This window comes from Lonchura striata, chromosome 16, assembly GCF_046129695.1.
Source record: "Lonchura striata isolate bLonStr1 chromosome 16, bLonStr1.mat, whole genome shotgun sequence".
Classification (NCBI taxonomy): domain Eukaryota; kingdom Metazoa; phylum Chordata; class Aves; order Passeriformes; family Estrildidae; genus Lonchura; species Lonchura striata.
In genome coordinates, this window is record NC_134618.1 from 6604099 (window position 1) to 6665046 (window position 60948).

Here is a 60948-nt window from a genome sequence, read left to right on the forward strand (position 1 = left end):
TGAACCTGACAGACAAATTCTTTACTCATTCCTCATCTGCATCACTGGTCTGCTTTAAAAGCCATTCTCAGCCTCCTCTTTTGTCATGTACCTCTAGAGAGTGATGCCACATGGACATGACTGCACAGACCATGTGGCAGGAGCCACCAAGTGACACTGTGAGAAGTCAGCAAGGAAGGGAAGGGATGGGAAAGGGAAAGGGAAAGGGAAAGGGAAAGGGAAAGGGAAAGGGAAAGGGAAAGGGAAAGGGAAAGGGAAAGGGAAAGGGGATGAAGATGCTTGAAGAAGATGAAAACCACTGGATTTTATGTGTGAATCTCAGTCCAAAGAGACAGGTAGGGGTTTGGTAAATTCAGTTTGCAAGCCAGCTCTGTGATTTATTTGATAATGGCCATCACACAGGTTATGCATAACTAAGTGCAAGTATACATAACTTTTAGTTTGACATTATTGATGGAAATCCTTTTGGTTTGACGAATGGGTGCATTATGCAGTGACCAGTGAAACCAGCCTTGATGAGTCATTGGTAGGATTTTCCCAACTTTTTGAAGGCACCCTCTCCCATGGGCTAAAAGTCAGAAATGTCCTCCCAGTGTGTCTGGTTGAGCTCAGTTTTTGACTGTGACAAGACAAGCCCAGGTATTACTTCAAGTCTGTCAGTTCTTCCCACCTCTCCAAATCCCTCTACACCTATCCTGATATACACATGGAGGATCAAGGGATGGAAAGTCTCTCAGGGTTCATTTGAACTTGCAATGCAGCTCTTTCATGTTAATTTTCCTTTCCCTTTTCCTTCACCTCAATTCACTCTGACGCCTTGCCACAATATTGTCAGTCTCAGAGAAAACAACAAGCCAAAGCAGATGTGCTGAACACATGGTCACCAACAGGAGCAGTTCCCAAGCAAAGTTAGCATGTGAAATCATTCCAAAAGAGGGATGTCTTATCCAAAAAATAATCTACATCTGCTCCTGTTGTTTGGTGGATTGGAAAAGAACCCAAACTACTTCCATGTGTAAGTTTACAGTTTGAATTTACCTAATGCTCTTACATTAGAAGGGTTATGATTTTAGGCAGTCTATTGCCATTATAATGGGTTTCTCTTCTGTTGATTAACATACATATTTCTAGAGCTTTTATTAATAAATGGCATGATATTGTAAATAAAGGCTCCTTATGTTTTGGTGCCACAGATGTGATGAAGGGTAACACCATAATTCTGTAGAAATTCTAAGAAAAATAAATCTGATAAAAAATAGCATTATTTGAAAGAAAGATGTGTTTCTTTCAATTTAAGAGAAAAAAAGGCCTACTTTACTTATAATATTTCTTTATTCATTTCCTTTATCCTGTAGAATTTAGGTAACTAACATTAGACTGGGCTATGACCTGATCTAAAGACAATGTGTAGAACAGCAATTGGACATTTTACTGCTGCTTCTGTTGTGTTTGGGGGAATATGAGTAAACATCTGGAGAACAAGCTACATCTGGCAAGCTCTAAAGACAAGCTCAGCCTGCCAAGGAGAGAGCACAGAGTGCCAAGGCCTGGCTTGGTCCTGAAGAGAGGAGGACACTTCCCATCCAAATCTCGACCTTTCAGCTGAAGGTTTGTACTGGGTAAGCCCATTCCCTTTTCTCCCTGGTAAGGGCCATCACTGCCCTGCAACATAAATAAAACAAAAAAGCAAATAACAGTTAAAGAAATGTGATAGCAAAAAATCCATGCCTGTGTTTGGGAGGAGTGGAGAGGAAACTGGGACAGTCAAAGCATGAAGCCTCTGAGCCACTGAGAACGTGTCCAACTTGAGCACAGCACCCTGAGAGACTTGCTCTGCTTTGATTACCCACACATTCACACTGAGTACATTCCACCTGTTAACATAAAGAACAAAGCACTTCCACCAAGAGCATTTGGTAAATAAATGACTTGGAAAATATTATTAAGCTCAACCAACATTTTACCATGTTTGATTTGCCACCAGATGCTGTGGGATCTGAAGATACGGAGAGAATAAAAAAATGTCAAACAATGGCAATGAGAGACAGAAATACAAGAAAAAGGGTTTTTTTGGTTAAATTACAGTCAGAAATGAATGCAAAGCTCTTATTCTACCCTGGACTATGTCATGTACAACAAATATTGCCTTTTCATGGAAGGTAGGAGTCCCTGACAGTCTTTGCCATATACCTTATAGAGGGCATTGTGTCTCATTCAAAAAGCAAATAATATATGAAATTGATACTATTTTCTGTAGTGCATTACCCCACATGCTGGGACACGTTGATGTACAGATTACTGGCAAGGAGGCTGTTTCTGCTGTTGAAGGCAGGTAATAAGCCTTCAAAGTGTTTTTTTACTGAGAAGATGGATGTCAGTAAGAGCAGCTGGTGGTAATGCTAGCTAAACTTTCTCTTTTTCCCCTTTCCCTTTCATTGAGGAGGAGGAACTGTTAGTATGAGCAAACAGCAACATTCCTCTTAAATGCCCTCTTTCAGTCTTAGAGGGTCCTTCCTTCTACTTATAAACATTTTCAGCCTCCCTTTGAGAGTGATAAGCATGTGTGATTCTTGGAAAACTCAGTTAAAAACATTAATAACCTGCCAAAAACTGTTGCTAGAAATGAGCAGTGGCCATTGGAAGGATACTGTCAGAGCTGATTGAGTCTTCCCAGGTCATCCTGCTTGGGATCTTTTCACCCTAAACACAACGGGGCAAACAATGGGTTCACAATGGGGCCAACAACCCCATTACAGTCCAGGGAAAACCCTTGGAAAGGCTATGGTCCAGCTGATGTGCTACAGCCTGGGGAGGGAGATTCATTATCCAACACCTCTACCATTCCTCAAAGGCACTCTGCCTTCCCCAGGAGGGAAGTGTTATTGGTGGACAACTCAGTCTCAGCATCACTGAATCCTTTCACAGCTCTTAGCCTAAATCTGGGCCCCAAATGCAGCTATAGCTCTGGGCACCAACAGCAAGTTGAGCAAAATCCACCAAATAACTTCAAACTGAAACATGTCCTTAGGTGTTATTTTTCTTTTAAGCTGATATTCTGCTTTACAGGTTCATACCAGAGAGCACCAAAAGCTCTGCCCAGGAGCATGTGGTTCCCAGCCAGCTCAGCTGGCTGCAGAGACCAACACCAGCTACTGTGCCAGTTTATCCTCTTCTGTTTCCTCTCTTTTTAATATATTTGAACTGAAAGTTACTCCAAATGAAACACTGACGGGGAGATGAGGCACAGTGGATGTGTGCTAAGCAAGCCTATGTTATACTGAAACTAAGACCATCTGCAGCCTTTTCTGGTTTCCAGGTCATGGATGCTGCATCAGCATCCCATCCCCAGCAGAGGTGACACTAAGAAATAATATTTCTTCAAGTACCCAAGTTTTAAAGTTATCCAGTGACTTGGGAAGGAGATTTTTTCTTTTCCCCCTTTTGCTTTAAAGCAAGTGCAGGACGAGGTTATATGACTACTTGGAATCAATGCAGGTTCTTAATGATGCATGAAATGAAATATTGCTGTCCAGTGCGCAGTGAATATTCAGAGTTCTGCTCTATGATAGATACATCCTGTGCTGCTCTGACAGGGCAGAAACGCCCCCCACAGCAGCTGCAGCTCTGCCCTGCACCCCAGCCTGGATTTTGTGTCAGATGAGTTGCCATCTTCTGCTGCTACACTCTCTTCTCCAAGCTCATACATCTGGCAGCCAGTTAAGTTAGCCAAGGGGTAAATAGAAAGCATTTTCCATCTCGTGGTTCCTGCCCAGGGAAACAACAAAAAAAGTCATGGACCTTACAGAATTTCTAAACAACTGCATATTATCTGGGATCTTCAAAATGCTTGCCTGATTATCTGTAGATGGGAGTCCATATTTTTGCCCTTTTAATAATAGTTATAAGATGGGCATCCAGCAGGGGCTGAGATGAACTGAAGCGCTGCTCAGTCAGGGCAAACACATCTGTAGCTCAAGTACTGAGTTTCTGAGAGCTTTTCACATCAGAATTGAAAAGCAACATGGAAAAGATTGAATACTTGCAACACTTGTGGAGATGAATTTGGTATAAGAGACAAAATAATTAAATATCCAAATGAGAAGAGAAAGGTGTAGATTTCCCTTCAGCAGAGCCCCATCTCCAGTGTAATTTCCTCTTTCTTAAGAGTGTGAACACAAGCAGTCAGGGAAGACAAGTTTTTCAAGACCTAGTACCAAAACCAGCCCCTTTATCTGATGCAGGTTGCTGTGTTGTTTTAGATTTGTAACCTGGGCATGGCCAGATGGCTCTGGAAGTCTGCAGTCAAATCCTAAAATGAAGGCAGGGAGTTCAGAGGGAATCCACACAATTTTCACAAGGAGGAGTTATTGCCCTTTTCCCTGGGGTGTAACAAGGCAGATTGGGGCAAGCACAGCAGAAATCTCTGCCTGCACATCTTTGCCTTGATTTTGTGGCATCAGCTGCCCAGGGCAGGCAGGGCTGAGCCAGCCCAGGGAGGAGCAGTGGGGTCAGGCAGGGCACGGAGCACTGGCAGCTCTCCTTCCCAAAGCAGCAGCACTGGTCCATCTGATAAACCCTTTGAGCAATCGATGGTACAGCACCTAAGCAATAGGAGAACCTGTCCTGGTGCCTTTCATGTTTAATGGCACACAAAGATTTCCATATTCCTCCTGTTTCTGTTGATAAATAATCTGGATGCTCCTTCTCGTTGCTTTTATCCAGACACAAAGGACAGTGCAAGATACCTGCTGTGCCTCATCTTTTCTCCTGATCGGCTCCATTTAAAATGAAAATCCAGCCAGCAAAAGGACACCAAGGGCTGCTTGTTCAGTATTCCCTCTGTGCTTAGATGATTACACCAGGGAAGAAAAAAGAGGGACAGCAAAACCAAACAGTAGGAAGCCCAGATCCAACAGTAGGAGAGAAGAAACTTTTTATCCCCCAACTATTGCAGAAAGTCAGAAGAGGATCTGCTAGTGAATTGCAATTTTTTCTCTCCTGTCCCTTGTCCAGGGAGGATTGTCATTTTGCTACCTCATTTTCAAGTATTTCAGCCAGTATATGCTAATATCCATGCCTTCCTCCCCACTCCCAGCAAGTCTTGTTCCTACACACCTGACTTCAGCTTTATCTTCATCTCTTAAAGCAGCTTGAATCACCATTCCAGACCCACCAGATTTATGGTGAAAATTAAAGCTTTGGCAAGCTTCTGTCACTATGTTGCCCATTACCGTGGTACAATATAATGTAATTAATGTTTTTATGTTTAAGGAAGAGGAGGCACATATGTTCCTCAGCTGCTGACGAGCAGATTTATAGGTAACACATCTGAGTCAGTGCCCATGTTTAGACGTAAGCCTGACAGACCACTAATCATTTTCTAAAGGCTGTGCACCACTGCCCTGCTTCCCTGGATTTGCAAGCAGGACTGTGCTGGGATGCCATAGAGAGATGATAGATTTCAGGTGACACAAGGGGAGGAAGCAAAACATCAGTAAATGTTTCAGCATATCTATCTCTTCATAAGCAGATGTTCTTGCTTAACACGTACCATTAAGCTGGAGCACACCGTGTGCCTTCTTAAAGAGAAACCCAGCCTGCTCAGGGCAGGCAGCTTGCAAAGCACTTCTGCCCAAGCCAGCCTCTCTTCTGGCCTCAGAAATTCAAGCTCTATTTCCAGCAAAATCCTTTGCATGGAAGAGGAGAAGCTGTGCCACCCACAGCCACCCAAGGGGACTGAGCTGGTCCTAGAGAGACCTTCCCACCCCTTGTTGCCATTGGCATTTTGGCTGCACTCAGGTGATGGGGACAGGAGCTGGAACGCTGATGGTGGCACCAGTGGTCCCTCCAGGAAGGCAGGGCACACAGGTGTGGGTAACCAACCCCCAGGTGCTCAGCACATGTTCCAGGTGACCACCAGAGAACTGCCCCACGCCTTTGTGAGGGTGTTCAAGTACCACCAGTTCTCACAGCATTCTCAGAGCTGCACTGACCTGGCCAAGGTGAGGCTCAGCCACTGTCACACCCGCCTCCTCGACAGGGAATAGAATGGAAAGCTCATGGCTCAACATGAAGAAGGGAGATCCCTTCAGCTGCCTTCACAGGCAAAAAAGTGTTTGCTAGAGGAAGATTAATTGACAACGTTGAGGCAGGATGGTACAAAAGAACTCCAGAGGGCTAGAGAGTAAAACTCTGATTTATTTCAAATACATTGCACTTTTATAGAGAGCATCATCCAGAGCAACTCCATTGGTCCCAGAGTGAAAACATCCCACACCATCGTTGTGCAGTGAATGATGCTTAGTGGCAGAACCTATCTGTAAACAATGTGAACAACAAGAGAGATAAAGAATTATTTACATTCTTTCCCAACTCTTTCCCAGGCTCCTGTATGGGAAAAAAACTTTAAAAACCTTCTTTTCTCTCTGGCTGAACTGAGAATATCCCCAATTAATCTCATTTATTGCCAAGTAAAAGTAGAGCAGGCTTGTGAGAAATAGAGAAAAACTAACACACACAGCCCCCCATAGCCCCCCTCCTCACCGAGCTCAGCTCCACTCCTCAGTCCAGGACCCCTCTAGCTGCTGTGCCTGCCCTGCTTGGCCCTGCTGCCCATCCCAGTGCCCCAGCCAGGGCTCCTCGGGCACTCTGACACCTGCCCAGGCCAGGCCCAGGCAGGGATGGACGCGTGTGAGACCCTCGGGTCAGTATGAGCCAAGTCTGGAGTCCAGCTCGTTTTCAACATTCCGGCTTTCCTTGAGATTTTGGGGCTTTTATGAGCTCCAACAACAGGAGTCAGTAACGTGGAACTTCCTTCTCCTTCCAGCTCTGTTCCTAGGGGACAGGGGATGGATCCAAGGCCCCAGCCCACTGTCCTGGACAGCAGAGCAAGGAATTCCTCTTCTTTCGAAAAGTGCAAGACTAAGCTCTCCTTTAGGGATTTAATTAGCATGAAAAATGTGAGTTTTCTCCTATACTTATAGCTGGGGGCTGCTTATGCATTTTGGTGAGTCATGCTCTACTTCCAAGCACAGGCTCTCTCTCAGAGCCCACTGTATTCAATCTCCTGACTTAATGGCATTAAGAAAAAATAACGCAGTTTAAGAAAATCTTTGCATAAAGCAGATTTTTTAACCTATACTAAAGCCCATTCTGGGCACTCTCATTCAGAATTAAAGTGGTTTTAATTCAAGTTAGTGTTTGAGTTAAATCTAAATTAAATTTGAATTTAAATCATTAAATCTGTGCAGGGATTTAATGCAGTTTACATAATCAATTTTAGGTTCATACCCTTCATTAATTTGGATGACTATCATCCAGTCTTTGCTTACTTAAAAATAGTTCTAATTCATTTATTAGTATTTTACTCCTCAAACTGGGTTATTCTTGAAAAAGCAGGGAGTTTGAGCTTTCTTTGAAGTTTCACAAATGAGAGTATCTTGCTGAAGAAAGTAATTTTGTTCTCGCACATATTAAGGGCAGGGAGGGCTTTTAATTCCACTTAAAGAGCTTCTGTGTTGTCACAGCCAGTAAAGCAGGCACAAGGAGCGGGGCTCTTCCCTCATTAGCAGCAGCAGGGGAACCCAGGCGTGTGCTGCATCCACAGGGGACATCCCCAGCCCAAGGACCAAACACAGGTGTGCTCCAGGGTGGGCAAACAGCACTTCTGGCAGCCCCCAGACCAGAGTGAGGGGGTGTTTGGCACTGGGGATCCACAGCACATCTGGCAGCTCCTGCAGCATCCCCCAGACCAGAGTGAGGGGGTGTTTTTGGCACTGGGGATCCCCTTTGCCACAATTTGGGTTGCATTTGTGCTGTGATTTCTCGCCAGCCAGCAGCAAAGAACCACACTGCCCCTCCCCGACTGCCCCAGCAGCAGGACTGGGCAGAGAAAGGTGAAAGTAAAGTGAAAAAGCTCCTGAGTTGAAAAGAAGGTAAATCTAAAGCCACGTGTGCAAGCAAAGCTAAACAAGGAGTCGGTTCCCCATCTCACATGGGCAGGCAGATGTTCAGCCATCCCAGGAAAGCAGGGCTCTCTCCCAGGTTTGGGAGGACAAACAGCATCCTCCTGAATGTCTCCCTTTCCCCTCTTCTTCCCCAGCTCTGTACATTGAGCATGATGCCAGACAGTCTGCAATTATCCCCTGTGCTCCCCAGGTCCTTGTGCAGCCTCAGCTCCTCACGGGGCTGGGGTGAGAAGCTGAAAAGACGCCGATGCTGTGTAAGCCCTGCCCACAGTAACAAAAACATCTCTGCAGCACCAATTCTGCTTTCAGGGCAGGCCCAGTTCTGTGAAGAACAGTGACTCTGCCCCAGCCAAAGCCAGCACACTTTGCAGGATGCAGCCATTGGTGTCGAGCCTCTGCTTTTTCCCCTTCTCCATGAAGTGCCAGCCATTTGTGATTAGACTCCCACCTGTCACCAGATTTCAGAGGAATGCGGAGTGGATTCATTTTACAGTATCAGAACCAGCTGCTCACAAAAATAGCTTTTACTCTCCCAAGGTCTGGTAATCATTTCAGGAGACAAGCAGAGAAGAGGATATCTCAGCTGACACCGGAGAGCACAAATGTTGACACAAATATGAATCTGAACTTTCTGACAGGAGTTGATTGTGTTGCTTTAGAAGGTTTAACAGACATGCCACTCAGCCGACAAGGCCCTGTTTAATGCTTCACTTTAAGTATTTGTATGATCTTTGGGGTTGTCAGTTCTGGGAATTGCAGTGCTTTAGAGCCATTGCAGCAATCTCCCTGTGTGTTACACCTGTTTGAGCACAATGCCTCCTTCTCAGGCTGGGCTCTGCTGAGCTGGAATCCTGTGGCATCTACGTGCTGCTGAATCTTTTCCATGCTTTCTCTGCTTTACAGCAGCTAATTTTCACTGAGGCCAAGTGCCCAATGCACCAACCAGGTGTGTGCAAATGCAGCAGGTGTGTCATGGTCACCGAGGATGTGCCTGTCCACAGCCTCTGGAATTCCATCTCCAATTGCTCATGCCTCTGTGCCTATCACTAGAAATCTATTAACATGGTCTGTGTTGTTTCTAATTTTCAGTTGATTGAGGAAACCTAGTTTCAAACAATCCAGTAAACATTGGAATGTTTCAATATAGTGGGTTTTGTCCTGCCATAATTTTTTTTTAATGAATTCACAGATTAGAGCCCCCTCAAATTAAATTTGGGGCAACTAGAACATCTGGATGAAGACTGGACTGCTCCTAGGAGAACTGAACTGCTCTGTTATTCTTGCAAGCTGCATTTCTATATTGCTTGCTTCTGGGGATCTGAAATTTCATGGGAATGCAGTGAAAATTATTAAAAATTAAACTTTGTATCTGCTCTATGTATTCAGCATTAATGTTGTCTTTCATTGTCTTCTCATAGCGATAATTAGGTGTTGGGTATGTCTTGTAGCACCCCTGGGAGGGCTTTTATGCACAAGATAAATACTAAATACTAAATACTGTATACACGAAACTAAACTTTGTTGAGATAAAGCCTCTGTTGGTTTTATTTTTATAATGCTCACTTTCACTTCCTCTTCCAGACCCACACAACTCTCTCAGAATTTCCCTTTATCAGCTGTCTCTTATTCCTTCTACATCCAAGGTGCTGTTTACCTCAGGCCGTTAATTCTGCACCAGAGTCATCCTCACCATGAGTCAAATGAGAGGCAAACTCTCCTGACAGTAAATACAGCAGCATTTTAAGTGCAAAACAGTGAGGACTGTGCAAACTGATTCAGGACAGGCTGGTCCATCTCTGTATGGAGGAGCATCTTCTCCCACTGCAGTCCTCCTGGTCAATGGGCTCTTCACTGGGAACAAAAAATAGAAATTGGGCTGTATGTAATAATAACTACAATTATGCTGATGATGTTGAAAATAAAAAAAATATATATATAAGAAGAAGGTAGGCCAATGCTCAGCATTTCTGGACACCTAGAGATTTTCTTTGCCTAACTTATTGCTTCCAGTTTAAAATTCCTGTCTGTTACATGTCAACCTGAATTCCTCACATGTACCTACACAGGCACAGTGTCACAAAATGCTCCACACTGAGTGACTATTCAGTTCTTCTGCCAGGAGTGGTGGACATAGGGAAGTCAACTGAACAGTTAAAGATTAGTGAAGCTGGGAGAAATGTTCCAAGAATACTGCTGTCATACATGCCTACTTTAGAAATTTTTGCTATAATTCCTAGATGTTTTAAAAAGGGTCATGTATTCCTACTTTTAGGGTTTACAATACTCTAGCCAAAACTAGGTGCAGCAGTCAGGTACAATAAAAAGGCACCCTGGAGCTCCAGCTCAGCATCTCTCCCATCTGAAAGTCTTGGATACAGGGATACAGGGATACAAATCCTAACCTTCAACAACAGGAAAATGGAGAAAGTGATGATAAAAATAAAGCTGCAGCAATAATTGTCTGAGGTGACTTGTAGAAGTGGGCCTTCAGCATTCAAACCCCCGTGATAAAGCATGTGGATTGCTGGGGTTCTATTTATTTGGCATTATTACTGCAGCTATTGTTGTAACATGGAAGCCTGGAGCTGAGTGACCACCTGCTGTTCCTGTTGATGCTCAATTTGCAAACAGTCAAGTACCATTTGGTTTGTGCCAGCTTGCTGCATTACTTCAGCCATAAAAGATATTGTGTAACCTAACAGCAGCTTTTTAACTAAAAATAGGTGTTCTGCTTATATCCAGCAGAAAACTGGTATTTAATGATTACAATACAATGTATTCAGATTCTTTCATCTGCTTCAAGCTGAAAGAACTGCTTTTTCAGCTGCAACAAATGGAGCAAATCTCCTTAAAAAAAAAGTAGTAGCAGCAGCACACTGAGAGACAAGACAATTGGCCAAATTTACTGCTGCCATAGCACTGCAGAAGGCTGCCTGTGTGACCTTGGGCAAGCCTTCACGTGTGGCTTTAGAAAGGTTAAGGATTTAAAACTCCTCCTGAAGTTACTAGCAGGCCCCAGGTCTAAGCACCTATGAAAATCAGAGCCTTTAATCTTCACCATTTGTCATTCTGATACCACAAAAGGCTAAAAGGGATTATTTGTCTTGCCCTCAGAGAGCCAGACCAGGCCCTCGCTTACAGGGTCCAGTCTGAATTCCAGGGGTTTTATTTTTCTTATTATGACAGATTGCCTGTCCAGAAAGAGGTCATGAAGTGCAGTTACCTGAGAAAGGAAGTGTGATCTTCTGTTTACAGGGAGAAGCTGACAGCCAGAGCTCTTGGGAGCTGCTATTATATCACATTATGGCTTTGGGCAAGAGCCTTTACCTCTGCCTTTCATCCAACCCACCTGCACCACTTCATCCCCCAAGTGTGGTGATGCTTCACGGTTATTTATAAAATGCTCAGGGATCGCTGGAGATTTAACCACCCCAAAATTAAACCCACCCCAAAATTAAACCCAGAGTCATTTGCAGTGAGGGTGCAGAGGAAGGGGTCTGTGTCAGGGCAGGCAGAAAAGCTGCTCAGCCCTGTTCCTGTGGCCACTGCCCGGGCACAGAGGTGTTAAACTGCAGCAGCAGAGACCTTCCTTATTCATGAACAGCCCCACTGGGTGATGAAAGGCAAGGCAAACTCTGCCCCCATTTTGCTGATGTGCAGGGTTTCATGCACATAATAAATTCCATGTGAGCGTTGTTGCCATGCATCCATCCCAGAACTCAGCCTCTGGGGGACTCGGTCGCGCTGTTCTGTCGCCGGGAATACCAATGCACTGAAACCACAGCTGAACCTGCCTGCATCTCATCAGGGCGAGCACAAAGGGGGCTGGAGGAATGTGGTTCCTGACCTCATCATCTGGGCAATAAACACCACGTTTGTTGCAGGTGGGAGCCCTGGCTGATACAGCACAGGAGCTTTCACCAGGATTTGTGTGTGGGTAGCGGTGATGATGATGATGATGATGAGGAGGAGGCGGTGTGCCCGGGCAGGAGCGGGGCTGGCAGCGCCGAGCCTGCTCCCGCAGCACCCTCGTGTGCCCTCTGCACAAAATGCTCCGTGTCACCGGGACACTGCTGTGTCTTTCAGCAACGCTGTTAAGTCGTTGAAAAAACTAATTTAAATTAAATAGGACAGCCAGTACATATTAATTAAGTATCAATTGATTCTTAAAAGAGTACTTATTGAGGGTTCTCAAGTTGGGAAGGGATAAATCTGGTTGTCATGTAATTAATTCAGAATGACATGGGCAACAAATGCATATTACATATTTTTTCCTCTGAACATTAACTTGTAAAGAATGTTTACATATTCAATTAACATTTAACAAGATAACCTTATACCACATTAATTAGCTATCTGCTAATTAAAAATGTACCAAAATTAATATAGACATTAGACAAGTCAACTGTATAACTGCTTATGCATAAGGGGACATCAACATGAAATATCTGGAAAAGCTTGTTGAGAGAAAATGTGTGAGCATCTAGACCTATTATGTCCCTTTCAATGACTCTGGAAACCAGCATCTGGTCAAAGTAAGGAGTGGTGGAGTTTATTTTGCTTTATGTACATAATTAATGAAGTCCTTTCTGGCCACACCTCATCCCGGTGCTTTTGGGTTCAGGTCCTGAAGGTTTATGAAATTAGATCAGATGCTTCTCTTTGGTTTTGGAGGATCAAAAGCTGTGGATTTTGAGAGATATGCAAAAGAGAGATGAACAAGAGTAAACAAGAAGCTAAATAATGGCTTGACCCCTTCAGGAGATCGCTGCTGCACACACCTGCCCAGCCCTGTGTTCACAGTAATGAATCCTCCACACAGGCTGCAGTGAACCAAATGCTCAGTGAACAATAAAAGGCAAATGAGTGGTTGTCACCGTGTTTTAAAGGACAGAAACAGTTCTCACCCATTAAAGTAAGATATTGGATAACACTCATATTTGTGCCTATTGCAATGATTTTAGCATCTGACCATGTGTTTTGGCACCTGTGAAGAATTATAGGAGGTCATTCTCTGCCTTGCCTTTACCAGTAATTGCAGCTAACTGGAAAATCAAGCCCGTTTCAATCCTAAAATGGGCTGTGGTACTCTGAAACATTGTAAATTGGCCTATTTTTTAAATGAATTAACTCTGACAAGCAAAGCAAAACTACAAAAAAATCACCTCTCTTGCATATAACAGACCTCCTGCTTTCAAAGGCCCACGGAGCAGCAGTGCAGCTTCCAGCCAGCACACAGATGGGAATAGTTGCCTGTGTGGATATTTCAGTGTGCCAGAAACCTTTGAAAAATGTCTTAAACTCATCAGTTTCACAGTCAGCTGCATGGGGTTTGTTTCTGGGTGTGAATCTGCACACATGCATGTTTACTGACACACACATGATCTTTTGGCATGGTCACCCTTTCCAAAATGCAGCATTGATTAAAGTGCTTTGAGATCCAACTGGTCTCTTTTAATGCAATTGTTAAGCCATTTACATTTAAACATTCCCGTATTCCATTTTCATCTGAGTTTAATCATAATATGGATATAATTTAATCCCTTTTGTAATAATATTAAGACCTGTGTAGTTCAAAACCTGATAAATTATAATAGGAGTGAAGAAGAGCAAATGTGAAGCAAAGGGAGAATTGGGATTTTATAAGGAAGAAATAAGAACAATTAAACACAGGCATAACAGTGAAAGGCAGTGGGGAAAGATGGCACAGAAAGTGAAAGCAACCAGGATGAGAACAGGACAGGAGGTGGAAGATGTGTGCAAAAATAATGGGAAAAGCTGAAAATAGAACGTGATTCTGCAGAGTTTGAGTGATCAGCAGAAAGACAAGGAGGACATGGGAGGGAAAGACAGATGTCATGTTCTTGTAATGGAACTGACTGTGCTAATACCCCTGTGAAGCCTCTCAGCACGTCCCTTGTAAGTGAGATGTTTTCAGAAGCCTGAGAAGATTCAGACAGAGCTGACAGCCTCTGTGGTCAGGAAAAAAACCTCTGGGTAGAGTCTGTGGCCCCTCTCTGCTGCTTGCTGCTCCCCTGAATCTTCCAGCAAAGCACAATCCTCCTCTAAAGCCTTTCCTGAGCTGCAGACAGGGACCTGGGAGAGCTCAGAGGATTCCCAGCACACGTGCACTGCTGAAGAAGCCTCTCAGCCACCCCACTGCCATATTTTCAGCTGTGTTCATAAGCAGTGACCAGCTCAGTTGCAGCTCAATGAAAGCCAAGCAGCTGGGTTAAACAGCAGCTCGGGCTGGAGAAATGTTATCAGATGTGGGAAAGTCACAGAGCAGTGCCGAGCCCAGAGAGGGAACAAAGGCTGCTGGTCAGGAGCTCTGAAAAGGGAGAGATTGGTGCTGGCACTTGGAAGGACTTGACAAACTGAAGCATCCTTCAGGGAGCAGCAGGGACCAGCAGGCTCAGCTGGGCTAGAGCAGCACCAACATTTCTGCAGGGCCAAGCATCGCCTGCTTGGTTTCTAGCAGCACAGCAAAATGGCTTGAAAAAACATGAAGAGCTAAATACAAACTGAAATCAGAATCAGACCCCAGATGTAGCCAAGGCAAGTATGAGGAGAAAGCAAAAACTCAGTGATTCCTACAACAACAGATAAAAGTGTTTTCATAAAAGTGAAGGCATGATCTGGGAAATCCCATCCTGGAGGCAGTTAGTGGAAAGGACATCCTTTTTAAGGTTTTGCTATGGTTTATGTGGCTGTCTGAGATGAATATTACAGCAGGTAATGCTAGAACTCTAGCCAGAAAAACAATTTTTCACTTCTCTAATTGAGGAAAAGAAAAATATACAATGTAAGCCTTGGCCTTTCCCTTGATGAGCTGCTAAATCCAGATTATACATTTGTAAGTATTGCATATACTATATCAGTGAGATTGATATTATTATATCAATACAGTTTGTGACTGTTACCTAGGACTGATACAGAGAATGACATTCTAGAGCTCAAAACTCCAAGTGTAAAATCATTTTTATTGAGAATAAAGATGTTGATAAATAGCTTAATCTGAGGCCTCTTCAGACTTTAGAAGGTTTTACCATCTTCTTGTAAGAGCAGTTGTGTCCTTCACCAAACTCCCTGCAAAATTCAGCTTTTAAGTATGCAATAGTTTAGTGGTCAGGAATGTAGGAATTAATCTAACAGATTTTGCCTTTCTAAGAGACTGCTTCAAAATCATGGGAATCACTAAGTTCTCCTTTGTGGGCTTAAGCATCTATTTGGAAAACAGCAAGGAGGCAACAGGCATCTACATTGCTGAATTCTGTTCCTAGGACTAGGAGAGAAATATTGGTTTACATGGGAAAGAAACTGTCATGTAACTGGGCAGGGATATTGCAGTGGGGAGAATTGTTAGTTTTTGGTAGGTTGATAAATGTTTTGTTACAGCTGAGCCTGGTCTAAAAATTATGATCATCTCAAAAAACTTCAGTGTTCTTTACAGTCTCTGAATTAAATTATTTCTATTTCCTTTGGGTGTACTTGTTCTGTGTGTTTTGGTGTGAAACATGATCCTGGAATTTTTGGGTGTGTTATTATTCCAATAATTTCAGGCAGTGAACTGAGGTAACAAGATCATTTGCTAGTCTTTTTCTTGTCTTAACACATGCTGCTTATTTGAGTGTCTTGCTCTCTCTGGATTCCACTTCTCCCATCTGAAGAAAAGAAATAATGATAGCTACTTACAGATGAGTCATCAAGAATAGTTATGCTCATATTTGTAAAATTTGTCTGTAAGACACTGAGTGTCTTGGCTTATAAAACCCTTTCCTATTATTAGATGTTCTGCTATCCTTTTCTCCCAGAAATACACATGAACATTTTAAAACAAAGACAGCGAGCTGCTAGTCATTTTAAAAACATAATGTATGTACATAATCTGCTAGATTCCTCACTTCTCAGCTGATTTATCCACTTTCTTATACTCCTACCAATCCCAAAAATGGCACAGTGAGGGATTTTCAATCGTGTCTTTACTTGGGAGGGAAATTTTAATTGAGAATGTCCCTGGAAACAAGGGGGCACAAAGGAGGGTGGAAAGACAGACAAGTAATAACATTTTTCAGTCCTAACACACCAGCAATTGTTACCTATCAGGTGTTTTTGGACTAGCTGGGAGGAGCAGGCTGCTGGGGATTTTGGAAGAGTTATTACTGCTTTTATGTAAAACTGTATAAACTGGAGCAATCTAAGATTTCGGGTTAAATTATGCCTGTTCCAGTGTTTTCCCCCAGAACTTGCAGTGGTCTCTCCCAGCTCACCACAGAGGAGGAGATCCTATTTGGAAGCATGCTAGCTGTGATCCCAGAGGAGGGAACAGTTGTTGTTACAGAGGCTGTGCTGCCACGGGGATTTGAGGACATTTAGCACAACACATGCACTCCATAACCAGTGAAGATGCCCTTTTGCAAACACATCTTCCCCTCTCAGCTCTGCCTGCAGCACTGAAACTCTCAGCATTCCTCCTCTCTCACCTGCTCCAGGGCAGCAGACAGTCCTGGAGAGCTGTCACCTCCTTCTCCTGCTGCCATCTCCCCTCCCAGCCTCCCAAAGGCCCTGTCACCCCTAATCACAGCCTCCTCTCTGCTGGAAACCACAGGTGGAGATCCAGACGGGTTCCAGGCTTGCCCACAGCAGAATTCTTTCACTTTATTCCCTGGGAAAAGGATGGGGGAAAGAGGGGAGGCAAGGGCAAAAAATGCAGATGTGCTGCAATCGACAGCTACACCAAAATCAAGTGAGCATGAAAAACTCTCCTGTTGGATTTTCTTCCTCATTAATTCCTTTCTCCAGTGGGGTTCAGGTATACTCATACCCCAGGCAAGAATCGTGGTGTCATAAGGGTTGGGCTGAATTAAATACTGGACTTTGCAAAGACTGAGAAATGGATTTTCATTCAGCCTCCAAACCTATATATGCCAATTCCATTCAGGCTAAAAACAGGAAAACTCTGATTTATTTTTGTGGAGCCTGAATTCCCATTTATTCATCAGGTTTTCAGGGGCTCACCCTACATTAAAACTTTTCTTCCATTCAGGTATCTCCATGGAAACAAAAACAAAGTCAAAAAGACAGTGTTAGGACAGTGCTGGCCAGACTCTTCATATACATGCAATACATTAAATATTTGGCAAATATGGCTGTGCTGATGATGTTAAAGCCTTTTGTGGAATCTAGGCATCAATAATAATTCATTACTTCTAAATTAGGATTTCATCTAATGTCCAGATTTTGAGACAGTTACATGCCTCTGAGAAGATAAGATTTGGTAGAGACAAGGGTCAGTGAGATAAAGAATTCCCTCAAATTTGGCAGAGTGCAGCTTGGACTGGCTAGAAGTTACATTAATCATTTTTCAGGTTCACAGTTTTGGCATCACAACTCAAATGTTTTATTTTGATCAGATCCAGCATTCATTGAAGGACTCTGCAGACACAGCAAACTTCACCCAATTGCTGTCCAAAATAATGTTCAGCCCACGTGTGCTCCGGATTCAGACCTCAGCCCCACACAATGGTCTGTACTGGGACATGAATACTGTTTTCAGGGTTTAACCTTACAGCAGGAAAAGCCAAGGCAGAGAGTGATACCCTTCTCTGAATGTCACTCTTAAACATTTTTTCCTGCTGTTACATAAAAAGAAAAAAAAAAATAAAAGGTACATTCTGGAGAATAGTTTGCCTAATTTAATAAAAACTGTGAGACAATGCTCCCACTGCAGGATTATGTGAGTTTGCTGAAACTACACTGTGCTTGTGAACAACTTGGTGAAGACTCCTGTTACCTTCAGTGGCCTTTGGATTTAATGCTAAGTGAGGCAGCATAAATAGATCAGTATCTGGAGGAAGGTTTAACTGTGCACCATCAATTTCATAGCACCTTTAAACCAATATTTACAATAGCTAGCATCAAGTGATTCACAACTTAAAAGGCTCTCAACCACACTATTGACAAACTTGCAATTTGCCTTCCATTTCCAAACTCTGGATGGGTATTTTTGGCACCCCTCCCTCCCCTTTTCTTTTTAAATATATATTGACACTTAACTTTTTCAGCACAGAATGTTATTGATGGAGCCATCAAGACAGCAAACACATTAAACATAAAAAAAAACAAGAAAATAAATAACACAAAGCTCTAAATAATACAAAGCTGGACCTACAAGCATGCATGCTGAAGAGCTTTAGGTAACTGGGTCTGCAAAGAGACCCTCAAGCTTCCATTTGGGCTTTTATAGCAAACAAACAAAAATAAATCTTGCAATTATACAGACAACAACAATTTATGGTGTTGGGTAAAGACCAAACTTGGGTCCTCTAGCTCCAGCCATCCAGGAGGTTGAAGAACTTGAAGCTGCTCAGAGCTGCCTGCTAAAAACTTCATCTGCAAAGATTCTTGTCCTGTAAAATCAGGGGTTTGTTTGTGCTCAGGCCATGCTTTCCCCATTCCCCTGTGACTCTGATCAGATAACAGTGTCCCCTCCTTCCTGCCCAACGGGGCTGGTGGAGAGCCAGAGAAGCCCTCCCTGTCCAGAGCCCAGATAAACCCCTGGGATTTCCTGTTCCCCCTCTTTTCCCCCCTCTCTTTCCCCCCCGAATCTCATGGAATAAAGAGCTGGACAACCACATCAGGGTAAGAGCCTCTTTTGAATCTTTGCCCATCTCCCGATGTTCCTCCCCTCAAGTCCTCGTGTCTCTGAGCTAGCCTAATAATTTGGGGCTGAGAGAAGGAGGACATCAGGTGTTACTGGTTTAAACACTAATTGTGAGCTCTGCCAATGGACAAGGAAAGCACAGCTCTTCCCTTGGCAGAGAAGAGCTGCAGCCAGTCAGCTCAGGAGCCACAGGGCAGCAGGACTTTGTTCTGCAGCATCTGCGGCTGCCCAGGGCCCCCTCTCCCTGCCAAGGCTTTTGCCTGAGAGGAGAATCTGGCCCATGGATCTTGTGAGATTTCTTTCATCTGTTATTTGTGGGAAAGAAAACAGCTGCAGGTCAAGAGTTCCTGGGGCAGTGCTGCAGCAGGATCAGCCTGATGATGCTGAGAGGGGAGAGCAGGACACCTGACAAGACATCTGATGGGACATCCAACAGGACATCCGACAGGACACCTCCCTGGGCAGCACAGCACGAGCACACCACGGCAGAACAGAAAATGCAGGCAAAGGTAAAGCTGTTTTCTCACAATGCCCAGAGAAGGATGGACATTTTCAATCCTCTGCCTTCATTTCTGGACTTTGATTCGCTTCTGTGTCTTTTCCATCCTTCACTCAGCCTGGCAATCTTGAGGCAACCGTTTGATTGCCAAGCCGTGTGTGTTTTCTCCTTTACAGATCATCCCTGTCTCAGTAGGATGCAGTGTTACAGCCCAGCCATTTGCTTCAGGAAAGGGTTTCCTTCCCTCTGGCAGTATGATCTCCTCTCATGTTTGTAGATGTGGGCTTATGAAATAAACATTGGTTTTGTAACCTCAGAAACAAAGCTTCTTGTTCTTGTGCTGCATGAGGAATTCTGGTCTGATTTTAGACCTCTCAAAGGATTAAGATTATGGCTGGAGGTTGCAGGTTATTTTCTTGTGGGAATTTTCTTTATTTCTGTGACACAGGGCCTACAGGTTGAGAGGTTTATGCAGAGGTTCAGCTTCTTCATACAGGCAGAGAGGTGCAGGTATTTCTGTGTCAGTGCAGGCATTCCCAGGATGGGAATTGCTGGGGCTCAACATTACAAAGTTGGCATCTGAGTTCTACTGCCTTTAGTGGGGCCCTAGGGAAGGAGAGCGGAATGCTTTGCTCAGATTTTATCTCTTCTGCAGACTGGAGATGCGGGAAAGCATCTGTGAAATAACTGTAATCATCACAAATCAGGGCAGCAATACCAGGAAAAACACAGTGGCCTGGGAGTCATCATGCACCACACAAACCTGGCAGGAACACGGCTGCTCCACTCCGGAATGTGTCCCCAGCTGGGGGCTGGAACTGGAGGTAGATGAGTAAACCTGCCTTGAGAATGCACAGCCAGCCCCTCGGTGTCACCTGCAGGTGAAGGTCCCTTCCTCCTCATGATCCCAGTCCATGGACTGCCAGCAGCAGCCCAGCCAGGCTGCAGCAGGAGGATCTGGTCAGGGCAGCAGCCACTGCGGGGTTGAATGCACAGTATGAAGACCCATGGATGGGGAACTGTTGTTTTAACAGTGTTGAGTTCACACAAGGTCTGTACTTGATAAGTAATTTTCAGCTAATGTGGGAATTGCTGAAAAGTTGGGAAAAAGTTGTGAAGAACTGGAAATGTGTCTGTACTTTTAGTGGCAGGTACTGGAAGGGGATGCTCTACACAGCTTTTGTGACCTGACAGCTGATGGAGTGCTGTGTTTCTAGAAAAACACCTTTCAGCCTTCTGGTTCCACAGTTATGCCAAACTTGCAAGGTCTTCATTTCTAAAATCACAACACTCCAAAATCTCCCCGTTTCCTGAGAGGGATAAATGCTCCAAATCTGAGAAGAACATGATGTTGCTCTCGCAGTTAGACCTGAGCACCTGGTGCCTTTGGTGTCAGCCCCCACGGCAGCGCCGTGAGCAGGGCACGGTGTCACTGACCTGGCCACCAAGAGCATCAGTGTCCTGTCACATTTCTCAGGGAGAGCTGGCAATTCCCACAGGATCTGTGATCTCTGCCTCGTGACCACCCTCTTTTTATACCTTTAAGGAAAAAAGATGGATGGGGTTTTTCTGCACAGGCAAAGGAAAAAGGGAAAGAGCAACATGTATGGATGGCCTCTGGTCTGGGGCACAAAAAATTCCCCCTTGGCTTCATCCCTTGGCTTGTAGCAGATTTTCTTCCCTTGACTGGAAGGCAAAGAGCCTCTCCAGTGCTGCTGCCTGCTCCCAGGGCTCTTCGGGCTCTTGTGTGGGACAACAGTGACGTGCAGTGGCTGCTCGGGTAAAGCACAGCAGAGCAGGGCTGCAATCCATCTTCTCCGGAAAATTGCATTCCCGCAGAACAGCTACCAGGAAGCCGGGCTCCCCACGCCGTGATAACAGCTCACAAATGAGTTTGGTGAAATGCCAAGTTATGATTATGTGTGTTGCAAAACCCCATTTCGAGCACTAATTTATACTGCATGCTTCTCTCTCAAGTAACAGTGCTATTTGGAGGGTAATCACGTTTTAACCTAATTTCCAAATTAGTAGAAAATATTTGTATTGACTTGCAGTGTATGTATGGGTTGCAGCTGAGAGTGCAAGCTGAATTCTCTACATAGAATGAAAGAAAATCTGATGAAAAATATTCATTCTAAATGAGCCACGGGGATAGTAAAGTCAGTTATTGAGCTTGAGGCAGTTGAGTAGGAACACTGCCTTTAGAGATGGTGAAGCACAGAAATGGATTCTGTTAGTCCTGTCAAAAAGATAATAGCTAAGTAAGATTTTGGGCTAGCACTTATGATTTTGGAGAGACTCTTTTTCTAAGAGTCTTTAGTGTTTGAATGCTTGTCATGTCACCTTGACTCCACAGGAGTCTGCAGTTACAAGGGGATTTACTGAGTGAGAGGTTTGCTCTCTGTGGGGTTATTTTCTGGGCTCCTTGGGGCACTGCTCCCCCAGGCAAACCCAAGAGGACAGGGTTAATCACAGGCTGAGCTGGGCTTTGAAATGACTGAGGCTTTCCTGTATCCAATTCAATTCTCTTTCCAAATGGGTGACTAAACAGTTCATCGGGCTTTTGGAGATAAAATGGCAGAGGCAGCTTTTGAAGGAGTGGGTGTGGGAGTTACTACTCCAATAAAGAATGTAGAATTGCTCAGGGAAGGATTGATGAGCTCTGGGTGGTGTGTAGGAAGAGGCCCTTGAAGTTAGAGAGAGCAGTTGGAATCATAAGACAAATAGCCCAGTTGTTATGGTGACAGAGGGTCCCCATGCACTGCCATCATTGCCAAGGAGAAGGGAAAGGACTTTCTGGTGACCAGGAAAGCAGCAAAGTGAGCCCCAGAGACTCTGAAGGACAGGTCTGTGTACAGCAGAGGCTTGGAAGCAGGAGAGTGGTTTTCCTACTGGATAGCTGTATGGGAAATGAACTTTTTTTTCTCATTTGTATTGCTGATTTTCCTGCCTACCCACACAGAGACCCCTGAGGGGGAATAAAAAATCATGTTTCCAGGGAAGCCAGCCCAGCAGAGCTCCCTGCACAGGCTTACAGTCCTGGGCCTCTGCACACTAATGTGACAAGCAAGTGGTCACTAAAGTAGGGCCCTAAAGACACTGCAGTGTCCCCTTTTTGTCAGCCAGCCCACCCAGCAAAGTGTGGATCAGCAGTGAGGCAGAGCAGCTCTCCCAGGACCTGAGCACAGCAGTGCATTCCCCCACAGCTGTGTGCAGCTGCAGGGGTGCCCCAGGACAGCCAGGGACAGCTGCACCAAGCCCTCCCTGCCTCCATGGCTCTGGGGATGCATCCCAGGGGCTGGATGCTGAGGGAAAGAGCTGCCACCTGCTCAGCAAAATGCAACTGGAGGCAGTAAGTGCTGCCACTTGGGTGTTTGCACACATTCGAGGAGGAGCTCAAAGAATAGCTGAGTTTGAGTCAAAAAGACAAGTTTGGGAATGTTGTGATTTCCACTGGCTGAGAAAGCACCCATTTCTTTCTTCTTTTCATTAAATAATATTCTTGAGTTCTGAAAAATAAACATTTACAATTTTTCACTGCACACTGTATTAAGTAGGTGTCTTATCTGTCTGATCACCAAAGGAAACAGACCTGGGCTTCTCAGTGACTTATGTAGAACTTCTCCATTTTGTGAGAAGTGCCTTGGAAACTAATAGAGGTCTTGTCATCCATGAGTTTTGCCACAGATAAGAAAGAGATGCAGCTGCCAAGTACCATGCTGGAAGGTAACATTCATAAACACAGGAAGACAGCTCAAAAGACTTTTTATTGTAAGTCCTAAAAACTTTGTTCAATCTACGGATGTTGCCTGACAGTTATAAAATACTTTTTTATGGTGGGTGTTTTTGTTTGGCTTTTTGGTGGGATTTTTTTTGCATAATTAAATGTTTCACTGTATAATACTACTCAAGTGGGAACTGTGGCAATAAAAGGTTTATGATGCCAAAGGATTTTCACAGCACGGATGCAGTCAGTTCCAAAAGGCTGTGAAAATAGAGACTCCTCCACAGTGCAATTTAGTTCAGCCTCTCTGTATGCTACAAGCATTACACAGAACATTAGCTTATAAATATTTGAGAAGGCCAGGTTGGATGGAGAAATATGTTGGCCCCATCAGCAGCCAGATGTGTTGTCCAGAAGCACAAGCCATTAGCAAATGCTCTTCAGCTCTTGGCACAGAGATTCCTTTCAACACCTAGGGAGCATTACACTGAGAGGATCCCAGCCTTCCATAACAAGTGTTTGCTTTGTCCTTGGCAAAAATGAACATGGTAACATTATGAGCCAAAAGCTCTTCAGGGAGCAGCTTCCCACCCCTTCAACCCCAACCAAGGTGTCTTTCAGCTGCCTTTGAAATGAGGCAAACAAGCAGATTACCACTAGCACTAAAGTGCTACTTTTTAATACTTCACTGCTCATCAGCTCTGGTCTGCTCCAAATGAAATATTAAGCCAAATAACTTAAACCATTGTGTGAACAGGACCAGGCTGGAGAGATGCTGTGCTGAATAAATGCATTTTAACATCCAAGAGTGATGGGAGGTGACTTGGGAGCATTAATACATTTGATTGTGACAGCTTGGCTGATAAGCAGTAACTCATTAACTGATGAATATTTGCCTTCCTGAAGTCCCATATCCCTTTCTTTCTGGCAGTTTTACAAATACTAACTTCAGTGCCTTGCCCTCAGTGTTGATGGAACATGCAAGGTTCCTGTAAGATCACAAGGATGGGTTTCCTTCACCAGTAGGCTGAGAAACTTGGTCACACAGAAGGAGAGATTTCAATCTGTCAGTGCCACTTCAGTCACAGTGGGTATGGCATTGCTTCCCTCTTCCTTTCCCTCTAACACTGCAGCTTCCAAACCTGCTGCTGTTCATCTGCCTGGGAGCACAGTCCAGGGATGAAGGAATTATCCCCAAATGCTGCTCATCCAACATGTAAGTCTAGCAAGTCAATGCTGCACCACAGCTAAGAATATTTTTTTCTTCAGGGGATGCTTTATCCTAGTCATTGGGCTTGGGAGAATTACAGCTGTGCCTGAAGAGTCTGTGCAGAGGTATATTCATAGCTCTGGAGTGGATAATGCTGCCACAGTTACTAGCAAAGGAAGACTGAATCTCATAATTGTGAGAGGTTAGATTTGGTCTCTTCTGCTTTGACAGTTGTTGCATAATTTCAAAATTCAGTAATGCTGGGAGTTTATTCAGTCATACTGGGAGCACAACTTCCTGACTTTCTTCCCCAAAAAATTATGGAAAGAGGGTAAAAATTAAGAGCCACAATAAAATGCAGCATGTTGTTTCCTCCAGAACTTCTCTTAGATTGTCTGGACAAGCCTGAAGTCAGGTTCAATTATTCAATTCTTAGACAGTCTGTCATACCATGGAAATAAGCCATGACATAAAGATACATTTTTTTGGGTTTTTTTGTCTCCTCAGATATTAAATTTGATTAGCTCCAGCTATTAATTTCAACATTTATGCCACAAAAGTATTAAAAAACTGTGTTGCTTGATCTAAATCAAAACATAACCATGCTGTATCTCCTAAGAACAGCAGCATAAAAACATTTAAGATTTTTTTGTGGTTTTTATGTTTTAAAAAGATGATGGTTATCAGCATATTTTCCAACAGCTGATATTTTAACTCCAGATGCCAGCAGCTCAGAGGTGTTGCTGACTGGGAGTCAGCAGTTCCTGCATTAGAATCTCTCACCCTGTGGTTAAAACACAGGAGCAAGGCTGTACTGAGCATGACAGTCTTCTCTGCTCTTCCATGCAAAAATTAGTAGAGAATCACAGATTAGTTTAGGCTGGAGAAGACCTTTAAGATCTTTGACAGCCCATGGGTCTGCCTGGCTGTTTTGCAAGTGCTGAAGGGGTTCTTCCCAAACTGAGCCAAGTTCTCAGAGCAGCCATGAGATGTCAGCACAGACCACTGCTTCTGTGCAAACCTTTCCAAGGAGAAAAGGTCCCTCAGCTGAGAGCATCCACGGTGATTTGTGCTGTACAAAGTGGGATTGGCCCGCAGGATAAACTGGGAGCATCCCAAATTGGGTGTGACAGGGCTGCTGCAAAAAGGGAGGGCAAAGTTTGAGGGCTTCATTAGGGTTAAAGCTGATGTGTAAAGCAGAGGAGGTACTGCAGTAAAACAATGCCTTAGCAACAGGAAAAAGTGTAATTTTTGCAATTTAACTAGGAAGATTTTTTGAGTGCTGTATAGGGGGGGTTTTAAGTCCTGTACAGGGGGGTTTTGGTTTTGTACATGGGGGTCAGAGGTTTTAAGATGGAGGGATGTGAGCCTGCCCTGTCCTCCCTCTTTCTTCTTCCTTACCTCCATGTTCTTGGTGATGTTGGCACTCACAGATTGGTTTAGAGTAGAAAAGCACCATTTAATAGAGGTAATAGGCATTGGGGAAAAACTGTAACCATGGAACACGTAATGTCCCATATAAAAGAGAGCAGCAGCCCTGGGCAGAGAGGGAGAAGAAGCAGTCGGGGTCAGAGAGGATGTCAGGGTGTGTGTGTGCCTCTGCCTGAGCTCTGAGCAAACCACAGCAGCAGAGAAGAAAATCTTTTAGATAACTTGCAATAAACTGCCTTGAGACCGAACAACAGAGACTGCTGAGCCTTTCTTTGGAAGCTCGGGCTGGAGGAGAGACTTTTCCACCACACGGAGCCACCCCTGACCCAGGGTGAGCTCTGGCACAGGAGAAGACCTCGCTGGAGGAGCTCATGGTCCTTTGGGAGGGACCCCATGCTGGAGCAGGGGGAGAGTGTGACGAGTCCTCTCCCTGAGGAGGAAGATGCTTCACAAGCAACATGTGATGAGCAGACTGAACCCCCATCCTTTGTCCCACCATGCCATTCAGGGGACAGGAGGCAGAGGACTGTGTAAAGTTAAGCCTGGAAAGAAGGGAGGGGTGAGTAGAAGATGCTTTTAAGATTTGGGTTTATTTCTCATTCTCCTACTCTGATTGATAATAAATTAACCTAATTTCCTCAAGCTGAGTCTGTTTTGCCCATGACAGTAATTGGCAAGTGACTTATCCCTGCCCTTACCTGGTCCCAAACTCAGCAGATGTGTGTGCCCTGTGATAAAGGGTGTGATAGAGTGACTTTGGCACCCACAGGAACGATTGGCTGAGGATCAGTGGTAACAAAGCTGGGTTTCCTTGGACTGAAGCTCTGCCCAAAGCAGTTCTGTCCCCCTGGCCATCAGAGGTGGGACACAGGGACTGCTCTGCAGGAACAGCACAGGCACACACTGAATCCTTGTGATGCCACGGCTGCATTGCATTCACCAGCATGGCCTCTAAACATCTTGTGTGGAATAAATATTTCCACATTTTTCACATCCAAGGATTCTTCTGACCTCCCCTGTCCTTCTCTGCCACCCCTCAAGAAGTCCTTAAAGGAGTGCCTGGTGCTGGGCAGGAGCTGTGAGCACTCTCAGGCAGTGCTGCTCTGCTCTGTGCATCTGTTTTTCTTCACTTTCGATGTGGCAAATTACCAATGAGTTTGCAATTCACCAGAAAGTAATGGGAGCAGTCTCTCTCCTCATCTCAGTAAAGTATTTTGGGGAAAACATAACAAAGAACATGGTATTAAATAAACATTAATTTCAGTAAGAGGAAGAAGTTGATAAGGTCATTTTTTCAAATTGCATAAAGTCCTTTCTAGAATGTTTCCTCTTCCCAGTATGATTTTTCAAAATGTTCAATGCTAATTTGACTATTCCAAACCATCTTTTGTTCTTTGTATTCAGAAAGAATTTCAGAGAAATTCAGGGGTTACGCAAACGTTCAGGAGCAGAAGATACTCTTTATTACCATTGTGCCAGTTATTGCAGGAAGCCAGAATGAGAAATTTAGGAGAGCCATGGAAATGAGAATTGCTCTAATTCAATAAGAGATTCATTGGCTTGCTAATTAGATTTGATCACTTGAGTATTTTATATTGCAGCTGTGTAAGTATCTTTCTAATACCTACCACATCTGACACAGGAACTTCAAAAACATTATAAAAACAGTAGAATAAATCTGCAGAAAAAGTTAAAGAAAAATAAATATCTTAGTTCTTTCATGTCTTGGCAAATAATTCCCACTCTGAGATGTCATTTTATTTAATTTTACAACACTCAAAACCACTTCAAAATAACATCTGTAATAAACATTCAAAAAATAACTCAGATGATATTTTACTGTTACAGCTTATATGAATTAATAACATCATACAAATTGCTTTATAAATTGTTTCACCAGCACCAAAACAGAGAATTACATTTTATATAATTCACTTAAGCACATGGAATTTTGACTACAAAGGATTTTTTCCTTACACTTCTTATAGAGCTGATTTGGTATGCTTTAACTTGTAAAATGACTCAATTACATGGTCCCAACATAAGGCAACATGGAAAATACCTGAAATCAATGTGGGAGCAACTAAGAATTATAAAATTATATTAGTTAGTCACAGAATTTCTACTGCTCAGGCTATCAGGATTTTAAACCCTATTTAATTCTAATAACACACAAGATCTGACAAGTAAGGCCTTAGCCCAGGATTCAGAAACTCTGGTTTCATGTCACCTTGGACAAGTTTTCTGGCTCAGTTCTCCATTCACAGCATGGCATTAAATGCTCCCTTCTATCTCCAAAGTCTGTCAGCTCTCAGGAGCTCCCTGCCACTATTTTTTCATAAAAGCATTGGTACTTTGGGACTAAGAGCTGAGCTTGGTCAGAGTGAATCTTTAACACAGGACACACTGGTAAAATTGTTCTGGTGTTTAACAGAGGTAGGTGAATGATGCCCTTTGTGCTGCTGGAGAATGTACAAGGGACAGAGGGTGCCTGACGCAGCTCCTGAGGCACAGTCCTGAACTGCAGAGTGCTGAGGCTCCAGAAATACATGATCTATCAGAAATGGAGTGGAGCTGTTATCACATTCAAATATCTATTCAGCACAGGAGCCAGGGGGAAATTCCTTCAGTAACATCAATGGGCACTGAAGAGAAAAATCTAGATTGCTTGGCACCCAAAATTAATTTCATGTGTCCTGCATGTTCAGCTTACTCAGGAGTTTCAGCACAAGATAAACATTCCAGCACAAAGCATGTGCACAAACTTCATCAAAAAGAAGCATCATAAAAACTGCAAAGTAAAAACTGGAAAATATATCAGATACATCTCCTGAATTGCAGAGTTGAAAAGGCAGCTAGTAATAAGCTGAAGGAGGGCAGTATGTAGCCTGATCATTGAGAGACTGGGGCTGTCTCCAGCAGTTAGAACATCTGGAAAACAGCTGTATCTTTCTCTTGCAGTGCACTGCAGAACTTCAGCATCACAGCCACTACCATCTGCTGGATTGCAGGATCCTGGAATTGTTTGGGTTGGAAAGGATGTGAAGTATCATCTAGTTCCAACCACCTGTCTAAAGACCCTGTCCAGCTCTCCTGGAGCCCCTTTAGGTGTTGAGAGGGGCTTTAAGGTCTCTCCAGAGCCTTTTCTTCTCCATGCTGAACCACCCCAGCTCTCTCAGTCCCTCTCCAGAGTCCTCTGAGAATCTTCATGGCCTCCTCTGCACTCACTGCAACAAGTCCACATCCTTTTAAGAGCTCTTGGGAGAAACCAAAATCTGGCCTGCAAGGTACTCCGAGGCACTCTGCTGAGACAGCAGAAAAGAGAAAAGAAAGCAAGAAATCTGCCTTGTTCTAAGCAACAAATGGAGATGTCTGATGAGCTGCCAGCTGAAATTATTCTGGAAATACAAACACTGCAATGCACTCTCTCCTAAGGACACCAGGGTTTCCTAATTGACAACACCTGGAATGTTTTACTGATTTACCAGTCTTTGTGTTTTACAGCCACCTGTGAGGAAAAAGGCTTACAGCAGCTGACAAGATACTCAGCCTTGCACTCTTATTGCCCCCAGTGACCAGATGGACCAAGTAATCCCAATTCCAGGCTCTGCAGGGCTCTGTTCTTGCAAAGGCACCTGTTGCTCATAAAGTCTGCTCACGCTGCCGTTTCAGACCCACCACTCTTGCTGCCAGCAGGAACACGGCCCCAGTGAGCACTTCTGCCACAAAGGAGATCCAGACCAGTGCCAGGGACCAGCCAAACCTGATATCGATTTCCACCAGGAGATCCTTGCTCCTCAGGAGGCAAACAGCTTCTTGGAAGGCAGCAGCTGAATATGCAATATAGACACTGATCCCTGTAAGGGTAACAAGAGCTGAAAAGAGAAACATGTTCAGCTACTTAGCAGCCACTGAAGAAACTAAAAAGAATCAATTGGATATGGTCTTCGTAATCTAGCCAGGCCATATTTACAGATTATCTTTGAAATCTACCTGAGGTTGGTTTCTTGGGCAATGAGGGTGAGAGGGAAGTAAAGGCAGGGTTACTTGTGTCCACTGAGAATAATGTGTTCCCACTGTTAAAGACTGAACCACAGCACCTGGCAGCAAGCCTCCCTCACAGAAATCGAGTCCTGTGTTTCACCGGTATCTAATGCAGGTGCATCTCTTTTCAGAACTGCATTGTAGTGTTGCCTGATTCCTCACTGCTGAGCATTGTGGACAGTTATCTCCCTGTATGCAAGAAAGCCCACAGAGACACTGATTCTTGCATTTCAGGTCACTGCATGGAGGCTGTTTCCTGAGTATTGTCAGTTTTGAGTGTTTAATGTAAATTTGTTAGTCTTCAACTATTACCTCCCACCAAGTGCTGTGCTGCCGTGACTGCCCATCCCTTCCAAATACCTGAGTCAAAGACACCTTTGGGACAGACTACAAATAAATTAATAAGGGCACTCAAACAAGGAGCCAGATGCTTTCAGAATGAAAAGACTGTTCAAAAGGTGACAAATGTAAAGAATGGCACATCTGGAACAGGTACACACTGCATCCTGAGCCTGACATCCCTGTCAGTCAAAGGACAGGCACCGATGGAAATCACCCTTTACTGGATCAGCAGCAGAAAAGGCCCTGGATAAAAGGACTGCAGCCTAGGGAAGGTATGTACTAAACACTTTCAGGACAAAATAGTGGATTTGATTCTGAGAGAGAAAATTTTGATACAGCTTTCTGTTAAATTACAGTAAGTCCTGATGAGATGCCTTTTTGCCAGAAATATGTTTGATTAGCGGCAAACCAAGATAGAAGGGTATTGGGTTATCCATCAGTTCAAATTCATGCTCATAGTCCTGATTTTAACCATCATCTGATGCCTGTACCTTATTCTAGTCCTCAGCAAGGAGTGGGGGAAATTGCTTCATACATTTTGTCAGGAGAAATGGAAAAGACTGATTTGTTGACATTTTCAACAAGGTGCACTGAATTCTGTGCAAATTCTCTTAAAAAAAAAAAAAAAAAAAAAAAGAAACAGAAGCCTATAGGATGTTCTGACCAGTGGAACATATCAGTTCTGAGGGTTTAAAAAAACCCACATTTCTGGAATGGCATCTCCAAATATCTTTCTGCTGAGACAGAGCTACCTAATACTGAACTTTGTGAATTTGAGTGTCCTACAAAACTGTTCTGTGCACCCAGCCAGAGCAGGATGGGGGGCTGGTCTCAGCCAAAGACCACCCTGAGTCTGTTCATGTTCTCCTGGGTCACTGCCCAGCTGCATGCCCAGAACCTCCTCAAGCCCTCTCCTGACAATCCTGTGTTTCCTTTCCCTCTTTGCAGCCCCAAACAGCTTAGAAAGGCGCCTGCTCCACTCCCCAGTGGGATAATCATGCTTGGCACTTGACAGCTTTTCATCTCTCACTGACTATTTGGAGCAGTTTCCCACCAGCCTTTTCAGTGAATGCAGCTTTCTGCTCTTCTGAGGAATTAGAACTTGCTTTTCTTTTTAGGAGACAATCATAATGGGGGGTGGTTGGTTGGTGTTAGAGCACTTCAGACTAAAAAGCTCAGTCAAGGCTTTGAGACAGCAGCATTTGCTTCCAGCAATCTCTTAGCATTTTCTTCTTAAAAATAGGACTGTATGAGCAGTTGATGAGAGCCAATTCTGAGGATCCCCTTTTCTGCTAGGAAAAATTTCCATTTTAAGTTACATTGTGAAATAGCACTGAAAATCTGTTTGAAACAGAAGATGCAGATTTAAACACAGTTTTCCTACTTTGACAGGATAGTTTTAGGTTTTTTAATTCATAAATAACTTTCTAAACACAGTGGGTTTGGATACAGCAGGAAAGAAAAATATAAAAGGAAGTGTAAAAGTATTTTACTAGCTTCAAATTGAAATGTTACACTCCAAATAAAATAACTTTTGGGGGTTTCCTTTTGTGACCCACAGTTTGGGGACACCACTCTAGATCAAAACTAGCAGTGAGGCTAAACCAGGAATTCCCTTTTCAGGAACTCAATGCAAATGCCTTTTTAAAAACTTCCGTTTTCTTAATAGCTGCAAAATCTGTGCAAGCCTACCATTTAGTAATTCCACGGTCACTTTTCCATCACCCCATTAGCCTGTCTGCAAAGATTTGTGCACCATGCTGAGAAGTTATTGAATCTTTTGTGTTAATGGGCACAGCAAACACAGATTGTTCCAAGGTGTCTCACTCCCCAAGGAGGGATATTTGCCTTTCCTAAGTATCTCTGTTCCTGAACCAGGGCCCCAGCAGACACCAGGTGAATGAACACCAGCATAATTTTGAAAGCAAATTCTTGCTTTTATTCCCTGGGAAACAAAGTGATGTTTCCCAGATACGAGCTCTTGTTATCTAAAACAGTTAGGCCAGGAGTTGGATTTAGTACCTCCAAAAAGGAAAAGCAGTCCCGTCATTAGCAGCAGTAGGTAGGCCCTGGCAAGAATACTGATGAATCCAGTCATTCCTCCAAAAATCATCAGTATCAGGCTGAGGGGCATCAGGATGACAAATGTTCCGTGCATATCTGAAGAAAAATGAAGAATGTTAATACTGGAATATTTTATTATGGTGTCAGTGGATGTACCAATAATTACTAAGTGCAGAGCCCCTGATCAGGATCAAAGCCTCATTCTGTGCTGCACAAACAAGAAACTGGGCAACCCCTTGGGTTTTCAGTGTAAATCAGCGGGACAAACATATGGTATGGAAGTAAAGGTAACAAACAGAACAAACCCTCACAGGATTACAGCCTGTGATTCAAACAGACACCACAGATAGAGAGAGAGGATATATCTACACAGATACAGATGAGCAATCAAACTGTCCTCAGCTCCTGAGCCAGCTGGATATCAGGTGGTGCCCTGCATACCACGTAGGCACTGGCAACCTTAATGAGAAGTAGCCCTGTGATGTGAATCACACTGCTCTGCCTGGGAGGTGAGGCCCAGCCAAGCTTTGATTAAAGGTTTCTCTCCTGACACGTGTCCTCTGCTGCACTGATATAACAAATTGCTGACCTTTTCCTTTGCTGCAGCTGACCATCAACTAGAGGTAAATTTTCCCATCCAGCTCTGGTTCTGTCTGTCACTGTTTTCTACAGCAGCTTCACTAAGTGCATTAACCTATCCTCCTTGCTTCCTCCCATGCTAAATGTTTTACATTAGTCTTTCTTGATCCCTATAACATTTTAATAGCTCTGTAAACAGAGGGTTGCTATGTATTTTTTCATATCACCCTGGTTTTTTTCCATCATAAACCATTATTGTGTCATTGTTCCCTTTGATGTAATCTATCCACAACATTCAACCCAACCTTACTTTAGAATAATAACAAAAAAAAAAAGTAATTCCAGTATCAATTTTTTTCATCCCAAAGTAAAGTGCAGAGTAACTGTGAAAAGAAAATGTAAAATCCATATTCTGAAGAGGTGTAGGCTTCATTGTCTCTTTTAATTTCACAGAGGAACAATACACCATTAGCTTAGGAAAAGGAATCACTTAAGAGCTCACACTTGGTGTGTGATCAAATAATTTTTTCAAGTCACTGTATCTGCCCTTGGAATTGGAGCTACTGCATCTGCCACTGGCTCATCCTCAACAGTAGCTATACAAAATCAGACACAATTGTGTACATCTCTGTTCAGTTCCAGGGTTAGCCAGGGTCTGCATGGCATCAAGGCAGACACTGTTGATGTTGGTACTTGAGTAGAATGTAGTTTCCAGATATTGTTTTGCGTAGCACAGAACATGTTAACAAAAAAACAAAAACAAAAAAAAGTGGCAAATGACAAAGTTTTGGGAGGGGACAATTTTGGGAGTTTTTTTCTGCTTCTGGTATTATATTTTCGTTTCCAGTCCCACATATGCTGACATCAGAACCAGCTGATGCTCAGAAATCATGAATTCAACATTCTGCATTGAAGAGAGCACTTCCCCTCTTTGACTCTAAAGCTGAGGATGCTCCCTGGGCCCTCCTTCAGCAAAACTGGCCACGGCTGCTTTCCTGGCCAACAAGCACAGACCTCAAGCAATTCTCAGTGCCAACAGCCAGATCAGTCCTCAGCTTCCTGGGAACAAGCCAGCATGTCAAATCTGCCTGCAAACCTCAGCTGAACTCCAAGATGAGACATAGCCATGGAACTTGGCTCAGGAGTTTCCCGTGGTGGTGGCTGGGGATGGGATGAGGCACAGGGTGACAGAAGAGAGATGGGGAACCCACTCAGTTCTCGTATTCCACAGAGGCAGCAGCAGCACAAGAGTGGTCTGCAGCCACATTTGAGCTTGCTGAGGGTTATTTGGTCTCATTTTGATTATTCCCCACCATTCTGACAACCATGTGTCATCTTAGCAGTAAAAGGTGAAAAAGCCTTGGGAGGATGCAGTTAACATTTGCAAAGTATAAAAGTAAGAACGGTGCAACTCTGTCCTCAGAGCTGGCCTTGCTGAGAGAGAACAAAGATCACCAAGTTCATGGCTGGCTCTCTGCCTTGTGACTTTCCAGGTGTCCCTCACCAGCCCAAGTCACTGCTGACAAACTCCACCTCAGGACAGCAGCACTAACTTGCCAATTCTGTGAATTTTCCTGTCATGGTGTGATTTCAGCTACTGCACCCTGAGTCAGGACATGTGTGGGTGAGCAAAACACACTCTGAATGGAACTTGAGGAAGGAAAGGGAAAAGAAAACCATACCAGAGCATCCTTGGGAGTTTCCTAGATTACATTAATCATCTGTGACAATTGCAGTATCAGAATAACTCTGATTTTATGCCCTCTTCAGTGAAAATATAGGGTTTAGGGATAGCTCAGCTGAAACCCAGAAACCTCACTGTGACAGAGCCTTACTTTTCCTACCCACAGCTGGGATCACACTTCTCATTAATCACTGGTAGCTTTTAAAAATCAAATATTTAGTGAATTCTATTTGGTTAAATAGTACTTTTCTAATCTCCGGTGTTCTAGTTCAATATCTAATACTCATTTGTACTATGAAATCTGAAACTGACTGGGAAACTTACTCTAAAATGCTGCCATGGAAACCACTCAGAAATCTGAATTCATGCCATCTGGCATATGATATTATGCCATTATATTCCTTGATTAGAGGAACAGAATTAGTTTATAGAACAAAATTACTTAAAATATCTTTACTGTGCTTCTGTCTTCAGTAATCATCTTTGAAAGAAGTTAAAACATTCATTTTGCAGTCATGTTAGTGTTTTTTTAGTTTCTGTTGAAATACACATTTATACATTATGTATAAACATATAACTGTCTTAACATTGATGAAATTGTTCTAGTACTGGAAAAAGAAAAAACACCCTAAGCATTTTGCACAAGAAGAGGCACGTGCACTTTGTTATAAAACAGAATTCAGTTTCCCATATCTATTTCTCAACACCTGAGTTCCCTATTACATGAAAGATCCAATGGTTTAATCTTGGAAATACTGAAACTAGCTCATAAACTTTTAAAAAACACTCCCTTTCTTTGAAGCAAAAAATAATCAAATTGCTTAATCGTGGTTACTGAAGTTTTACATTAGTTAGCCAAAGCTCTTTTACTAGAGCTCTGGCCAAATATCTGTAAAAATGACATCTGCAGTGTGTGTCCAGAACTGAGAATTTGGCAGGCATCTCTAAACTATCGCCCAACACAGTTGTTGAGGGGTTGTTTGTGAGAGAAATGTGTGGAATGGAATAGAAACACTGCGCAGTGTCAGAAGTAAGCAAGTGCAAGCCCAGCAGTTTTGTTAATCATCTCCTGTTAACATCCTGCAGCTTAATTGCTTCAAACTAACTTTGGATTTGTTTGCACAGCTTATAATAGCAAATAGTGCCTAGAAATCTGTAATATCACCTCATCAGAAATACTCCAAATGGCAGCAGCTCAGAAGAGCTTAATTAAGGGTCTGTTTGTGTTGCCCAGCAGTAACTACACAGCCAGTTAGAAAGACAAAAGCCTCCAGCTGAAACAGACTCCTGGCACTTGTCAAAACCGATGGGGCTGCTCCAGAAGGACTTGGCAAAGCCAAGAAGAAACAGTGCACACAGAAAGTCTGGCCTGCTTGCTAGGAAGAAAGTAAGGAAACAACTTACAAAACCAATGAACAACTGAAAGAACTTGTCTGTGGCTCAATGTGAGTCTTCTGGGCTTGGGCCACAGGGACAGGAAGGCCTGGGTTCCCTGCTGTGCAACAGAGAAAAGGTGATGGAGGAGGATTGCTCACAGAGTTAGGGGTCTCCAGGATGATTAGCCAGGCTCTGGTCTGTGCATTACATCTTTGGGCTTCCTGCTTTTCTCAAAAAATCTCTGAGCTAAACAGGAAAACCAATTGCAGACAGCAGAAATAAAATTATGCTAGTCCTGGAGCAGGTGGCACTGACAAAATCTGCAGTAGCAGGAATGGGTAGAATGATGAATGTGAGCAATGCACTGTGGCTCACATGCTGTTGCTGGGGTACCAATGAATCTGAAAATGAGAATATTCATCAGAACTTGTCACTGGTTAGGCCTCAGTTATCCTGGATTTCTGTATATATTTGCTGTTGTATCTACAGCAAGTACTGGAGCAGATGTCCACTGGCACCTCTCTGAAGGAACAGTGCACTGTTGCTCAGAAACAGGTACACACCTAGCAGACCAGTTAAGCCAGAATTTCTGTGTGCATCATTTGGGTCTTATTTCACTTGGCCTCTGAAATGGCTCTTGCTCCAGCCCCAGCTGTTTCCTTCTGGGAGCTTAAAACCAAAAGAAAATTTGCAAAGAACTGTAAATCCTCAAGAAAAAATGTCACAGTGGCCAAAGAATAGAGCATTCTTTCTAGCATTATAAACTCCAACTCAGTAAAAATGGAGCAGGGTGAAGTGTGAAAGCAGCTGGTGCATGACTATTACAGGGTCCACATGCTGTGAGGAAATCCAAACAAGTTTATCTGTACTATTAAACCCATTTTGTTGAGGAAGAAACCAAGGCAGCTGTTACATTAAAACAACTGAGGTATCAGAGCTGCCTCTGCTGCAAAGATCATTTCCCTGCAGGAAGCATGAACTTGTCTGCAGCCTTGTGGTTCCAGTTACATTCGTGTCTAAAAAAGAAAAAATAAAAATACTCTGGGGAGAATACTTAAAACAGTGGTGCATGGGCAGCTGCACGCTCCAGTCTTGATTTTATAACAGGAAAAACAATATGAGTGGAAACCACATCCATTAAGTGTTCATTTCTGGATGGGTCAGAAATAGAGGAAAGCACTAAAAATGGACCTGTAAAAGGAAACCAATCACTGGCCATAATGTCCAAATCTCTGACAAAAAATCAGGATTGCCAGAGGCTTAATCTTACCTTGGAGGTACCTTATGGAGATGGTTTATGTGTCACACAGACAAGTAAGAAAGAAAAGCTGTTCTTCTCACATTATTTTTCATAACTTCAGCCCAAGCTCTGCAGTGCTGGTGGGACCCTGCAGCAGCTCAAGTGCAAAGCTGAGATTCAAGAGAAATGGTGTGGTTTTGAATAGAAATATTTACAGTATTTTTCATTTTGCGAGGATTACACTGGTGCTGCCTTCAGCTAAATCTGTAATGGCATTTATTCATTATTAATGACATAGGCTTTGATAAATGGAAAATATTTATATGACAAAAATGTCTAAGAGCAACTTTTCACCAGTATAACAAGTTGAGGTTTCTTGTTTGGGTTTCTCCTTTCTTTTAAGAAATTCTTTTAGAAAGCTCAAACTCTGGGGGAAAAGGTTTCAGCTGATTAAGCACTGCCATTCCTTCTACTCAGCAGCTTCCCTCTCTCTGTGTGTGCTCCTCAACATCTAGATCTGATTTTGGATGTTACATTTCTGCTACTGGAAAATGGAGAAGCTGCTCAGAATTCGATGCAGCTGCCTTTGAAGTCAGTGACATCCTTATTTTGTCATTTAGAGAGAGATAGATTCAGCTCATCATGAAAAATGTTGCTCTTGCTGCTTGTCTGCCATAGCTGGCACAGGAGAACACATGGCAAAGCAAAACATCAGGGGTGTCTTTGCTGACAAATTTAAATTCTAAGGGGAATTTTCAGAGGGCTATCTTTAATCCTAGTAGTCACCAAGAGACTCTAATAACTGTCTAAATTATAGAAAGTGATACTTTCATTTTATTCCTGTGTGAGCCAGAGGAAAGTGTACATCTCCAGTGAAAAAGAATTTTATTAATGCAGAAGTTTCAGAAAAGCTAGTGGTAGGCAGTCAAGTGGTATTTTTCTTCAGACAATGGCTGTTGTTTTAAACAAATAACCAGGCCATAGTGCAATCTGTAATAGGAAATTATTTTATCCATTTGAGGGGAGGGAGGGAATACACTGCATGTTCAGCTGTGGGGAGTGGTAAGAGAAGAAAGGGAAGGCTAATGAAGAGGAGAGAGTGTTTTTGTGTCCAATCCATTAGAGGAGCAGCTCCAGAGCACTGTGATGTGAAAATACATCACAGTCCCAGGCTTAGCAAGCCCTAGATTGATGGGCTGGGTAATATTGCTGCTAGCACAGGGTTTTAACTCATGTACCCAATTATTTTAATTTGCCAGGAGCTCAATTTGAAGTACACAATAAAGCTAAAAGGAATCTGCTGGGATGAATAGGGGAGGTATTGCAAATGTGGAGGAAGGGACCATGGAGGCTTTTCATTCCCTAATGAAGGGTTTGTCTTCTGGCAGTGGCCAGCACTTCTGTTTCCCCTTAGGCCCAGACTTTCTCCAATCTCTTTGCTATTTGTGTCTAGCTCAGACATGCCAGGAAGTGCATTCAAACTCTGGAGAATGAGGGATGTGACCAATGTGTTACTTAAGTGCCTACTTTAGGGGACAGTCCTTTGAAGTCTTTTTGGGAATAATCAAAAAGAAATAGGTTTGATGTTGCCAGAGCTCATGAAATTCAGTGCCAATCAAACAGTGAGAAATATGAGTGTACAGCTAGATGGAATGAGATTAATCCCACGTGACTGTGCCCCACAAACACCTTCCCAGGCACACGGATGGAAAAATATCATTTTTGTGAAGTAACCAATTAAAGCTGTGCAATTATCTTGTTTGCCACATATAACAGCAGATGAAGAATCTGCTGTAACTGCACTGCAATCCATGATCACAGAATTGCCCTCTAAAATTCTTGTTAAAATGTGTTGTAGATGAAGATGGTTTGCCATGATCTGCCTAAATATGATTCAGTGGCCAGTCAGAAACATTCAAGAGAGAAGAGTAAAGCTGATGTACAAGGTACTATCTCAGGACCTGATTAATCTAGATATCACTTAAAAAGATCTGTATTTCCTGGAAGGAAGAAGTACTGACATGGTACTTTCTATGTTCAGCTGCAACTGCTGAGGATCTGTAGCCTCACCACAATGAAACTGCATTGAAGCTGAGCAAAAAAATCAAAAAGTTAACTCAGTAGGGCATTCCAATCAAACATAGCAGGTTATTTCAATTGAAGAGAAATCAAAGATATTTGATTTCTTCTCTCATCACTTTTAGGCAGTCTATGCCTGTTTATAATAAAATATGCAAGTGTCTTTGCAGACTTGAAGTCTTTTTCCAGGAACATGAAAACAGTGTTTGATGTGAAAGCGAGAGAAAAAAACTCTCCAAGGCCCTGAAGAGTCTGTAAACATAATTATTAATACAATTTTTATTCATATCCACTATTTTCTTACACTTCATGACTCACAAAGAGCCATCCTTTGTTTCCAAGCCAACATCATTTTTATAACCGAAAGAGTGCTGCTTTTTGGTTTGTTTTTTTTTATTTAACTGAAGACCTGCAATCTCTTACCTGAAAAAAATAACCTTTTGCAAATATGCACACAACTTTTGAAAAGCAAATTGTTTCGTCCTGAAATGTTGGACTATCACCAACATAACGGTGGAGATGCCAACACTTAAAACATGATCAGGCAGGCTCAGTTAAAGTGCTGAGCCCTCAAAGGCTCGAGTGATCCAGCAGACAATCCCTGATTTCAGACTCCACTGATTTCAGACCCATGGAGCAGCTGCAGCCTCTGTTTGGAGCCTGGAAGATGAAAGAAATGGCACTTCCTATTGGAAAGCACAGAGAGACATGCTGGGCTCTAAGTCCTGACCCTGCTGATGTGTTTATATGGCTGCTGGACCACCAGATGCTGCTCCAAGAAACTAAAGACCCTTTAAACCCCTCTGGAGCCCAGGGAATGGCTGGTTTTGAAAATGGTCCATTTTAAGAAACAGGACAAATAAATGTATTCTGCAGAGTCAGGAAGAAATAAAAAAATTGGAAAAAACCAACCCATACACAAAAGTGTGTGAGGAAAGTTTTATGCCAAATATATGATGCGAAGATGGTAAATCATCTTCTAGGAGATACTTGTAAGTATTTGAAAATGTTCCACTTGGACTTTTTGAAAACATCCTGGCACTGACAAATGAATCTAAAGAAAAATAAGAAAATATATTTGAAACCTAATGTTTTTGAACACGATGTTCTTCAAAGACTTTGAACACTGCTTTTGGTAATTGATTTATTTTCCTAAATTCTCCCATACTTAAGTCTTTTATCAATGCCAGGAATCCCACTGAAATGCTAGAAAAGTAGTTGTGTTTAAAATTAGTTTAAATGTGTTCTTAAGCATTTCAGTGATCAAACTGCTTTGAGGTGATTGTGAACACTTTTGCCCTTTATTTTTGGCAATTGTGTACCTTCCTGTGCCATTCCAGTCAGAGAGGTTGTGCTCCTGTGGAAGAAATTAGCTGAACTTGTCATCAAATAGATGGTTATTTCAACAGTAAATACACTTAAAGACCACAGCAGTGACAGATATTGTACAGAAACAGAGTCAAAACACTTTCTCAGTGACTTCTCCCTCTGAATCAGAAATGAGTCCTTGTAAGTGGCCAGGGAGGGAGGGGAGGATGAATGGAAATATAAAATAATATAAATGCTACTCACACAAAAGCTGTCTGTGTGAATCGGTGATGTTCGCATTTTCATGCCAGAAGGGGTTTATCAGAGGGTAACATTCACTCCTCACTATTAGAAAAAGGGGGGGAAATACACTATTATATCTGTTTGCTACAGATATATTTGTTTCTTTGCATGTACATATAATTCATATAATACCAGCTGCTTCCAAAACAGCCACTCCTAGGTAGGGGAGGAAATGAGGGGATTTTCAGCATGCAGCATCAGCTGCTCCCGTGGGGCCTGACCACTGGAGTCAACAGGGAAACATCAGCTCATTGCAACGGGAATGCAAAGAGCCAATTCCTGTAACCTGTTCCTTCTCCCTGCTCCTCTGGAAACAACATCCTTTCTTGCCTATGGCAAACATTACTTACTCCTGCCTTTTAAGAGTGGAATCAAAGCCAAAAGTTAAATGCCTAGCATATAAATTAACTACATGGGTAAAATCCTATATATTGATTTATAGGATTATCATAATCCTATATTATGATACATAATAATACTTATATTTAAATTAATTGCGTTGTTTAGGTAAATAAACTAGATAGTGTTTATGTTTTTATTTGTTATATTATTACTTATAATTTCAATGGCTTTAACCCAGAACTTTTGCCCCTTAATTTCCTGAGCCAAATGAAAAGACATCTCCTTCCTTCCAAACAGTTAATGCTTATTAGATTATCTTGAATTAAAAGTTAATGTAAAATCAGGTTACAGGAGCAGAAAATTCGCTCTCCCCATGTCTCCTTGGGCAAGTGACACGGGAGGTATTGACAGGGCACTGCCCGCGGGTCCGGGCATCCGGGCACGGCCGGGGAGCGCCCGTCCCTTGCAGCAGGTAGAGCCGGAGCTCCGCGGGCAGCGGGCACTGTCCCCGAGCCGGACCCCGCAGCCGGGCCGACCCCGCATCCCCATCCCCGCATCCCCATCCCCGCATCCCCACAGCCTAACCCCGCATCCCCGCATCCCCGCATCCCCACAGCCTGACCCTGCATCCCCATCCCCGCATCCCCGCGTCCCCACAGCCTGACCCCGCACACCCATCCCCGTATCCCCGCGTCCCCTCAGCCTGACCCCGCATGCCCACAGCCGGACGGACCCCGCATCCCCGCGCCCCGACCCGCGGGCGGAGCGCTCCGCTGCCCGGGCCCGCCGCCCGCGCACTCACCGCGGCAGGTCCGCCAGAGCCCCGAGTGCGAGCTGAGCGCGTCCGTGCCGTTCCGGGACGCCTCCAGCTTGGAGGCATCGATGATGTACCAGAAGTCGGTCGCGATGGCCACCACGAGGAAGATGAAGCTCAAAAGTCCCACCAGGGCCACGAAGAGGGAGAGCGCGCCCAAGTTAACCCTCATGGTGCCGCCGCCGCCGCGCCTCGCCCGGCCCCGCGGCCGCGCAGGTAGCGCGCCCCGCCCCGCGGGCGGACCGGGGACCCCGCGGCCGGCCCGGCCCGGCCCGGCCCCGCAGAGACCCCGCGGGGCCCCGGCCGCCGGGCCCGGGCCCGGGCGAGCCCCCGCCCGCGCTGCTCGCGGACGCGGACGGGCTGCCAAAAACACGGGCACGGGGATCCCGGCCGCTCCGGCAGCGGCGGGACGGGCTCGCCTCGGAGGGGAGAGAGCGCCCGCATTCCAAACACCGCCGATGTGAGCGGAGGAGGAAGCCGAAGGCGAGGTCTGGGGAGCAGAGACAGCGCTGGTGCTCCTGCAGCCTTTCTGGTATATTTACGAGAGATTCCCTCTTGTTCTGTGCCTTCCAGATGCCGACTTCAAAAGGCCAGTTCTAACCCAAATTAGGTTTCAAATTGAAAGGGGATGTGGGAGAAAGCAGTTGCGTGGCATTTACTACCTGGTGTAGTGATGTCTGTACCCTGCTCAGGATCATTTTCCTGTCCGAATGTCACCAATGGAGGGAAAGAGACAAGCTCCCTCTTCCAGAAACTATAGTTACAAAGGTGTTCATGTTAGGAGCCCTAAAGCCACACTTCACCCAGCCTCCTGCTCATATTCAGCCCGCTGAAATCTGTTGAGTAACAAAGTGTATTTCAGTAACAGAACCTTGTTTTCAAACCCGCAGAGAATTTACTCTGGTGTTTTACTTTGTCTCTCCACTGGCATAAAGATACTGTGCAGGCAGGGTCAACGGGGCATCTTGGTTTTTTTTTCCCTTGCAATTCACTTTAAGCCTTCCAGGGAATTGCTAAGTAACTCTGAGTAATTAAAAAAGTCATTTTCATTTATTTTCTGGCATGGACACTGGGCAGAATGTGTGACATCATTACCCAACCATGGCAACAAGCTATCGTGAACCAGTAGGGCTTCAGCACTAGGATCAGTTAAAGGGGACATTTTTCTTGAGAGTGAGTGTTTCAATAAACAGAGTAGTCGTCAACACTACAGACCACATTTTGCTCTGCAAAACTACTGAAAGGTGTATATGCCTGGGAATATAATAGTCTTTATATTTAGGAATACACTGTTAAGCAGCCACAGCATCATTCTGAGTTCTTGCCATCTATTTCTTACATCTCCAAGATGTATCTGTAATCTGTGAAAATGCCTCTGTAGTTCCACAAACCAGGCAGCTGCTACCTCCTTTTAATTGCAGTGTTTGGGTGATACAAAGTTAATGAAGCAAAGTGAAATGTTTTGTTAGACTAATAACGCAGCGAGACAAAATGAACAAGCCTTGGGGCACCAGTCTTAACGGGGATCCCAAGCTTGTCTCTATTTTTTCCAACTACATTTGCAGAGTTACTTGGAAGTTTAAATTAGCCCCACAAATACCATGTCTTAGATAGAAGTTTTATCAGTTCTCTTCTCATAAATCTGATCAGAGGCACTCATACACCTGAATCTCACTCACCTGCAATGATCTGCCACTGTCATCTCCCAGTTAAAGCCAAGGGAAAGCAAAGGCTATAAAACTGCAGGAACATTTAACCCAGCTGGATACAAGCTGTTAATCAGATATGAGATGCTCATCAGTGATACTCCGTGTCTTGGAGAGGTTTTGTTCTAATCTTGGGGCCCACAAAGTTTGTAAATATGCTTATTTTTAGAAACATTATTAAATAATCAATTTTAGCCATCAAGATGTGCAGAGGTCCTTGTAGACTCTGTCTAGACCGACTTTGCAGTAAACCTAAGTTAGAGCCTGCTAACCCCAGGTCCTTTTTTGACCAGACTGCTGACGAGCATTTATATCAAGAGTAAATCAACACTACATAAAGATTTAATTCCCACATCACTGTAATTTTTTTAGGCATTCATTGCCATGCTAGGGAACAAATAATTCCTGCAAAGTCAGAAAACTAAGAACATAGTTAACAAAACAATTTCATGTATTCATTGGGAAATGATTATAATGAAAGGAAAAAGCAGTAGTGCAAATTAGTTTCTCTAGAGACGCAGTTTCAATTTCCTGAGGTCTTTCAATGTTAAATTAGGATCTTTACCATAAAAGAGTCAAAATTTTAATCTAGGCTTAGCTTTATAGAGAAAGAACACTGCATAGACTAGGTGTTGGTTGCGTCTGCCAAAGTCAATCTGCTGTGCAGAATAACAAAGATAATTCAGAATATGCTCTCAAAGTTGCAGTCAATTATTAGTCCCCAGAGTGTGATGCAGCAAGATTATCAGTCTCCTCAAGCCTGAGCATGGCAAAGCTTCTGTAAGCAACTTTTACCCTCTCTGTTCTGCTCGCAGGGTTGGCTGGGTGCTGGAGGTTTCGTGGTGCTCTGGGAATCACCAGCTTTGCTTCCCAGGACTTTTCCCAGGTAAAATGCATCTCTAGGGCAGTTCCTTCTCAACTGTTCTGAACCTGTGCTGTTCAGGTGCAGCACAATCCCACTGCATTCCTTAGATTTCCCCAGTGCTTCTTTATTTCATTTCCTCTGCCCTGTCTGTATTTGTGAAGAGGTGACTGCATTACTAGAAGTAGATTATTTATAAACTGAAGAAGGGAGGGATTCCCACGATGTTTACCCCCCTGACTGTAGGAAAGCCAGTCAGTGCAAGTGTGCACCAATGACTGTAATTAATTCCTGCCATGGTGACAAGCACAATCAACACACCTCATTTCATTCACAATCCTTTTCCAGGAAATATCACTTTTTTTTTTTTCTCCTGTTTTTTTTTGTTTTTTTTTTTTTTTTTTTGTTTGTTTGTTTTGTTGGTTTGGTTTGGTTTTGTTATTGTTGATGGTGTTATTTTTGTTGAGTGAAGAATTAAATTCAAACAGTTTTACCATTCATTCTTCCAGTAAAGCTAACGGGATTCTAGAGTTTATTGTTCTTTTAAACTTACCACAACTACTTCCCCTGTGGCTCAAAAGAGAAAAGCTGTTAGACAATATACATTATTATAATTTTCAGATTTTCTGCCCTTGGAAATTAATAACTACTGATTGGCTGATATGAGGCTTGGCTATTCCTTCACAAATTTAATCTTTTCATCATGCACTTGTACCCATTCAGTTTTGAAGAGTCACAACCTACAATGAATTTAAAAAAGGGCTGACTAGTCACAATTTATCTCTGATGAGAGACTACAAGATATACAAGGTCCCGACTCTTACTCAATATTACCTGATCTGCCAAAAAAACCCATTGAATTCAAAGGGGGTTGCAGGAGGGACATACCTGAAGTAACCAGTACAGCTTCTTAGTACTTGATCAATGGATGAAACTGGCCCAATTCATCATTCCAAACAAGCAATTAAACTTTGGTAAAGTTGTCTGGCATGTAAGCTAAATTTAAACAAATTCCTAGGTCACATGGCTGTGAGGAAATCAGGAATGTAACTGAGGTCCATCCTTAAAAGAGGTACAGGAATTTACTGCCCAAGCCCTCTTGTGTGTAGTACAGAAACTGCATGTCCCTAAACAATTTTCATCATGTTATGTTGTGTTATGTTGTGTTATGTTATGTTATGTTATGTTATGTTATGTTATGTTATGTTATGTTATGTTATGTTGTGTTGTGTTATGTTATGTTATGTTTGTTATGTTATGTTATGTTTGTTATGTTATGTTATGTTATGTTATATGTTGTAACACCTGTAGCTGCACATCTTCTGCAGCCACAAGATATTCCTGCTTTGCCCAAATATTATGCATATGTGAAACGAAGTATCAGCAATTCTTAGAAAAGCAATTGCAGCAGCATTGCTTTTTAAGAAATCCATTTCTCACATAATGTACCTTTGTGTTTATAAGTGCCCATGTAACACAGCTTTTTAGCTACTTCTCTAATTATGCTAAACCTGTGTACCAGTAAGTGCCTCTTGCTGCAGACTGGTGAGATTTCATGACAAATGTAATCTGCTTTGCCTGCTTAGTGCTCCATAGCAGTGAGGAACATGCCAGAAGAGAGAGACACCGCAGTAATAATTTATGTGGCAGTGTATCACCAAGGGAAGTAAAATAATGTTCTGCTCTTTCACAGGAGACGGTTAAAAGGGAACAAATCTCCAAAGCATTTTTGTCAGATAGTCATCCAATAGAATTCCCCACAGTAATTGCAATGAGATAGCTGAATGGCTTCTGTGTTTTCCATTTAATTGCCACTCAAAACTCTTGACTGTAAAAATAGGGAAAGATTATTTAATTGTTTTAATAATTATTTTAATAATTATTAGCTTTTGTTGAGGGAGGCAGATGATAAGGAGACATCTAGAAATAGATACAGACTATAAATTATATTCCAAGGGTTTTTTATGCATTGACTAATACTTCCTAGTACTCATGAAAAATACAAGGATCATCTATAGCAGTTGACATTAGCATCATATGCTAATGAGGTAATCAATATGTAAATGGCCGCTTTTGAACAAGATCCTCCTGCTGAAAGATAAAACAGCTCCAACAGCTACGGCGGACTTGCCGAGGAGGCGAAGTAGAACGCAGATGGGAGTTTGGAGCGCACCTCTGTCAGTGATTTTGTACAGAGGGCTGGGCAGTGTCCGGCTGCTGAAGTGTCCTGGGCAGTGTCCGGCTGTGGAGGTGTTCCTGGCAGTGTCCGGCTGTTCAGGTGTCCCTGGCAGTGTCCGGCTGTGGAGGTGTCCCGGGCAGTGTCCGGCTGTTCAGGTGTCCCTGGCAGTGTCTGGCTGTGGAGGTGTCCCTGGCAGTGTCCGGCTGTGGAGGTGTCCCGGGCAGTGTCTGGCTGTGGAGGTGTCCCTGGCAGTGTCCGGCTGTTCAGGTGTCCCTGGCAGTGTCCGGCTGTGGAGGTGTCCCGGGCAGTGTCCGGCTGATGAAGTGTCCTGGGCAGTGTCCGGCTGTGGAGGTGTCCCTGGCAGTGTCCGGCTGTGGAGGTGTCCCTGGCAGTGTCCGACTGTTCAGGTGTCCCTGGCAGTGTCCGGCTGTTCAGGTGTTCCGGGCAGTGTCCGGCTGTGGAGGTGTCCCTGGCAGTGTCCGGCTGTTCAGGTGTCCCGGGCAGTGTCCGGCTGTTCAGGTGTCCCTGGCAGTGTCCGGCTGCCGAGGTGTCCCGGGCAGTGTCCGGCTGATGAAGTGTCCTGGGCAGTGTCCGGCTGTGGAGGTGTCCCTGGCAGTGTCCGGCTGTTCAGGTGTCCTGGGCAGTGTCCGGCTGTTCAGGTGTCCCGGGCAGTGTCCGGCTGTGGAGGTGTCCTGGGCAGTGTCCGGCTGTTCAGGTGTCCCTGGCAGTGTCCGGCTGCCGAGGTGTCCCTGGCAGTGTCCGGCTGTTCAGGTGTCCCGGGCAGTGTCCGGCTGTTCAGGTGTCCCGGGCAGTGTCCGGCTGTGGAGGTGTCCCGGGCAGTGTCCGGCTGTTCAGGTGTCCCGGGCAGTGTCCGGCTGTGGAGGTGTCCCTGGCAGTGTCCGGCTGTGGAGGTGTTCCTGGCAGTGTCCGGCTGTTCAGGTGTCCCTGGCAGTGTCCGGCTGTGGAGGTGTCCCGGGCAGTGTCCGGCTGTGGAGGTGTCCCGGGCAGTGTCCGGCTGTTCAGGTGTCCCTGGCAGTGTCCGGCTGTTCAGGTGTCCCTGGCAGTGTCCGGCTGCCGAGGTGTCCTGTCCCACACCATTGCCCCTCTGCACTGACCACACAGCCCAGCGCCAGACCAGCTGCCAGCTCGCCCTGGAGACGAGCTCAGCTGGGAAACGACTGCCGAAGAGACCACGGTTCAAAACGTAGAAACTAAAATCTGGTGGTCTAACTCTGAGGTAAATCTCTGTAGTTAAAGCCTCTCAAAGACTCTGGTTATGATGTTTCCACTCAGTCTTGTTTATTTCATCTGGTTTACACATAGTAAAAACTACATAGATAAAAACTTCAGAATTAAGCAACTAAACCCCCAATTCCCTACACAACTGAACACCTGTTGCTTCAGCTAATCTAACAGTGGTACTAGAATTCTGACATTATCTGGACTAAGGAAGAAACGCCTATTTGCCTCCGCAGATGTCTTCTCATTTTGTTTTCAAGCCGTTTGTAGATTTTGCCTGGAATTACAGATGAACCGAGACAGGGCAAGTGATGCTAGACACAATTAATAAAAGAACGCGAGTAGGAAACACGCGTTGAAACTCCGAGCAAGTCCTGCGGATGCTTCAGCGCCAGCCTGAACTGCGCTGCCGGCGCGGCGTGCCCGCCTCTCCGGCAGGCTTTCCGCGGCTTCAGCGCTGGGTAACTCCAAACGCAGGCGCTGGGCAACTCCAAACGCAGGCGAGCCCCGAGCACAGGGAGCACCCAGCGCCCGCAGCGCCCGCGGGGGCCGCCGGGCAGCGGCGTCAGCGGAAGGAGCCGGAAGGAGCCGCCACCTCCGCAGCGACCGCGGCAGGGAGCGAGCGGCGGGACCGGCGGGACCAGGAGGAACCGGGAGAGGTGCGAGCGGGGACAGGGGAGGGTGGGGCCTGAACGGGGAAAGGGGAGAGGTGGGGTCTGACCGGGGAAAGGGGAGAGTGGGATCTGAACGGGGAAAGGGGAGAGTGGGATCTGAACGGGGAAAAGGGAGACGTGGGATCTGAACGGGGAAAGGGGAGAGTGGGATCTGAACGGGGAAAAGGGAGACGTGGGATCTGAACGGGGAAAGGGGAAAGGTGGGATCCGAGCGGGGAAAGGGGAGAGGAGGGATCTGAATGGGAAGAAGTGAGAGAGCTGGGATCTGAGCTGGGGAAAGGGGGAGAGGTGGGATCCGAGCGGGGAAAGGGGGAGAGCCGCCGGTGGGACGCGGGACCAGAGCGGGGGAAAAGCGGGACAGGCGGGTCCCACCGTGGGGACGGGCGGGTCCCACCGTGGGGAGAGGCGGGTCCCACCGTGGGGACGGGCGGGTCCCACCGTGGGGACGCGGGACGGGCGGGTCCCACCGTGGGGACGGGCGGGTCCCGCCGTGGGGACGCGGGACAGGCGGGTCCCACCGTGGGGAGAGGCGGGTCCCACCGTGGGGACGGGCGGGTCCCACCGTGGGGACGCGGGACAGGCGGGTCCCACCGTGGGGACGGGCGGGTCCCACCGTGGGGACGGGCGGGTCCCACCGTGGGGACGGGCGGGTCCCACCGTGGGGACAGGCGGGTCCCGCCGTGGGGACAGGCGGGTCCCGCCCGTGCCCGCGGAGGCTCCGGCGGGTCCCGCAGCAGGAGCGGGCGCTCCCCGCGCACCTCTGCCAGGCTCCCGCAATGAACCCCGCCGGGACAGGGCAGGTTTGGAGCTGGCAGAAGTGAACAGAACTGCACAGCCACAGATACAGAGAATTCTTCCAAAGCCTGGAGCGTTGTCAGTGTGGATAGGTATGATGGTCCAGCAGGGAGTAGGGCTATACTAAGTTGATCACGGGTCTGGAGCATCATTCTTAGGAGCAAGGGCTGAACTTGAGAAAACATGACTGAGAGGAGCCTTCTTACTGTTTATAAACATTAGAAGGAGGGCTCAGAGCAGGGACCAGGCTGTGCTCCCTGGGGCCCAGCAATGGGGCAGGAACTGATACCCAGGAAGCTCCACCTGAATATGAGGAAGAACTTCCTGTGCAGGGACCGAGCACTAGAACAGAATAGAGTGTGTGTAGTCTCCCTCACTGGAGATACTCCAGAACCATCTGGAGTCCATCCTGTGCTCCAGAATGACCCTGCCTGAGCAGGGAGGTGGGACCAGATGAGCCACTGCGATCCCTTCCAGCCTGAAGCATTCAGTGATCTTGTTCAAGCACAATTGGATAATAGCAAATTTAGCATAATCATTCAAGATGTCAGTGCCAACACAGGAAGTGGCCTTATTCCCTTTGAAGACTTTGATTAGGCAGTGGCTGCCACTGAACTACTAACAGAGGATTCTGTAAAAGAGAGCCTTGGAGCATTCCTACTCTATTGAACAGTGTAATCTGATTTTTAGCTTCTGAAATACCTCTGGAGCAATGTTCAGACAGTGTCAGGCTGCCACTAAAAGCTGCCTGTGTTTGGTTTTAGGTTGAGTATCCTGATGAGTAACTTGTCTTGGAGCATGGTGGAGCTTGCACGATCACACCTTCTCAAAAACTATGTCCTGAGTTTCCCTTGGTGAGCAAAGCTGTTACTGGATACCTGTAAATGGAAGAGAATGGAATCCCTTTGTGGCTGTTTGAGCACTGCAGATGTTCCTCTCACCAGCACCCTGTGGTAGATTTAGCAGAGAAGGAGATGGATAACCCCACGTTTAGAAGTGACACTGTGCTGTCTGATGTTCACTTGCACTGCCCAAGCAAAAGACACCTCATGGTACGCCTGAATGCAGTTGGACAGCCAGGTAATGGATGCTGGCACTGATGGAACTGTATTTTAACTGTACTCAGATCTTTGGAAAGCTGAATCCTCCTCTAAGTGGTTGATATTAATAGTTACATATTTTATTCCAGTTACAAGCAGAACCACCTCCTACTCAGTCTTTAGAAAGAGGGCTAGCTGTGTTACCCTCATAAAATTAACGCCAAAAAAAGAAAACTTGCAGACATGTAGGATTTGTCTTAAAACTTGTAGGACTTGTAGGAAAACTTGTAGGATTTGTCTTAAAAATTAAACTTTGAATTACTTTCTGAGAAAAAGTAACCAAATTTACTCACTTGCAGGTTTAATTTAATGGTTCATTGAGCAATATTGTCAACGTAGCACTTTGGGAGTCATGAATTAATAGAAGGTTGTGATGTTCCTTATACACAAACAAAAGGCAAGAAGCCAGGGGTTTTAAATAATGTAACTTAAGTTTAAAATATAAGCTATCAGTAATTGTTTTATCAAGTTTAATTAAATGTTTATGTGATGATTTACTATCAGTTCCAAGAAAGCATAACAGCTTTCTTTGGGTATATGGTGTTTTTTTGCTTTTGGTGGGTTTTTTTGTTGGAGGGATTGGTTTTTTTATGGGGAGGTATTTGCTTAAAAAAAAAAGTCAACAAGAAAACTCAACATAGCAATGACTTTAACTGACAGAATTGGAAGAGTCAAGGCTATAGAGGAAATTAGTTGGCAAATGCCCCTGGCTGATTGCCAGCTTGTAGGTTGCTATAAAGTTGTCAAGGGAACTGACCTTGAAGCTGCTGACAAAATGTTCTGTACAAAATTCCTGCTGTGGCAGAAGTGTTAATTGTTTTTTCAAACCCAGTTGTGACATCAAAAGAGTAACTTCTGCAGCTGTTCTGGTGTATGACAATGTGAAAAATTATCCAAGTAGGCCTGACAAGGAAATTAATAATAATTTTGACCCTGTACAGGTCAAAACACAGGTAATTAATGCTGTGGTGGGTCTTCATGCTGCTTGGTATGTGTTAGCTGTGATTGTGATTGATGCAAGGAACCTTTCAGCAGAAGGAAGTGACAGGGGGTTCTGCCTACTTCAGTGAGCTCTGTCTGGGACATTCCTCTGGTTATTGAGACAAGAATTGCATTGTAGTAGGACAGCCTTTAATGCCATAACAATCTACCAGTGCCACTTTGCTGTGTTTTGGGGAAGTTTATGGGGATTTAGTCTCTTCCCCTTTGAGTCAGTTTGACTTTGCACCTTTTGAATGCTGTAGAAATGCATAGGATCAGAATGAATTTGGAGAACAAAGCATTTAATTCACTGATGGCATCCTCTGTTTCAGTTAGTTTCATCTGGCCATCATGCAACAGTGGAAACTTTAAAAATTTCTCATGCTAGGACAGGCACTGAAGATTTTATTAGATTTAGCTAAAAATGGTCTCACTAGAGAAGAACCTCAGTCAGATTTCAGTAGACCACCTTGGAACATCTTGCCTACGAAAGAAACTAGAATAGAACTCCATAAATTGTGAAATTGTTGAAAGCAGTGGTGGCAAGGACTTAATCTCTTCCCTTTTGTTGGTAATGAACATAGATGGAAGGACTATGGAATGTCTGTTCTTCCTTATGTATGGTATTCAGGCAGTACAGATTCCAGTATTTAAAATTGCAAGGTCCATGTTTTAATAACTTAAAACTTTAATAGATGCTGATATCACTGAGTGATTGTTGTAAAAGATTTTTATTTATTGGTCATTTAGAATAGCTCCAGTTGTTTAATCTCTTTGTATAATGAGTTTAAACAGTTCCAAAAATTACAGAAGCATCAGCCTTGCCTCCTGTGCACTTATTTCTGCTCTTATATATTGAGCCAATTTCAAGGCATGAAGTTGCTTGAATTCCTAAAGACTTAAAAAGCAGTAAACAAAAATTCAACTTGCATTTTACTAGAACATGCCACTTTCTTACAAGGTAGGAATCTTAACCAAAATAAATGAATTCTAATTTATATCAATTCTGCTTTCAACTTAGTTTGAACTTCTGTGAACAGAACTTTTTTAGGATGTAAGAAAACATCCCCTCTGCCAGTAGTTAAAATAAATATTACTAAATCAGATGAACTGTGGCTGTGCAGATGCTGAGTCAGCGAGCGGACTCTGAAAGTGCTTTATTAATTTATGCTGACATAACTTAGTAATTAATAACATAAAATAATTATATTATTGTATAATGTATTAATTAAATATATAACTTATATAACATAACATATAGAACATAACATATATTAATTAATTAAATAAGTAATAACAAAATTATTTCTTCATAGCAAATAAAACTGTATCTCAAGTTACCTGTATCATGTTTTACTCTATCAATTTTTAATACATTTAATGCATATCAAAATCTCATGCATGTGGAAGTTGTGCACAGGTTCTGCCTCATCTAGTGTCTAACCTTTCCCCTCACACTGTGTTCTTTCAGTATTCCTGTCATATTTCAAACTCCTTTGGAGCATAGAAGATTTGGCATCTGGGAAACACGTGAGAGAAATTACCACAGGAAGAGAACACCAGTGCACAAGTGGGGATGAACTGTGTGACAAGGACAGGAGTAACATGAAAGAAGAAGGAGAATTAAATGTTGAAGGAGTAAAAGCTCTGCTGGATGATGATGGAGACTTGGAAGTGGTCAGAAGGCCTCAAAGTGCCTCTGATTTGCAAGCAGAGGATCTTTTGAGGGATATAGCATGCCCTGTAATTCTGATGAAAGGGAAAGAAGATGCTTTTGAAGATGAAGAGCAGGAATGCACTTGCAGGGATGTTGTTAAAATAGGTAAATAATAAGCTTCAAGTCTGGGAGAAATGTGGCAAATACATTTCAGTAAAACAAAAGAAAAATAGGTTTTCTTTAGAAATGGAACAGCAGTTTGTTAAGTGAAAGAAAATAATGAACACAATACTGTGATATTGCAAATAAAATGTTACTTTTTTTCTCTGGAAAGGATTTGGGCACTTGTATACCACGGGGAACTCAGTGCTCCTTAGTTAAAGTGGGTGTTTGGCATTATCCAGCATTATTCTGTAGAATGAAGAGTGTTTAGTTCTATATTTGAAAGGGAAGCATAGCCTTAGTTTCAAACTTGCCACTTGATTGAACAATTTTGAGATAAATGTTTTCTATTCTACTCTCATTTCCACAGAACACACTATGGCAACCCCCTTAGAAGATGTTGGTAAACAAGTACGTGTTCTGCCTTGTAGTATCTTCATTTTCACGGAATGTGCTTCAGAACTGATTCAGTTTTAAGTGCTTCCCTTGTCCCCAGGTCTGGCGTGCTGCCTTCCTTCTGGCTGATTACATTCTCTTTAAAAGGGACACGTTCAGGGGCTGCTCTGTGCTGGAGCTTGGAGGTGGCACTGGAATTACCAGCATTATCATGGCAACAGCTGCCAAGAGAGTTTATTGCACAGGTAAGGCAGTTCCTTTCAGTTAAATATTTTAATGAAATTTGCCAAAGTAGTGCTTTCATCCTGGTATTTTCAGACTCATCTGTTTAGTTATAGTTAATAATTTTTATTAAAGTGTATCAATTTGTGTTATTTACTGAAAAATAGCAGGAACTTTCTCAAGGGCATGAGAAAGCTCAAGAGTTTAAAAGCAAGATATGTTGCAGTGAACTCAAGATAGTGTGTCCAGATTAAAATAGGTAGGATCTAACTTCTTCAAGGATTGCTCAGAGCTTGGAGCTGAAAGACAAAAGGAGGAAGGATACTAGGGGAGCAGTCATCAGTGGACAGAGTTGCTCTGAATTTTCCTTTATCTCATGAGCTTGAAACCTTGAGTCTGAGAGGCATAGATGCCCCATGCAAAATATTTTTATTTTTAATATCATTATTACTTCTTTTGCAGATGTTGGTGAAGATCTCCTGGCCATGTGTGAGCAGAATGTTGCATTGAACAAGCACCTGATGGAGCCAGGAGGTAGGTGCTGTATGGTCACATTTTGACTCTTTACTTTAGCCCAGGTGCTGTCTGAAAGGCCATTTGTGACTGATGAGATCTTTGTTCACTCCCAGGAGGGGAAATTAAAGTGAAAGAACTGGATTGGCTGAAAGATGAATTCTGCACTGGTAGGTACTTATAATGGCTTCTTTTAGAATGGGCTTGGTGTTTGGTGTTACATATTCAAAAACCTCTCTTGGGCCCCAAAGAAAATTCTGGTTAATGACAATATGTGATACTGCTAGTTAAAAAGGTTTTAAGTTTATTAGACTTTCAGGTAAAGATTCTTTAATGAAGAATAAATATTTAAAAGCATGATAAAATAGGAACATTAATCAAAACTTATATAAGAATATACTTGGGGTTTTGTTTAAAGGTGTCCTTGCTTTAATGTATTTAAAGCTGGGATTGCTACAGGATTGTGAATTCTGAAGCGCAAGAAAACTTTTGCTTGCCAGTCAGCCTTGGGAAGTTTGGACATGACACAGAGAAGGCAGAGGACTGGGGGAGCTTCAGAAAATGATCAGGGAAGGTTTAGATTTCCCTTGAGTGGTGTGCTCTGTTTATGGAGTAGCAGCTGCCCACAGGAGCTAAGAAGTTCCTTTTGAGACGTTTAATTACACCAAAGCCATATTCTTTCTTACAGATCCTGAAGCTCCTTATAGCTGGTCTGAAGAAGAGATTGCTGATTTGCTTGATCACTGTTCTGTGATAATGGCAGCTGATGGTAGGGAAATATAAACAGTAAGCTTTAAAATCAAATACTTGAGCATTATGAGTAATAATTTAAACATACCTAGTTTGCTTTTAAAATCTAATAGACCTGATTTGCCAAAGCTCTGCATTAAGTGTTCCTGCCTGTATTTTTCTTTTCTAAATGCTTATATTTATATTCTGAATTAGCAGTTATGAGTACAGATGTTACAAGCTGTAGCTCTTCCTTTTCTTTGGTGTATCCTGCTTTCAAAGGAGATCTGGTTATAATGGTAAATTAATTATGGCCTGGTGTGGGTTTTTGTGAGGAAAGAGGCTCTCTAGTCTCCAATATCCTGGTTTTTTTAGCTTTGTAGTAAGATTATTTCCAGTCTGAGAGAATTCTTGTCAAAACTTGTGTAAATTGTCCGACAAATTAGTCCCATTCTGATGAGAGAAAGCTTAAAGTCATAAATAGTAGCAGTGAATCCTCTTGCAAGGTCAGTTGTTGCCATTAAAAATGTACTTTGCACTTAGATAAAAGACTGACATGTTTGACTGGAGTAATCAAACTAAGGCCTGTTGTTGTTTCATAATGGACACTTAAGTAAATTATATCATTAATTATACATATGCTCTTAATCTTGTTTTTTACAGTGTTCTATGATGATGACCTGACAGATGCCTTGTTCAGAACTCTGTATAGAATCACACACAACTTGAGAAATTCTTGCACAGTTTACTTCGTCCTGGAAAAGAGGTTAGTATTACCAAGAACTTAATATAAAGAGCACTAAACACTTTGTGTGTTTTAATTAAAAGCTGGCTTCTGATTTTCATTGTATCAGATGCTCACAGGCTGCAGTATATGCTCATAATAAGCTCTTTTTTTTCCCTACATGCTTAATTTTTATCAGTTCAGAATTTGAGTTTAACAGGAATTTGCCTTTTGTTGTCCTACCTTTGCCTCACCCGAGATGACCTCTGTTCAGATAAGGATAAAGAGATGGCTAGATTGATATAATGCCTGATAACATTTGCTATATATTTTTAAGGTCACAGAGTGGAATGAAGTGATTTAGAATTAGGGTATTTATTTCCTAGCTTGAGCAGCTCTACAACAGTTTCTCTTGTTTGCTTTCAAGGAATCAATGAATGTTTTTAAGTAACTGTGTGTTGCAGTCCATTCATAAGCTGATAAACAAATAGGCTTTGCTTAAATCTCTGGAGATTTATAAGCAATAACTCTTCCTGTGGTTTGTTGCCAGGTGTTTGTCTAGGAAGCCAATTCAATGATTCTGTTGTGGCAAAGTGCCCTAAAATCAATGGAAACGTTCATCCAGGAGTTATTGTGTATTGATGCTGACATAACATCTTTTCTGCTTTTCAGGAATGGGGGTATACATTTTTTTGGCTGCTGAAGGGAGTTAATTAGGCTGAGAAGATTTATTTTTTCATTAGCTGAGGGAAGTTACACACCTATTTAAGATGCCAGTATAGGAGAGATGTTCTAAATGAAATACTCTTTTGCCAGGCTGAACTTCACTTTAAGACATATGGATGTTACGTGTGAAGCCTACAGTCACTTTAGAAATACTCTAAATGATCTGGAGAATCTCCAAGATGGAAAAATGAAATATACAGTGGAGCCCATTAAGCTTGATTTCTGCCAGTTCCTTGTTTATGAACGGATTGAGCAGTTGGTAAGTGGCATTCATGAAAATAAATGTAATGTGTTAATCATCTCTAATTAGTTATCAGCTGTTTATGTAACATGAAGGAAGAATAGAAGAATAAACATTATATTTTATTTCCACTTAGTTTTTTTGATTTTAAATGATCCTTATTTGTGCTTATATAATCTGGACTAGACATGTCCTGGTTTTGGCTGGGACACAATTGATTTTCTATCACCAGCAGTAGGGTGGCTGAGATTGCCCTCAGTTCCTCAAAGGATAAGAGACTTTTACTTTGTAAAATGCCATTTTTGTGACTGAACTGGAAAATGGCACCAATATCTCTTCTAATTTATTTTCTTGTAGGAGAGCTTTCATTTCACACTTTCAGTGATTCCTTTCCCAGTTCAGAGTTCAGGACATAATGTTCTAATATCTATGAAGAAGTCAATTAGCTGTAAACTTCTGTTATTGAGAAATAATATATATTATACTTCTGGTTATCTAATTACCCCTCAAGCACTTATGGTTCTCTTTCTCCATTTTTTTCCAAATTATCTGCCCTTAGGAATATTATGCAGGGTAACTAACAGCTAACAAGCTTCCAGAACAATCCAATCTAATGAATCTTTTTAGAGGAGATACAAATCTTGTGCTGGATTGCAAATCTGGTACCAAGAAATTATGTTGTTGTAATCAACATACTGTGAGTATGCATAGTGAGATGACAGGGGCCACAGTTACTTCATGAGATTGATTTATTTCTTAATGCTGGTACCTTCAGGCATAAAACGTGTAAAACTGTTTAAAAGTTTTAAAAGTACACAAAGATTACCTAGATTATAGATAATAATCTATAATCACCTAGATTATAGATAAATGTGTAAATTCATTTCCTGGCTGCTTTGAGGAAGGCTGCTGATCTTTGAAATCTATGCATTTTTAAAATGCCTATGTTTTTATTTACCATTAAGTCTATTGCCACAATTCAAAGATGTCATGGTAGAGAGAATGTGGTAGTCTGCTCAAATGTGGAGCAGACAATATATTAATATATTCTAAAGAAACAAAGTGATTAAGGATTTGTCATCCTTGTTGTCTATAGGATTGAGAAAGGGATTTGTGTTTATATAAGCCATGCATTTGTGAGATTTTTATTCCTCAGTAAATTATTTCTTCAGCTGTTTTTTTACCAGCATTATTGAAACCATTTGTCAACACAGGCTAAAAAAAAGAGCAGGATTATCAGTCAAGATCATGCAGATCAGTGAAATGACAGAATCACAGAACATTTTGAGTTGGAAGGGACACACAAGGACAATTGAATCCAACTCATAAATAAATGGTCTCATACAGGGATCCCGCCCACAACCTTGGCATTATTAGCACCATGCTCTGACCAATCGAGCTATTTCAAACTATTTTAAAACAAACTATACTAAATGCACATTAATTTTTAAAATCATGCTACAAGAATTAAGCAATCAGCTATAGTGTTCTGTTTCAAAGATAATTTGGTAATTGTTCCAGGAAATTACAGACATGGATTTGGTATCTATCCATAGATGTATACTACCTATAGATGGAGGTATAGGGTGTGTCTTAAAACTTCTCTTACAGTAAGCATGTTGAACTTCTTCATAATTGCAACCTACTGATGTGAGAAAATACCTGTTTTCTGCTCCTGCAGGAGTTGTGGAAGGTCATGGCTAACCACCTAACGTGACAGGCCCACGAGGAAAAAGCAGATCTTTACCTAAGGAGAAGGGCTATTTTGATGTTCTGTTAAGAAAAGGATTTTCGTCCCAAGAAAAGCATCCTGGTGGAATTGTGTTCTCAGAAAGTATTGCAGTGCAGTTGTGCTTTACTTTTTTGGTCTCAGCACTTCGTTTCTTGGACTTGTGCAGTTGGACATGATTTCTTTGATGTTTCCAAGTACTGCTGGATGCCAGGCAGTGGCAGTGACATGGTGACTTGCTCTTCGGATTGATGAATTCAGTCTTAGAGTCTGGCAAAGAAGTATTTAACCTTTTCCATGTGGCTGATTTGCAGATGTCATGCATTTCCCTTTATAGTTTACACAACATGGACACCGTTCTCAATCTTGTCCAGTTCCACACATTATTTGTATTTATCAACACTTGTGAAACGATGCTCTGGACAAGACTTTGTTTGTCATTAATGAAATTTTCTTTAAAAAATTTGTTGACGAAACTTGGTCCTTAATTCTCAGTTTGTCCTATATAAATCACTCTAGTTTAGAGCCACTGTCTGAATTGAAAGGAAACAAGATGCATTTTGTTTGTCTCTCTAAAAATACTCCACAGAGGTTTTGGAGTATAGGAGGTCAACCCTATATTGTCCTGCAGGAATTTTAAGCTATTCAGTCCTGGGGAGGTTGAGGATGAGAAGATAGCACATAAAGGGAGATGTTACAGCTCTTGAAATATTTGGAATTCTACCCTCAGCGTACACATGTGAGGCTGGAGGTAGGGAAGTGGACAAGAATGTCTTGCCCACACAAAAGTGGGCCTTCAATATCTTACTTCTGGATTAAAATAAAATATTTATTAAATCTCTCCTGTGTTATTAATGAGTCCAAAAATCTGCTCGCACTTTTATAAATGTTATGTGCACTGTTGTGTTTATATCACTTTGCCATATGTACACTGCCATGGAAATCCTTGTGCCCACTGCACTCCTCAGCACCAAGAGAGTGTCAGTGATGGAGCTGTTCCAGCCTGGGACTTGTGGGAGTGGGCAAGACATTCATTACAAGCATCTGATGGACTTCTTGAAAGCCTGTTTTGGTGTAGGTCAGTTATTTCATAACCTTATGTATGTGAAGATCTATTTTTTGTGTTCTTTAATGGCATGAAAGGTTATTAGATGATGGCCATTCCCTGTGAGTACAAAGTAAAAATTACATTAAGTTAGCTACTATGTATGTACATTATGTTATGTATCTGCCTACATTCATGTGAAATCTCTCTTGGAACCCTCATTTGAACTTCAAAGATGAAAAACTGTATTTTAATCCAAAGATTCCCAAACTAATGTTTGTTGGTTTGTTTTGTAATGTTATTGACTTTGGTAGATTCAGCTGTTTTTGAATGTAGCTGCTTATTTCAGTAGTGATTTTTTGAAGGCTGTACAAGAATATACAAGGCTGATGTGAAGTAGTGTAAGCAGTTAGGGAATCGTGGTTTTTCTCACACAGGATTTCTCAAAGTCTTTGGAATTATCAATAGAAGCTCACCTGCAAGTCCTTCATTTCTGTGAAGGAAGAGAAAGTAGACACAATTTAAAACCTATGAATATTTCTGCTCAGCTGTGGTGATTAGGTTTTCACTTGGAAAACTTTCTCTTTTGCTAAATAAAGTCATCAGGCAGTTGGGAGCATTTCTGGATCTGGCTGGCAAATCCAGATGGATTATTTTCTGGAGAGAGGAGCATAGAGGAGGTGAAGTGGAACCTGGGGAACCCTTGCAGTACACTTAGCTCTGATAAAAGGGAGGAGTGTTCCAGTAGGATCTTCCAGTAGGAATCTGGTTTGAAACAAATGATTTTCACTTTTGTCACTTCCATATGGTGAAACAAATGCCTTTTCTCAGTCCCCACCCCTGTCCTGTTTTTATCTCTCTTAAGAGAAGTAAAGGTTACACAATTACAGATATTGGTCAGGAGAAGAACTTTAACTTTTATGTGACACCCAAATAAGTATTGCAAACTAACTGCATTTATTTCTTTTAAATTTTTGTTGATGTGAAACTTCAAGAGTTGCTTTGTTGTGAATGTCTGTGTGTCATTTTGCAGTAGCAAAAAGTTGAAGACGCTCCCTTGATGGGCTAGATTCTGTGTATTTATCATTGTTGGATGTTCTCAAGTGTAGGTGGCTATTTGTAGGCCATCCTGGTAGCTCCATCTGCTGTACAACACTTTGAGTCAAAACATTTTACAGTTTGCTCAACACCCTGTTCCTTTCTAGTTTGACAATATTGTTTTTTGGAGTAACAGTTTAGGTGGCATGCGTGGTTCTGCACTTCTCACCTAGACTTGCAGTTGAAGCTACAATGGAAATAATCCTGAAAAGAAGGTGGTGTTTAATTGCCTACTTTTTGACAGTAGCTTTGCCTCCAGCAGTTCAGGGTTTTCAGAAAACGTTCTAGGAAAAAGTAGATGCACTTTGTGTATGTGTGTGGTAGGAACTTCTCATTCCTGAGAAGATGAGGACTTAAATTCGATCTCAAAGTTTGATAGAAGGAAACTATCATGAGATTGTCTGTTCATTAACTCAACCATTTGTAGACTTCTACATCCACCACTAGTTCCAGTCCCTTTTCACCAGAGACTTAAGGGCTATGTCCTTGGCAATTGCATT

The 60948-nt window shown here is 43.2% G+C and overlaps 2 protein-coding genes across 4 annotated transcripts; one reads left to right on the top strand and one right to left on the bottom strand.

Annotated features, from left to right (window-relative positions):
* Positions 1 to 28182: 28182 nt before the first annotated feature.
* TMEM114 (transmembrane protein 114) lies at positions 28183 to 41842 on the bottom strand. Of its 2 annotated transcripts, XM_021539918.2 has the most exons (4): positions 41659 to 41842; positions 40476 to 40556; positions 31903 to 32040; positions 28183 to 29369 (listed from the first exon to the last, which is right to left on the bottom strand). In XM_021539918.2, exons 1-4 carry the CDS (start codon positions 41840 to 41842, stop codon positions 29137 to 29139), a joined length of 636 nt encoding a protein of 211 aa, XP_021395593.1. In that variant the 3' UTR covers positions 28183 to 29136. The 2 variants fall into 2 exon arrangements, with proteins under 2 accessions (XP_021395593.1, XP_021395594.1); XM_021539919.2 differs by lacking the exon at positions 31903 to 32040.
* A 6332-nt stretch (positions 41843 to 48174) lies between these two features.
* Positions 48175 to 59977, top strand: METTL22 (methyltransferase 22, Kin17 lysine). 2 transcript variants are annotated; one of them, XM_021539920.3, is made up of 11 exons: positions 48175 to 48315; positions 49890 to 50205; positions 52678 to 53028; positions 53396 to 53436; positions 53522 to 53666; positions 54106 to 54177; positions 54273 to 54326; positions 54845 to 54925; positions 55549 to 55651; positions 56426 to 56594; positions 58258 to 59977. In XM_021539920.3, the coding sequence occupies exons 2-11, from the start codon at positions 50010 to 50012 to the stop codon at positions 58291 to 58293; spliced, it is 1248 nt and encodes a 415-aa protein (XP_021395595.1). In that variant the 5' UTR covers positions 48175 to 48315; positions 49890 to 50009; the 3' UTR covers positions 58294 to 59977. The 2 variants fall into 2 exon arrangements, with proteins under 2 accessions (XP_021395595.1, XP_021395596.1); XM_021539921.3 differs by lacking the exon at positions 48175 to 48315 and adding an exon at positions 49117 to 49217.
* The last annotated feature ends 971 nt before the right edge of the window (positions 59978 to 60948 follow it).

Bases quoted from the DNA above. Each gene is read 5' to 3' on its own strand.
- TMEM114 (XM_021539918.2), bottom strand. From the start codon at position 41,842: ATGAGGGTTAACTTGGGCGCGCTCTCCCTCTTCGTGGCCCTGGTGGGA. The intron at 40,557-41,658 runs GTGAGTGCGCGG...TTTTTCTAATAG, and splicing joins GCTCTGGCGGACCTGCCGCG to TGAGGAGTGAATGTTACCCT. The intron at 29,370-31,902 runs GTACTAAATCCA...TTCTCTTTTCAG, and splicing joins ACTGCTTTTCCTTTTTGGAG to CTCTTGTTACCCTTACAGGG.
- METTL22 (XM_021539920.3), top strand. From the start codon at position 50,010: ATGGAAGAGAATGGAATCCCTTTGTGGCTGTTTGAGCACTGCAGATGT. The intron at 54,327-54,844 runs GTAGGTACTTAT...TCTTTCTTACAG, and splicing joins GAAAGATGAATTCTGCACTG to ATCCTGAAGCTCCTTATAGC. The intron at 54,926-55,548 runs GTAGGGAAATAT...TGTTTTTTACAG, and splicing joins TGTGATAATGGCAGCTGATG to TGTTCTATGATGATGACCTG.